Source organism: Macrotis lagotis, chromosome 1, assembly GCF_037893015.1.
Source record: "Macrotis lagotis isolate mMagLag1 chromosome 1, bilby.v1.9.chrom.fasta, whole genome shotgun sequence".
NCBI classification, from domain to species: domain Eukaryota; kingdom Metazoa; phylum Chordata; class Mammalia; order Peramelemorphia; family Peramelidae; genus Macrotis; species Macrotis lagotis.
This window is the reverse complement of record NC_133658.1, coordinates 339475104-339547192: the sequence shown is the minus strand read 5'-3', so window position 1 is coordinate 339547192 and position 72089 is coordinate 339475104.

Below are 72089 nucleotides of genomic sequence, written 5' to 3'. Positions count from 1 at the left end.
ATTTATTTTGTTAAAGATTCATTTTCCCCCTTGTAGGATTATTCTCAGTTTTACTGAAAAGTATGCTTGAGGTTATAAACCTGAATCCTTTGCCTCCCGACATAAAATATTCCAACTGTTTGCCTTGATATAGTAATCATTGCTAAACCTTTTGGGGTACTGATTATGACTTCTTGGTCTATCAAGTCTTTCAAGTTACTTGAGGTATTTTTTTTCCCTTGAACTAAGACTTTGGCTATTATATTCCTGAGAGTTTTCATTTGGGGTTTCTTACAGATGATCAAAGGATGCTTTCTATTTCTACTTTAACTTCCATTTCTAAGATATTTGGATAGTTTTCTGTTGAAATAATTTCTATTGAAATAATAAGTAGGATCTGTTTTGTTCATGGATTTTAGGTAGTCCAATAATTCTTAAATTATCTCAGTTGTTGTTACTATGAAATATTTCACAGCTTTTTTTCTAATTTTTTCAGTCTTCTGAATCTGTTTTATTATTTCATGAAGTCTCCTGGAGTTGCTAGATTCCATTTAACCAATTCTAAATTTCAAGGAGTTATTTTCTTCAGTAAGGTTTTGTACCTATTTTTCCAAGCTATTATTTTTTATCTTTTCCTTCTCATTCTTGTCTCTTTTCCCATTCTTTTATCTACTGCTCTCATTTTTGAAATCAGTTTTAGTTCCTGGCACTTTTGCTTGAATTCTTTTAGGAATTCTTGTTGAACTTATGTTCAAATTATATTTATCTTTTGAGGCTTTGCTTATGAATTTTTTCAAGTAAATCTCTCCTATATTAGCATTGTAATCTTCTCTATTGCTATAGTAGCTCTTTATGATAAAGTTCTTTTATGATTTATTTTTTCTTCTAATCTACCTCTTGACTATGGACTTGATGTTAATGCTGAACTCTTCACACTTCTGGAGGTGGAGTGGGGTGGTATTAATGGAAATACTTATCTTCAGCTTCTATCCTCTTACATTCTTCTTTGTTTTCATAGATCTGATAGGAGCCTGAAAGCTTTCAGTGCTGGCAAAATAGTATTTTCTAGGATGTTTGGTTTGCTGCCCTCCTGATTTGAGTTCTAAAAGTTCTTGACACAGGTTTGGCTTGTTTCTAATTGGGAGTTTCTTTAGATTGCTACTTGTCTTGACCACTATTGGTCTTTCTAGGAAATTTAGCAGATTAAGAATAATTGAACTGCTGAGTTCCTTTTGGTCCCTTTTGATATTGATCCCTGCTCCAGGCATCAGAGTCACATAGTTACTGCTCTTTTCTCAGAACTTGTCCATTGCTCACCACACACCTAGAGACATGCTTTCTTCTGCCCACTCCTCGTTGTAATGACCTTATATTTAGAGGCAGGTTAGTACTACTGGAGGATTCCTGTTCCTGTACCCAGAACTTCACTCATGTATTCCCCAGGATCTTTTTCTTGTTCCCTGGCTTTGCTTCTCTCTCATTCCTTGGGAACTAGATTATTCTCCACCACTGTAGTTGTAACACTCCCTTACTTCATCGTATCTATAGACTTCCTTATCTCCCTTAGCCTCTGGGGACTAGAAAAATGACTCCCTGTGACTTCTTGACTTTGTTAGTCAGAATTCAATCTTTGTCAAGGAAATTAAGGCTGAGGAAAATTAAACTGTAAGACTTTCCCTCACTCTAAGATCTTAACTCTGCACCTAGAAAACACACATTATTAGTGTAAGCAGGTTTCATCAGCCCATTACTAATAATAAGATGTATGAAAAACAGCAAAAGAAAACTGTTCAGCACATACATGTATCTCTAAAAGGTTAAGAGCAATTAGGTAGCATAGTGAATAGAGAGCACTAGCTTTGGATTCAAGAGGATGGGAGTTCAAATCCAATCTCAGATACTAGCCACTTACTAGCTGTGTGACCTTGGGAAAGTCACTTAACTCTGCCTCACATCTAGGGACATCTCCAGTCATCCTGATTCATATCTGGCCACTGAATCCAGATAGCTCTGGAGGACAAAGTGAGGCTGTTGACTTAGAACAGCATCCCCCACCACTCAAATGTAATTCATATGCTTGACATGATATTACCACCACCATGGTCTTCTTCAAAAAATGAAGGACAAACATTATTATAAGGAAACTTTCCAGGCTCACACAACTCTTATCTATGTGAGAAGATACTTGATCTTAGATCAGTTCTTTTTTCACTACTACAAAGAAAAAGGGAGAATGCCTATTATTTCTGAAATCTTATACACATTGAAATGCTAATTCTTTTACATTCCTTAAGAGAAAGTTGTGTTCTTCATATTCAATATTCTTTGTGCCCAATATATTTGCCAATTTAAAAATGCTTATTGATTGACTGATTAATAAAGATGATCTGCTTTATTTTATATAATCTCATATGTTCTTCATAAGAACTTCAGGAAAAAGGAAGCAAATTATTATTAGTCCTATTTTTCTGAGTTTTAGAGAAGTGTAATGATTTAGCCCCGTGCATTCAATTAATAATTGGGTGGAGCTGGATACACATCCAAGACTTTTAACTGGAAGTCTAGTGTCTGGCACCATATTCACACTATCTTTTTTATCATCATGCCATGGAAATTTCCTCTTTGATATAAGATAACTGACTTTGTATCATCCCCAGACAGAGCAAAAGGAAGAACAAGAAAGGAGAATGCTTTTAAAATACAAATTCTCCAGAAACAGTCTGGAGATGAGTTGAGTTTCCACAGTGGTTGGCTGAGATGAATAAAGAATACCAAGGTCATTTTGCCCAGATGTAAGAAACATTCTGTGGTAGGATGTCCAATGTGGAAATCTGTTTGTAGCATTTTATGAGGAGTATTGCTTAGAGTTTTGATGGGATTCTTCTGTGTATTCATGGCAGATGATCCTCAGATAGCTTTCAAATTCTAGGAAGCAGCTGTATGTTTTGCATAATTGCCTTTACACTATTCAGTCACAGATGTCATCAAATGTTCTTAAATTTGACACAGACCAAGCTGAGTTGCTATTGATCAGCTGCTTGATGCAAGGATCTCAGGTTTTGCTTCCATCAGATTTCACTTTATCCTTCAAGTAATATTGGTGACCTCAGTCACTGTGGCTTCTTAGTTTTCCTTGAACCTGTATTGATTGTGCAATTGAAATGTCTTCCCTGTCATCTCAGAACTCAAGCCTGTGTTAGATCCCAGCTGCCCAATCTGAGTCCTCTACATTTATCATACCGTACATGGAACCTTAAAGGGCTGGCTCTTTGGGCTGGTCTACTATTGTATCTAAAATGGGGAATGAGTTCAGCAGGTAAAGGGTGGGACAAACTGTGGTCAAAATCATTTCATGACAAGAATGGTTGCCAATGAGTCTTGTCTCATAAGCTTCCATCACTTCTAGTAAAGCCATGTTCAGATTCTCAGTATTTCAGTGTTTAGAGCACAGTCCAATTGGACTGAGCCCACACATTCCACAGTGGGCTTGCAACTTTCAAAAAAAAAATACTTGGTATTTGTACTGAATGCAATATTGACTCTGCAGGGGACCAAGAGTGTTTGCACGCATTTCAGTTTTGGAACCATTTGGGACACTTGGGACTGATTAATTAATTGGGTGGATTAAGTATCACTATAATCTGAACCATCTAAAGGAAATGATATTGGCAGACAGTTCCTCAGTTAGTCTACTTCCCATTATAAATTTTTCCAAGCCAGTTTAGGTTTATTAAGCATTATGCTAAAAGGAGGCTGGGTTCGAATCTCAGTTCTTCAATTTACTGGATATGTATTCTTTTATAACAATTATTACTATTATTATTTTTGTTATTATGTTTTGCCAATGCTGATTGTTTTTGTCAATCAGTGACTTATGAATCTATCTCCACTAACACCACCACCATCACCACTAACACATACACACACACACACACACACACACACACACACACACACACACACATCCACTAAACCCTCTCTTCTAGTAAAGAAAAATAGTGCCCGCATCTGAGACAATATGTACCCAAAGTTCCCACTTGTCCACTAAGAGGGCATTTTCTCATCTTTTCTCTGGGACCAAGATTGGTTGTGATCCTTAAATCTCAGTGTCCTCTATAAAATGCAGAAATTGGACCAGATTGTCTAAAACTCCTTCCAGATCAAGCATTTTATGACTATCTTCACAAAAATGGGTACTGGGTACCATCACCAATTAGCATGTCAGATAAGACATAGCTTCACCACTGAAACTAGGATTATGAATAAAATGTCTGTAACAACTCTGAGTCATAAAAAACAGAATGTCAAGTCTGATGTGACTTCAAGTGCATCAGGACAGAAGGCTCCCCAGCTGAGGGAGATAACTACAAACATCTCACTGGCTAAAGGGTGCATCTGATGTTTCCAGAAGCCTGATCCTAACTGATTTCAAATCTGAATCCTTGTGAATTATAAGGCCAATTTTCCAATCAATTCTGACTGAAATTAGGAACCTGGGTAGAGATTTAGAGGTTGGCAAGAGGACCTTGCTGTATGATTGCCAGAGATAATTCCCATTGCCACATTCTGGACCAAGTGCAGATCCTAGTAATAAAACATCCTGGCAGAGCTGCAAAGTTCTGCAAAGCTAAGAGTAAGTGTAATCCAATCTGGATGTAAGGAATGCATTCAAGCCAGTTTCCAAATCAGTAACAGGCAAGCAAGACTTAATCCTTTACCATCATGTCAAAAGCTGTTGCATTGGGGATTTTAAGTACATTTCTCAAAAGGGGACTATCAACTCAGCATGACTTCAAAAAATTCCCTCTAATGTAGAAACAGGTAAACTGAGAACTTTGAGGGAGGAGGTTAGTGAATTCAGAGGCTGGTGACTTCACCTTTTCTTGACTGAAGAGCAATGTTGAAGCTTATCTTTTAGAAATAGCTTCTATCCAGCTTTTTCATCTCTGTAGCACATTTCAGCTGTAAAGAGTAGTCATCTTGGATTGTCCAGTATTAGTGAGTGTATTGATCATCCCACTGCTGGGGGTGGTACTTGCTCAGAGAAATGAGATTAATTTATGAGATTGCACCTCTGAAATGATGATAACAGATCAGAGTGATATCAAAGGTGTTTCCTTCAAGAAATCATACTATATGTCTTATCCAATGACCATTTTGGTAAACTGACTCATAGACTCACCCAACTATGATGGAGAAACTGAGTTATGAATTAATTATTTTCATAAAAATGATTTTAAATGAGTAAGGAGAGGTGGTTTTAATTTAATTTATTTTTTAAATGGACTTGAACCTTCAAATGACCTGGCTATACCAGATGTTGCATAGTAGTGAAAGAGATAGTGATCAGAGTCATCTATTTAGGTATTGCATGTGATTGTATCCTGAAAAGTTAATTGTGAATAGGAACATAAATGTTAGTTCAAATCAGTTGCCTATCCAAGACTAACTCCCATAGCCTGATAGCTTTCTTCTTTAATCTAGTCTTTATGGAACAATGGAAAAATGATTTCACCTGTAAATTCTCAGTTTCCTTGGAAGAAATTTATCTGTGCATAGTGCTTTAACCACCTTTAGGTCAACTGGATATTCTTTTCCTTTTCTTCACTTACCTAAGGCTTTAAATATTTCTAATATATGCCTACTATACTATTTAAATCATTTAATAAGCATTTGTCATGTGCCTATGGTGTACTTCTCATTATGTTAACTTCATTTTTCTGCTTCTTATGATCAAGAACTGTCTTTATTTTTTTTTGTATTTCTGTCTCCAGTGTTTAGCAAAGTGTTTAGTATATAATAAATAGTTTAAAAGTATGGTATGGGGACAGCTAGATGGTACAGTGAATAGGGCACTAGTCCTGGAGTCAGGAGAACCTAAGTTCAAATTGGCCTCAGACGTTTGATATTTACTAGCTATGTGACCTTGGGCAAGTCACTTAATTCCATTGCCCTCAAAAAAAACCCAATAAAAATGTATGGTATGGTATGGTTCGTAGTTGTGCTTTGTCCTGGAAGAGGACCAAAATGATATAACTATGTCATAATCTAGTTACATTGTTTCTGATTGTGGCTGATCGGGCCTATATAAGTTCAGAATGATCTTACCAGGTTTGGGCATAAATAGACCATTTGAGCATTTGGAGTAAATTCTTTAAATTTGTAAATTTTGTGGTTCTTTTGAAAAAAAATTTAAAAAAATACTTGATGACTGACTTCTGGCTAGTAATCATTCTCCTTGACCAAGGAGATAAAAACAAAATAAGAATAGAGTTATTTTTCTTTGACTCAATTGTTTCTTAATATATCACGCCATTTGTCCCAAGCAGTAATTAGAGCCTTCTTTTTTCTTTTTGCCTCAAACTTAAAAAAAGTCTTCCTTTTTCTCCTTAGCTGTGTTTCACAAAGCTTATCTCCTTTGAGAATTCATATTTCTTTTGGGCACCTATCATTCTTTTTTGCACGTGATTTATGAACACTAAATAAGTCAGAGCAGAAATTTCTCACTGACTTTCCCATGTATCTCTTGGCTCAACTGCATGTGTCTTGTCTAATTTATTCTTCATAGAGTCATCAGTTTTTAAAGATTCTTAGAGATCACATATTCTAGCATCCTCTCCTCTCCTTTGCTTCCTAGATAAGAAAACAGAGGCAGAAAAGGTAAAGTAATCCTACTTCTGGTTTCTAAAGAAAAAGAAGAAAGAAGGAAATTAATTATAAAGGTGGTTTGTAGAAAGTTCCAACTCCTAAAATAGGTCAGAAGTTGAATATGTGGAGAAGAAATTCAGGAGCAACTGAGAAAAAAATTGAAAGGAAATAATGTCCAGGTTCAGATTCTTCCTCTAGGAGCCAGATCAAGTTAAATAAGGAGATAATATCATAATTAAAGGGGATTAAGTAGGATATGAAACTGAAAGTCACAGACATGATTTAGTCCAATATTTTAATTTTACCATGGAAGAAACTGAGGCCTAGAAAGATGGGAACTTAACCAAATTTTAAATAGTAAATATCAGAGACAGATGTTGAATCCAGTCATAGGCTCATAGGATTTGAAGATAGAAATCCCTTAAAGATTATCTAAGGCAACCTTCTCTTCCTTCCTCTCAATACTTTATAAAATATCTAAAGCCTAGTAAAGAGAAGTGACCTATTTGCCATTTGCTACTTACTTATTACTTCATCAGTCACTGATTGTGGAGCTCAGGGCAGAGTACCACATATTCAAGTCCTCTCTAAGTTTCTGAGATAGCCTCTACTCAATCCTAAATGTTATTCTTCAGAGGACTAACTCAAACCAGATTGATGATCTGGTATAAAACCAATGCTGTGAAGAGGGTAGAAAGTACAGGGTAAAAATTATCTCTAGCAAATAGCTAAAATGGGGTTCAAAATTTGAGTCTCTGACTGGGATGCTGGTATTTTACAATAGTAGCCCCTTTTGCCATTTTCCATTCATCTACAAATCATTAAATATTATAGCATTGATCCACAATCAGGGATATCAATGAGGGTAGAAGTAAATCCACTTCTACCATTTATAGAAAATAAAATGATAACAATAGAAATGAAGTTAAGTATGAAATCAGCAAACATCATAAAATGAAGGCTTTTGTTTACATCTAAGAAATAACTGAGCACTGAATTTGATTCAAAGACCATAGGTCTTAAGGTACAGTGAACATCTAGTTTAACCCCTTCACTTTAGAGATGAGGAAACTGAGACCTTGGAAGATGAATTGACATGAATATCCAAGGTCACATAGGTAGGTATAAGCATTTAAACTAGAATGTTTAAGGTTTTCAAGGAGGACTAGCTACTCTGGTGGGAAGACTTATCATCGGGCCCTTTTCAGGGCTACTCATCTACCTCTGTGACCACCTGGCACTCAGTGTACAGCTCTGACTCTGCATCTTAGGAGACAGCTGAACCAGATTGAGAGCAGCTGATGGACCTCAAACCCATATGTGAATTGGGGATATCTACCCCAAACATGGGAAGACCTCTCCAGCATAATGGGCAGGTAAGAACAATTTGTCCCAATGACCATGAAAGCACCTAAAGTAGACTGTGTGGAGTTCTTAGAATGTGGTCAGAATATTGAAGCTCCCCCAGGTCATCCACTGCATTGAAGGGTATGGTCGGTTGTCCTCACTTTAGACTTGCCACTAGATAACAGTGACTAGAAGAGATAGGGAGACTGACAATTTTGTACAATTTTGTCTCACTTAAATCCAAATCACCCACAAGTCAACACATCACCCACCCTGTGATATCATTGGTCCTCTTTGAAATCGAAGGACAAGCAACAAGCATCCAAACTTTATTTCTATACTCAGTGTTATGTACTACTCAGGTGAACCACTACTTTTAAAATAGTACAGGATTTTTCAAGGAAAAAAAATCATAGGATCACTGATTTAGAGCTAAATAGGATATTAGAAACCATTTATTCTAGCAGCTCATTGTATTGATAAGGGAATAGAGGGAAGAGTTAAGTGATTTGCCCAAAGTTATAGGCTTAGTAATTGTGTGTGGAGGTGGGGGTGGGACTTGAAGCTAGTCTTCTGGACTCCAAGCCCTAAGCCCCCTCTACTACACAGTACTGCCCATCTCAAACTAAGGAAATCACCATGAAACCCTAAAAGTCCTTACTTGGGTGTGTCTTCTGGCTTATGGCCATGGTCTATATCCCCTTTGGGGTCTTCATGCCTGGGACTGAGCAGATGCCTCAGTGGGATATTCCCCCATACCATGCCAGCACATTTATGATTACTTGCTTCCCTCAATGCAGGGGGGAAGAGCTGAGCTCTGTATGTGATATAGAAAAACCACAACAAGGAAATCCTTGGAACTATAAAATCAAATTAAATCAGAGGTTCTGGCTTAAGATTTAAACAACTTAACCGCCCTAATTTCTTTCTAGAAGTTGGAAGACAAAGTCAGTTCCCATCCTGTACTTTTTCCTCTAGTCACAGTATTACTTTTGCCCCAAGTTGTCAATCTGGTTTGAGTTGGACCTCTAGAGAAGAACATTCAGAGTGGAGGAGAGATTATCTCAGAAGCTTGGAGAGGATCAAATATGTGGCTCTCTGCCCTGAGCTCTGCAATCAGTGGCTGGAAATCTTACACACTAATGGTTCTTAACTGCCCCTTCCCACCCTCCCTGGAAAAGTCTAACTTATTGAGGAGAGAGAACATAATGATGAGACATACCCCCATGGCTTATGTCTTCTTCCAAGACAGGAACCAGATCTTTTCATTTTGTGTGTTTTTTGGTATTAGGGCAGAGGGTTTTAATTGGAAAAAAAAGTTGGAAAAGAACAAGTTCACCCAAAGAAAACCAAATACAAATGCACCATCTGTAGTACAACAGAAAGACCATTGGTTCTAAGAGCATAAGAAGACCTCAGTTCAAATTTCATCCCTGACTCTTTCTTTTTGCATGATTTTAGGCTTATCACTTAATAACCTGGACCTCAATTTCTTCATCTATAAAATAATTAGGTTAGACAAGATGACTTCTCTGGTTCTTTCTGGATATAGATCTTTGATTCTATGAAAAGTATGGTCTAATAATGATAATAATTACCACATTAATAGTGCTTTAATTTTTTTCTCTTTAGAGGCAATCAGTTAGATTTGCCCAGGGTAAAACTACAAGTGTCTGAGGGCAGATCCGAAGTTATGTCCCAATTCTGGGGGCAGGTGCTCTATCCACTGCATCATTTAGCTGCTCTTAGTGCTTTAAATTTTAAAAGCACCTTTCTCATAACAACCCTGAGGAAAAAGTATATAGAATGTCTCAATTTTGCAGGTGAGAAAATTGAAGCTCAAGAAGAAAATTGAGGCTCAAGAATTTGACTTACTTAGAATCCAATAACTGATAATTGACTTAATCAGGATTCAAAACCAGGTTTACTTGTTTCCAGACCTATTCTTTCCACTCTTCCTTTCATAAAGGTCTGATCCCTATGGTTAGAAATAGAGCATGGAACCCAATGGAGACCAAATGGTTTCTGAATCTCTGACTTTGATTTGTCTCTTCTCACTAAATCCCACGTTCTGGGGGGATTTTAACAATTTTGTTATTTTAGTCATGACTCATTCGCCTGTTTTTATCTTTCTATTCCTCAATTCTGAGGTCTTTTTTCACCCCTTGCATCCACGGGTAGGGGAGAGAAGTCCAGGGGAGATTTTCCTTTAATACAATAAAAGTCTAGTCAAGGTCACTGTAAAACAAGTACATTTCTCAAAAGTTGGGGGTTATAAAGTCCTTCTGGACTTTCCTGAAACAAAAAAGAAACTGACACAGTAAGCTATGTAGATCAAGAACTTCTGAGTCTTAAAGCATACTAAAGCCTGAGCTGACTTTAAGTTGCAATTCCCAGCTCATTCACAGAAAGCAAGGGAGGTAGGAGGGGGTGGGGTTTAGTGGGCAGTGGGGGGGAGTAAGCACTAGGGAGAGGGAATGAAATGACCTGAAAACTCTTGCCTCAAGGTCTAATGCAAAAGATCTTCTGAAGTCTGGAGTAAAAACAGTTTCAATCTATGTAAATATCGGGAAATTAAATTCCATATGTTCCTTGCCAGATGCTTCCAGCTGTTGCAGCTGTGTATGAACAGTAAGTAGACAGTTTGGATTTGTAGGCAAAAAGAAGTGTCTTTCTTTACAAAGGGGGAGACCATGGTTGCCAATTGGAGGTCAAAGAGTAATATGTGTATGAGTGACTTAATGCCAGCAATCTGACAGGACAAACCATTGCAAGGTTGTAAGCTCCATATGAAGCTTAGAGCTGGGAGATCAGATTGAGGGTGTCATGGTCCTTGGGACCAGAGATGGACTTTAAAATATGTTGTTTATTCCAAATTTTATTGGAATAGCATGTGTAAGGAAAAAAATGCACAGTTTTAATTGGAGTACACTAGGTCATCATAGAACAATCAAACCTTTTCACATCATCAAAGTGGGGGGGGACACAATATTGCAATTTATAGAAAGCAAAGATCTATCAAAATATAACAGCTGATAATCATTCAGCAGGTATCCCATGTGAACCAGTCAGCTACCTCTTCCTTACTCTTTTGTGTCACTATTAAATTTGCTTAAATACTCCTCAAATCTTTGTATAACATAAAGTTAGGAAGCTTCCTTAAGAGGAGAGATGATTAACTCAAATGTCAAAATGATCTCAGTACAACTGAACACTGGAGATAAAACTCCCAATGGTCTTTAAAAGGGTTTGAGGTAGAGTCCTTAATTTAGGTTAAAAAAAATCCAATTGTCCAAGTACAAAATGGAATAAAAAGCAGGGTAAAAAGCAGTTAATATGAAAGTGGGGGAAGAGATGGGGGGGTGCTATCATAAACCTTAAGAACTGACAATAGGATATGGGAACTATAAGCTAATACAAGAATAGATTGTGTAAAAAAATACAAATATAGTATCCAAATCAAAGCAAAGGATCTGTGCTATTGTTCAAAGAACCTGTCAGGCCATATGACTTCAATGATTTAGTGCTAGAAATTGCCTTAGTGGCCAATAAATCCAACCCCCTTATTTTACCAAAAAAAAAAAAAAAAAAGGAAACTGAAGCAGAAAGTAGCTAAGTGACTTTCCAGACTTACTTTCCAGTGATTATTTGTGGCAAGATTATATCTAGATCTTCCTCATTCTAAGACTATCTGGAGTGATGTCTGGGTCTCATTCCTACAGTTTATGGAGGATATGGGCAAGTTAAAGAAGGTCCAGTATAGGGTAAATGGGATGATGAGGGGATCATGAAGATAAGTAAATTGAGAAAAGGCAAAAGAAATGAAACTAATATAGAAAAGTGAAGAGTAAACGAATGTTTTTCTTCATATATTTGAAAGGTTATGTTTGAGAGGGATAAGTAAAAAATCATTTTAATTATATATTTTATTTGTTTTCCAATTGTATATAATAGTAGTTTCTATCAAACACTTTTTTTTGCAAGGTCTCAAATTTTACAATTTTTTTCCTCCCTCCCTTCCCTCCCCATCCCCCAACAGAAGGCTCTCTGATATAGTCTTTACATTTGCTTCCAGAGATCCAAATTAAATGTTAAGAGAAGAAACAGATCCAAAAGGAAGAAAGAAAATATCAGAGATAGAAAAATTGCACAATACAACAACTTTCAAAAATTGAAGATAATGATCTTTGGTCTTCATTTAAACTTCACAATTACTTCTCTGGATACAGATGGTATTCTCCATCACAGATCCCGTAAAATTGTCTCTGATTATTGTACTGTTGGAGTGAGCAAGTCCATCAGGGTTGATCTTCACCCTGTGTTGTTATTAAGGTGTATAATTTTCTTCTGGTTCTGCTCATCTTATTCAGCATCAATTCATGCAAGTTTTTCTTGGCTTTTCTGAAATCCCTTCCTTCACAATTTCTTATAGAACAATAGTGTTCCATCATATACATATACCACAATTTATTCAGCCCTTCCCCAAATGATGGACATCCCTTCAATGTCCAGTTCTTTGCCATTACAAACAATAGTGCTATGAACATTTTCGTATACGTGAAATTTTTATTGCTTTTCATGATCTCTTCAGGATACAGACCCAGTAGTGATATTGCTGACTCTTAAAGGGTATGCAAATTTATATTGCACTTTGGATATAATTTCAAATTGCTCTCCAGAAAGGTTGAAGTAGTTCACAGCTCTATCAACAATGCATTACTGGGGGGGTGGCAAGGTGGCAGTGGATAAAGCACCAGCCTTGGAGTCAGGAGTACCTGGGTTCAAATCTGGTCTCAGACACTTAATAATTACCTAGCTGTGTGGCCTTGGGCAAGCCACTTAACCCTGCTTGCCTGGCAAAAACCTAAAAAAAACCACCTAAAAAAAAACAATGCATTACTGCTCCATATTTCCCATATCACCTCCTACATTGATCATTATCCTTTCTGAGCATATTGGCCAATCTGAGGGGTATGAGGTGATACCTCAGAGTTGCTTTAGTTTACATTACTCTAATCAATAACTATTTGGAACAATTTTTCATATGACTATAGATAGCTTTGATTTCCTCATCCAAGAATTGCCTTTGCATATCCTTTGCTCATTTGTCAATTGGGGAATGGCTTTATTTTATTATAAATTTGATTCACTTTTCTATATATTTTAGAAATGAGTCCTTTTCAGAAACACTAGTGGTAAAAATTGTTTCCCAATTTGCTACATTCCTTTGGATCTTGGTTACAGTGGTTTTGTTTTTGCATAAGTTTTTTTAATTTAATGTAATAAAAATGTTGTTTGGGGGGGGCGGAGCCAAGAGGGTGACAAGAAGGGATCGAGTCTTAGGAGCTCTCTGATAAAACTCATCAGCTAAGGACTCTAACTAAACTTTCGAGAGACAGAACCCACAAAGGGATCCAGTGAGGCAGTTCTCCTACTCAAGGTAACCTGGAAAAGAGCAGAAAGGCTCTGTTCCCTGGGGTCGGAGAGGCGGCCTGCCAGAGGGGTGGCCCACCAGAGCCAAAGAACTTCAGCCTCCCAGAGGCAGCCCCAGGGTGCTGGAAGTCTCAGCTCACAGAAGCGGGGGAGTCTCCTGAGCTGTACCCCGAGGAGCACCAGGCACAAAGTGGGGGAACAGCGGGGGACCTCTGCCAGACCGAGCACGTGGAGCCCAGCCCTCGGGGCACACAAGGAGCAGCTTGGTCTTTCTGCAGCCTAGACCGGGAAACAAAAGCAGGCAGAGCTGGTAAGCAGGAGCCCCCAGGGCATGAGCCCATTGGACCTAGGGAGGGGAATGAAGAGAGAGAGAGAGACTGCCCAACTCTGTCCTCTGCCCCTGGAACAGGACTCTGGGGCTCTGACCACATTCAGATCCTGATCGCAACCTAGGCCCCCCCATAGAACAGCAGGGCCCCCCCACCTCAGCCCCATGGCAGAGGGGGGCGTTTCATTCACAGACCAGGAGGGAGGACAGAGCCTCACACACTGAGACCCTTGTGGCAGTGTCCCAAAAACTCAAGAAACACCCCAAACCAGGCCCAGGCTGGGAAAATGAGCAAGTAGAGAAATAAGAGGAAGACTATTGAGAAATATTTTGCAAATGAGCCCAAGAAGGATCAAAATACTCAATCTGAAGATGAGGAAGCACAAGCTCCTGCATCTAAAGACTCCAAGAAAAACAGAAATTGGGCTCAGGCTATGACAGAGCTCAAAAAAAGACTTTGAAAATCAAATAAGGGAGTTGGAAGAAAAACTGGAAAAAGAAAGGAGAGAGATGTAGGAAAAACATGAAAATGAAGTCAGCAGCTTAGTCAAGGAAATCCAAAAAAATGCTGAAGAAAATAGCATGCTAAAAACCAGCTTAGGTCAAATGGATAAAACAGTTCAAAAAGTTATTGAGGAGAAGAATGCTTTAAAAAGCAAAATTGGCCAGATGGAAAAAGAGAAAAGAAAACTCTCTGAGGAGAACAAATCCTTCAGACAAAGAATAGAATTCAGGGAGATTGATGAATTTACCAGAAATCAGGAATCAATACTTCAAAACCAAAAAAATGAAAAATTAGAAGAAAATGTGAAATATCTCATTGAAAAAACAACTGATATGGAAAACAGACTTAGAAAAGATAATTTAAAAATTATTGGAATACCTGAAAGTCATGATCAGGAAAAGAGCCTTGACATCATTTTCAAAGAATTACTGCAGGAAAATTGCCCTGATATTCTAGAAGCAGAGGGCAAAATTGAAATGGAGAGAATCCACTGATTCCCCCCCCCCAAGAAAGAGATCCCAAAAAACCAACCCCTAGGAATATTATAGCCAAGTTCCAGAACTCCCAAGTCAAAGAGAAAATATTACAAGCAGCCAGAAGGACACAGTTCAAATATCATGGAGCTGCAGTCAGGATCACACAGGACTTATCAGCAACTACATTGAAGCTCGTAGGGCTTGGAATACAATATACCGGAAGGCAAAAGAGCTTAGAATGCAGCCAAGAATGAACTACCCAGGAAGGCTGAATGTCCTCTTCCAGGGAAAAAGATGGACTTTCAATGAACCAGGGGAATTTCAAATGTTCCTTTTGGAATGGCCAGAGCTGAACAGAAGGTTTGATCTTCAGATACAGGACTCAGGTGAAGCATGGAGATTGGAGGAGAGGGAGGAAATATGAGGCACTTAATGAGGATAAACTGCATGTATTCCTGCATAGAAAAATGACACTGATAATACTCATATGAACCTTCTCAGTAAATAGAGCAGGTAGAGAGAGCTTTTATAGTTGAAGCACAGGAGAAAGCTGAATTCGAAGATAAAATATGGTGTAAAAATGGAGTCAATAGAAAAAAAGGGAAATGGAATGGGAGAAAGAAAAAGGAGAGGGGGAATAGTCCAAGATATTTCACATAAGAATTTTTTTATTACAATGAACTATTGCAATGATATGGAATGGGGGGAGGCAAGGGGGGGAAATGAGGGAAACTTTGCTCTCATCAGAGATGGCTAGGAGAGGAAACAGCATATATACTCAATGGGGTATAGACATCTGGAGTAAGAAGGAGGGGGGAGCAGGGGGAAGGGGTGGGGATGTGAATAAAGGAGGAGAGGATGGACCATGGGGGGAGACTGGTCAGATATAACACATTTTCTTTCTTACTTCTTGCAAGGGGCTGGGATTGGAAGGCCTGCCCAGGACCATAGGGCCAGGTGGATTCTGGGCCTAAGGGGTGGTATGGGGGCTCAGGGCTTCTTGGCCCCAGGACCAGGGATCTGTCTGCTGAGCCAGTCAACGACCCTACAGCAGAGTCAAAGTGAAAGGAGAGAGAAATAGAGTACATGGTAGTGGAGAAATAAGAAAGGAGGGAGTTGCGATCAGCAATGGCAAACTTGGAAAAATATGGAAGTAACTTTTGTGATGGACTTATCATAAAGAATGAGATCCACCCATGACAGAGTTGTTGGTGTTGGAACAAAGACTCAAGCACATTTTTTGTTATTATATTTGGGGGAGGGTGCAGAGCAAGTAGGGCTGGATGGCCTGCCTGGGGCCACATAGCAGGGTAATCTTTGGGTGTCTGGAGCCAGATTTGGACCCAGGTGCTCCCGGCTCAAGAGCTAATGCTCCGTCTGCCACCCAGCCACCCCTACTATTATTACTATTTTATTTTATTTTGGGTCTTTTTTTTCTTCTTTTTGGTTTTTGCAGGGCAGTGGGGATCGGGTGGCTTGCATGTCACACGGCTAGGTGATTGTTGGGTTTACAAGGCTGGATATGGGCTCAGGTGCTCGTGGCTCCAGGGCTAGTGCTTCGTCCATTGCGCCACCTGGCCATACCTACAATTATTACTATTACTTTTATTTTTAATTTTAATTTTTTTCTCTCCCTTTTACTTTTATCGCCCAAGCAAGTCTATCTATATTCATGGGGGAGGAGGGGTATTTTGTTTACTTGTAAACAAGAATATTTTATTAATGTAAAAAAAACATTTGTACAAAATGAGAATACAAAATAAATTCAAAATAAAAAAAAGTTGTTTGTTTTTTATAATATTCTCTAGCTCTTCTTTGGTCATAAACAGCTTCCCATCTGATAGGTAAATCATTCCTTATTCTCCTAATTTGCTAATAATATTGTCTTTTATGTCTAAATCCTGTACCCATTTTGACTTTATCTTTGTATAGGGTGTGATATGTTAGTCTAATCCTAGTTTCTGCCATACTATCTTCTACTTTTCCCAGAAGTTTTAAAGAGTAAGTTCATATTGCAGAAGCTGGAGTCTTTGGGTTTATCAAACAGTAGATTACTATAATAATTTTCTGCTGTCTCTTTTGCACCTGGTTTATTCCACTGATCCACTATTCTATTTCTTAGCCAGTACCAGACAGATTTGAAAATTGATGCTATATAATATAATTTTAGATCTGGCATGGCTAAGCCATCTTTTTATTGCATTTTTTCATTAATTTCCTTGATATTCTTGTTTTCTTCCTCCATATGAATTTAGCTATTATTTTTTCTAACTCAGTAAAGTATTTTTTGGAAGTTTGATTGGTATGGCACTAAATAAATAGTTTAATTTAGGTAGAATTGTCATTTTTTATTATATTAGTATGGTCTATTCATGAGAAGTTGACATTTGCCCAGGTATTTAGGTCTGATTTTATTTGTGTGAAAAATGTTTTATAATGGTTTTCATAGATTTTCTGAGTCTTCTTTGGCAGGTAGACTCGCAAGTACTGTATGTTGTCTGAAGTTATTTTAAATGGGAATTCTCATTCTATCTCATACTGCTGTATCTTGTTAGTATAGAAATGGTGGGAATTTATGTATTTTGTATCCTGCGATTTTGCTAAAGTTGCTAATTGTTTCCAGTTGTCTATTAGATGATTTTTTAGGGTTCTCTAAGTATCCTATCATATTATCTGCAAAGAGTAAGAGTTTTGTTTCTTCATGCCCAATTCTTTTCCTTATTTTTAATTGCTAAAGCTAACATTTCTAATGAAATATTGAATAATAGTGGTGATAATAGACATGCTTATTTCACCCCTGATCTTATTGGGAATGCTTCTAGCTTAACCCTACTGCATTTAATTCTTGTTCATACTGCATATCATTTTAAGGAACTATCAATTTATTCCTATACTCTCTAGTATTTTTAGTAGAAATGAGTGCTATAGGTAGGGCCTTTTTCAGCATCTATTGAGATAATCATATAATTTCTGTTTGGTTTGCTATTGATATAGTCAATTATGCTGATAGGTTTACTAATATTGAACCAATCCTGCATTCCTGGAATAAATCCTACTTGATCATAGTATATTTTCCTAGTGATAACTTGCTGGAATCACTCTGCTAATATTTTATTTTAAATATTTTAATCCATATTCCTTAAGGACATTGGTCTATAAATTTCTTTCTCTGTTTTGACTCTTTCTGGCTTAGTACCAGCACCATATTGGTGTCACAAAAGGAATTAGGCAGAGTTCTTCCTTAACCTATAGTTTCAAGTAGTTTTTATATAGAATTGGAACACATTGTCCCTTGAATGTTTGATAGAATTCTCTTGTGAATCTATCTGGCACTGGAGATTTTTTCTTAGGGTGTTCATTGATGACTTGTTGAATTTCTTTTTCTGAGCTAGTATTATTTAAGTATTTATTTCCTTCTTTTAACTTGGGCAATTTATATTTTATAAATATTCATCCATTTTACTTAGAGTATGAAATTTATTGGCAAATAGTTCTGAATTATTATTTTAATTTCCTCCTCATTGGTGATGAATTCACCTTTTTCATTTTTGATACCAGAATTTGATTTTCTTTCTTTTTTATAATCAGATTAACCAAAAGTTTATCTATTTTACTGGTTTTTTGAATAACAACTCAATTTTATTTATTATTTCAATAGTTATCTTGCTGTATTTTATTAATTTCTCCTTTAATTATCAGAATTTCTAATTTGGTATTTAATTGAGGCTTTTTAATTTTTCCTTCTCTAAATTTTTAACTGCATCTTAAGTTCATTGATTTCCTCTTTCTGTATTTTATTCATAAAAGTATATAGAGATATAACATGTTCCCTAATAACTGCTTTGGCTGTAGCACATAAGTTTTGAAATGTCTCTTTTTGTCATTGTCTTGGATGAAATCATGTTTGATTCACTCATTCTTCAAAGTTATGTTATGTAGTTTCCAATTAATTTTAGGACTATCTTGCCATGGCCCTTTATTGTGCATGATTTTTATTGCATCATAGTCAGAAAAGGATGCATTCAATATTTCTGCCTTTCTGAAATTGTTTATGAGGTTTTTATGCCCTAGTACATGGTCATTTTTTGTGTAGATGTCATTACCACAGAAAAAAGGTATATTTTTCTATTCCCAATTAATTTTCCTCAAAAGTCTATCATGACTAAGTTTCCTAACATTCTATTTACTTCCTTAACTTCCTTCTTATTTATTTTAGGGTTAGCTTTATCTAATTCTGAGAGAGGAAGGTTGGGGGTCTCCTACCAGTTGAGTTTTGTTGTCTGTATCTTCCTGTAACTCATTCAGCTTTTCCCCTATGAATTTGAATAATGTAACTCTTGTTGCATACATATCTAGAATTAAAATTACTTCATTATCTATGGTACCTTTAAGGAAGATATACTTTCCTTCCTTATCTGTTTTAATGAGATCTATTTATGCAGCTGCTTTGCCTGAGATAAGGATTAATACCCCTGCCTTTTCCACCTCAGCCTCTTACCTTTTCTCTGTATGCATCTTTCTGCTTCAAATGTATTTCTTATAAACAGTACATTATAGGATTCTGGTTGTTAATTCATATTGCTATCCACTTATGTTTTATGGGATAATTCATCCCATTCACATTCAAAGTTAGAATTACTAACTCTGTATTACCCTAATGCTATCTTCCCTCTCTACTTTCCCCTTTTTCCAACTTATTTCTATTTTCCAGTATTTTGCTTCTGAATACCACCTCCTTCAGTGTGTTTATCCACTTCTGTGCAACCTCCTCCCTTTAATTTCCCCTTTCCCGTTATCCCTTCTTCCTGTCCTTCCTTCTGTCAGTCCCTCCTGTCTTCCCCTATTAATACTTGAAAGGTAAGATAAGTTTCCAGACTCAACTGAGTGTGTGTGTGTATATTAATCCCTCTTTGAGTCAAATCTAATGAGAATAGGATTCAGTTGGTTCTCACCCTCTCCCTTCTTCCACTCTATTGCAATAGGTCTTTTGCACGTCTTCATGTGATATAATTAACCCCATTCACTCTCCCCCTGCCTCCTGTCTCTTTACTGTACTCCCTTTTTAATGAGATAATATTTTTAAATCATTCCACCAAAGTCATAGACATGTCATGATTGTCCATCCCTTCTGGCTAAATATACTCCCTCCAATTGAGTTATAATTCTCAGGAGTTATGAGAATATTACTCCCAGGTGTGGATATAACCAGTTGTATCTTATTGTATAACAGTCTTTTTTCTTTTCCCCTGTTTACCTTACTTATCATGTATCTCTTGAGTCTGCTGTTTGAAGACCAAATTTTCTGTTTAGCTCTGCACTTTTCATTGAAAAAGTTAAAATCACCTATTTCATTAAATGTCCATGTTTACCCCTGAAAGAGAAGGCTCAGTTTTTCTGGATAGTGAATTCTTGGTTGTAATCCAAGCTCCCTTCCTCTTTGGAATATGATATTCTAAGCACTACAATCCCTTAATGTTGATGTAGCCAGGTCCTGTGTAATCCTGATTGTGGCTCCTTTGGTATTTTAATTGTTTCTTTCTCCTTGATCTGATATTTGTTTGGCCACAATATTCCTTGGTGTCTTCATTTTGGGCATCTCTTTGAGGAGGGGATTAGCATATTTGCCCTCTTGCTCCAGGATATCAGCAGAGTTTTTCTTGATTGTATCCTGAAATATGAATCCAAAATTTTTTTCTTCTTCAAACTTTTCAAGAAGTCCCATAATTCTTAAATTCTCTCTCCTGGATCTATTTTCCAGACCAGATGTTTTTGCCAATTTTACCAATGTAGTTTACATTTTCTTCTAATTTTTCATTTTTTATTTTGTGTAACAGATTCTTGGTGTCTCATGAAGCCCATTAGTTTCCCAATTTTTCCATTTGCTGTTTAAACTCTTTTCTGATCTTTTCTAAGAATTCTTTCTGGCTGGAGACCAATTCATATTCTCTTATGATGTTCTATGCCTATCTGAGCCAATATCCTTGTCTTCAAGGTAAAATTCAATAAACCACCTGCCCCCTCCTTTGAGCTGGCCTTTCTTCATTTTGGGCCCTTTCCCTAGGGTCTTCTGTTGGGGAAGGAGCTGGTTCACAGCCCTTCAGTGTTGAGATTCCTTGATCCCTGGGGTTAGAGACTCCAGGGAGTTACTTAGTGGGCCAGTCAGAAAGGAATGCCAGAAGTTTTCTCTGGATTGTCTGCTGATGTCTGTGGCCCACTCCCTAAACCTGTCCTTGCAAAATCACAGGCTAGAAGTTTAATCAATTTAGTCAGCAATCAGCTGGGAGGAGATATGTTTTCTACACTTAGGTTTTGAGGCAATATGCAAGCACCTAGTACAGAGCACTTCACTGGAACTATCCCACCCACCCACCACACACACAGCAAATGCTTCAGCCACTGTTCTCAGATCAGTCCCCTGGCCTCACCCCACTGCCCCATGTGGGATCTCTACTCTCTGCCCCTGACATACTCTCCCCTGTGACAGATTTTGTTGGTGGGTTCTGGGGATCCAAAATCTGTTAAGAAGCTTGGTTCAGGGGGCAGCTAAGTGGCACAGTGGATAGAGCACCGGCCCTGGAGTCAGGAGTACCTGAGTTCAATATGACCTCAGACACTTAATAATTACCTAGCTGTGTAGCCTTGGGCAAGCCACTTAACCCCATTGCTTTGCAAAATCCTAAAAAAAAGACAAAAAAATAAGCTTGGTTCATGTTAGTTCTGAGGGAAAGCCAGGAGAGCCAGTGCCTGGCTTCTCCACTATCTTGGCCAGATGTGAACTACAAAAATTTTAACTAGAACCACATAAGTAGATGATTTACAATTAATTTACCCCTTTGTACATTGTTTGGTGACTCTACCTAGAAATTCTTATATTCTACAAGTTACTGGGAGGCAGAGTTTTGCTCAGTTTTAAAAAAGAATCTTCTATTACTTAAAGTCTTCTATAATCATATTTAAAAAATCTCTAAATCATTATTGATTAGAGAAATGCAAATTAAAACAACTCTGAGTTACCATATCTTACCTAACAGATTGGCCAATATGACTGGAAAGAAAAATTATCAATGTTGGAAGGGATGTGGGAAAACTGAGACACTATTGCATTATTGGTGGACTTGTGAACTGATTCAACCTTTCTGGAGAGCTATTTGAAATTATACCCAAAAGTACAATAAAACTGTGCATACTCTTTGACCCAGCAATACCACTACTAGGTCTATATCCCAAAGAGATCATAGAAAAGGATAAAGAACCCACATGTACAAAAAATATTTATAGCAGGTCTTTTCATAGTGACAAATAATTGAAAATTGAAGGAATGCTCATCAATTCGAGAATGACTGAACAAACTGTGGCATATAAATGTGATGGAACACTATTGTTCCATAAGAAATCATGAAGGATAGGACTTAAGAATAGCCTGGAAAGACTTGTAGGAATTGATGCTGAATGAAGGGAGAAGAACCAGAAGAACATGATAAAAACTAACAGCAATATGGGGAGATGATCAACTATGATGGACTTGATGATTTCTGCAGTACAAAAATCAAAGACAATACTAAAAGACTTGTGAAGGAGAATTCATATGGAGCGAAGGTACTATGGAGTTTAAATGCAGACTAAAGTTTACTATCTTCAATTTTTAAAAGTTGTCTTATGTATTATATTGTTTTGTTCTCTGTAATTTTTTTTCTTACATTTGGATGTGATTCTTCTTTCATAACATGCTTAATATGAATAAAACACTGGCCTTGAAGTCTGCAGGACCAGAGTTCAAATCCCACCTCAGATTCTTTACTCTTGCTAGCTATGTGTCCTTGGGCAAGTCACTTAACCCTGATTGTCTCACATCCAGGACCATCTCCAGTTGTCATGATTCATATCTGATCACTGGACCCCAGATGGCTCTGGAGGATAAAGTGAGACTAGTGACTGAGCACAGCACTCTTTACTCAAATCCAATTCACTTGCTTGTCATGGCATCATCTCCCTGATGTCATGGTCTTCTTCCAGAACAAAAAAAAAAACCCAAGTATCAGTATCATCAATATGGATCTATGTTTAGCATGTTATAGATGTAGAGTCTATATTATGTTGCTTTCTATCAGGGGAAGAAAAAGGAAGGAGGGAGAAAACTGTAAGAAAAGGTTATTGAAAACTACTGTTATATGTAATAGGAAAAAGAAAGAAAGAAATGAAAATAAAAAATGAATTTTCCATTACCTGTATTTATCCAGTTATGTACCAGTCTATTTTATGGCACAATGAGTCTCCATCTCTGTAGATATCCAAGAAGAGGGTGAATGACCACTTCTGAGGAATGCTGTAGTGGAGATTTCTGTACCAGTTAGGAGGTTGAAAAATATGACCCTGTGGACCCCCTTCTAGAATCGGTTATCCCTCTAGGATGCTCACACCTGACTTTCTGAATTTTATATATATATATATATATATATATATATATATATATATATATATATATATGTTACTAAACAATGACAAATGTTTTCTGTACAAAATGTGAAAAGTTTTATGGTAAAAGCAGTGAATATGAGAACAGCCTACATCTATAGAAAAGATCCAAAGACTTCAAAGGAATTATCTCATAACACACTTGACAAGAAGGAATTGTTTTATTCTTTTCTGATCTCATCATTAGGGATTGTTATCTTGGTTCATAGGACTTAAAACCAGAAGGGACCTTCAAGATCATTTATGGGAACAGCTAAATGGCACAGTGGGGCAGCTAGATGGTACAGTGGAAAGAGCACTGACCCTGGAGTCAGGAGTGCTTGAGTTCAAATCCAGCTTCAGACACTTAATAATTACCTAACTGATTACCTAATCCCACTGTCCTGCAAAAATAAAAAAAAAGCATTTTATGTCCAGAGATGCTAAACACAGGCCTGAAGGCCAAAACAGCCTAAACCAGATTAAAATGTAATTGGGAAATATTTAACAAAAAAATAAAAATTCAAAAAATATCAAAAATGCAATAGAATATAGATAACATTTATTTGTGGTTTACTAAGTAATTTGTAGCTCACAGGGATCCTTTTGTATGGTTTGGACTGCTCTCATTGAATGACTGGTTTTACTAATAAGGAATGTGAAATCTAGAGAATCTCTCTACCAAGAGCAGTGAAGTACTAAATAGAAAAGCTTAGATTCAAACTCTAGGGGTTTTTTTAAATTTTAACTCAAGTGTTCTGTGAATCATATCATGATTTCTCTCTCCTTAACTGTTCCTAGGTGCTTTGTCCAGATCTTTCCTTACTCCTATCATGTTTTATTTTGTTTTAAGAATATTATGAAGTTATCATTTTATTTGACTTTTCATTGTTTATTTCCATTTCACTGGAACCAATTAATATATTTTATATATAATTATAACTTTGTATGGTGTAAATTCAAATAATTGAATCATTTCACAATATTCATTATTTGAATTTATCTAAACTCAGCTGAATACTTCTTTGAATACATATCATATCATTCCTAATCAACTGTAAGCTTCTTGAGGGTAGTGTAACCCTTTTGTAACCTGTAGCACTGAGCATAGCATGTTTATTCTTTTACTCAATAATATATAAAAAGTGAACAATGCATATTCATTTGTTTAATTTGACTTCTGCTTATCTTATGAATTACTATGAGGAGAGCTAGAATGGTGATATCTCCCAACCAAAGATTACAGAGCAAGTTGATGGACGATGAAAAGATGCAGTCTTGGACTCCAGTCTAGGAGCCAAATGTCTTACTTTCCTCTGTGGTTACAAGGAATTATGTTTTGGTTTTGAGTTTAGTTTTTACAAATCCATGTCCTCAGGCAATTTAGGTGGCACAGTGGACACAGCTTTCTAACTGGAAAGAAGAAAGGAAGGAAGGAAGGAAGGAAGGAAGGAAGGAAGGAAGGAAGGAAGGAAGGAAGGAAGGAAGGAAGGAAAAAAGGTCTAATAACTGTGGTTGACTGTGCTCCATGAGAAGCATTTAGCTTGCTCATTGATCCCTTCTTTAGGAAGAAAAAGATCTGTAGGACGCAACTGTTCAACCCCATTGCAGGACTTCCCAGGTCAGTAAGTATTGAAATAGTGCTTTGAAGAAAAAATGAAAATAAATCAAAACTCAACCAATCAATAACCCCTCTGTGCTGACATTTAATTTTTTCATGCACCTTTTCCATAAACTACCTTACTTCTTTACTTATCCGTGTCACACACACATTTTCCATAAACTACCTTACTTCTTTACTCATCTATGTCACACCCACAAACCATAGTTATACTCCAGCACTCTTTTCTTTTTTCTTTTTATCCCTTAAACAGTGATCTTATAAGCTTTTGTGGGTTCAACTATTTTCTCTAGGAAAATGATTACAAGATTTAAATATTCAACCCCAGTCTCTTCTATTCTGCCTTCCTGCCTAACTGCCTATTCAACAATTATATGTCAGCTAACTCCTCTTACTCATGTCTAAAATAAAACTCATTATCTTTCCCTCAGAGCTCTCCTCATACAAATTTTCTATACTGTTGAAGGAACTTTCCAGTCACCCAGGTTCACAAATGGTATCACAACTGCTCTCCCACATCTCTCATATCACAATCATCTCCCTACCTCAAGCCCTCATAATGCCCTATGTATCTCCCCAGTATAATCCATCCTCCACAAAGTTGCTAGTAATTTTCCTAAAGCACAAGTCTGAATATGTCAACCCACCATGCCATACCCAATAAACTCCAATAGCTCCCTTTTACTTTTAGGAGCAAATATAAGCCTAAAATGTTTGGCATTTAAAGATTTTCAAAACCTAAATCTTTCCTGCCTTTCCAAGTCTTCTAATACATTAACTCCCTATATGAACTCTATGGGCAGCTAGGTGGAGCAGTGGATAGAGTGCCAGACCTGGAGTTAAGAAGGTGCCTCTTGCTGAGTTCAAATCTGACCTCAGACAGTAGTTCTGTGACTGGGCAACTCTCTTAATCCTATGTGCCTCAGTTTCCTCATGTATAAAATGAGGAGATGGCAAATAACTCCAATATCTTTACCAAGAAAATCCCAAAGTATCACAGAGTTGGACATTACTGAAAACAACTGAACAACAAAAATAAACTCTATAGTTTATACCCATTTCCCCTCTTGCTGTTCTGAACACATAGTGTTCTATTTCCCACTTTGTTTCCACTGTTTCCCATGTCTGACATTCTCTCCTTATTTGCCCCTTGCTCTTAGAATTCTTAATCCCCTAAGACTCACTTCCTTTTTTAAGGTTTTTGCAAGGCAAATGGGGTCAAGTTGCTTGCCCAAGGCCACACAGCTAGGTAATTATTAAGTGTCTGAGTTCAAATTTGAACTCAGGTACTCCTGACTCCAAGGCCGGTGCTCTATCCACTGCACCACCTAGCTGCCCCAAGACTCACTTCCAATGATATTTCCTTGTAATTCTTCCCTGATCCCCTTAAAGGTTTCTCCTATATAACTCTACATTCTATAAATTCTGTATTTATTAGAAATATACTGATTTATTTATATGTATTATATATAATATTCTCTATGAGAATGTGAGTTTCTTCATGGCCAATATGAAAATTTGTTTTGATTGATCATGCATATTTGCTACTGGAGTTTTGACTTCTTTGAAGCACCTTGAGAGCAATTACAGTTTATTTTCTGATGTCTGGAAATTGGATGAGGGAGAGAGAGAGAGAGAGAGAGAGAGAGAGAGAGAGAGAGAGAGAGAGAGAGAAAGGTAACAGGGTAGAAAAATAGCTTAATTAATTTAAAAAATAATAAGAATGTAAGGTCCTTGAGAACATGAAGTTTTTTTTTTTTGGACTTTGTTCTGTATCCCAAGAGTTTGACATAGGGCCTGGCGATTGTAAGCACTTATTACATGATTTAAGATTGAATGATTGATTGATTGATTGTTTAAGAGCTGCTCTCATGGTCCCATTCTGACTTTCAGTCAGGGCATCTTCACTCAGATATGACTAGATCTCACAGAAAGAAAAGCCAAAAAAAAAAAAAAAATCAGGAACCATAACCTGCCATGCTTGATCTTGTTTTTTCATCATTTTCCCTCTTCCTATGACACCAACCAAATGTCCTCTCAAAAAAAGACAGGCTCTGTGGGCTTTCCTGACATCACTACAGACATTTGGTAAACAAGAGGAGGATATGTGGCCCTAAAGTAAAGAACCTTGGTGGGAGGAGTTACTCAGCATTTACTGTCTGCAAAGGTGAGAGTCACTGTGGAAAAATCCACCAGCCTTATTGTTATAACCTTTATTTAAATATAGTGCTTGTGACCCATGTTTCCAGGGAATTGAAAATAGTGGGTTTTGCTGACCACATCATCTAAGTTCTAAAGTATTTCATACTTGTACAATATTTTATGGGATCAGCATCAGGGGAGGTAGGAAGAAAATATTAAAATGGGTTATTGTGGTATTTAAAAAAAGAAATCAACATGTGCAAGCTTGTGTGTATATGTATGTGTATACTCCTGTGTGGGGGTGTGTATGTGGGCTTATTATCCTCAAGAGAAAAATCAAATATCTGAAGCTTTCCAAGATGTTTGGTTTCCTTGATATTACTCTGTTGGAATGGGAAATTTCCTTGACTCTTTTCTCCAATCCTCAACTCCCCACCCTAACCACCATCATCCTTAACACAAGATACTTGTCTCAGTTTTTCTAGTAATGACTACCATTCCCAATCTAATTCCTATCAGTGCCCTTCATGATAGTATGTCAGTTAGTTAATCAGCAAGTATTTATTAAGTACTTATTTTGTTATACTCACTGTACCAAGCACTGATTCTAATATGAATGTTTTTTGTGCATTTGATTCACTGCTTAACCAAAAGCAGATTAATGAAAGTTCAAAAATGAGTGGAGAAAATGTACTTCCCAACCTTTGTTGGGACTAGAGTGGTAGAATATTGCAAATACTATCAAATTGCATTGCTTTTTGCACAATTTTGCTGAATTCCTTTCTTCCCCTTTTGTTTTCTTTTTTATTTATCTATTGTTATGAGGAACAATTACCTAAGGAAAGGAAGAGAGCAGATAATAATAGAAATGAAAGTAATGAAAAAAAGACATCAATACAATTTCTAAAAGCAGCTTTAAATAAGAAATCAACTAGAGGGGTCAACTTTCTGGCTAAGAAAGAGGTAAAATATTTTCTTGATGAAAATGTTCTCTAAGGCTTGGAGGGGAGGGGGGGAGAAATCATCAGTCTGAGAGAGGTGCTTCCTAAGATCTCAGAAAGCTTTGTAGTCTGTCCTGGTCACACATACATAGAATTATGCAAAAAATAAAGAAATAAAATGTCATATTTTATCTGCCTTAGACCATGAGTATTCTTCATCCTGACTGATTTTATCCTTGAAATTAGTTAATGACACATGTTCCAGATTTCCATTCTTTTTCTCATTGGACATGTTCCTACTATTTTTCCCGATTCTCATTTGTTCCATTTTGCATTATTTTAAATTACTGAATGCTTTTGTTTTCTGTATTCATCTTTTTTTGATTCAATGGTGTAGAAAAGACTGAACAGTTAGTTTCATCTTTATTAAAAAGTTATTAGAAATAAAGTCTTTATAAATAACAACTATGCTGTCCTTACTAGTATCCACTTTGCATGTTGAGTTAGCTTGTTAGGATGACCTGACTTTTCATTCTGCTCTTAAGTCAAGGATAGTCATGTAGTTGACTTCTAGGACTTTGTTTATCCTGAAAAGTCCTTGAATTTTAAGAGGGTAATAAGAAGGAAATTGTCCAAATCAAATTAACTTTAATTGGAAGGAAGGAAACAACCATTTATTAAGCACCTATAAGGTACCAAGACTTTTACTAAGAGCTTTATAAATATTATCTCCTTTAATCCTCCAAAAACCTTAGAAAGTAGATTCAATTATTAACCCCATTTTATAGATGAGGAAACTGAGATAAACAGAGATTAAATGGCTTGTTCAAGGTCTCACAGCTAGTATCTGTGACCAGATGTACACTCCTATCTTTCTGAATAGAGGTCCACTTCTGTATACCATACCTTCCTCTTGAATCAAAGAATCTTCTAGCTAGAAAGGACCTTATAAACAATAGGACTTTGAAGGCATAGAATTTTTGGACTGACAGAGAAATTAAAATACAGTACAACATAAAATCATACAAGGTTACACAAAGAAAATGTGTTAGAAATCATTTAATTCCCACCTCTTCATTTTATTGATGAGAAAACTAAGATTCAGAGAGGCAATGTCAATAGACCACAGGCATTCAGAGAGTTAGTGCCAAGGTTTGAGAAGGGCACCAATATCACATCTAATAGTCCTTTGTTATTTATACTAAATTTTGCATCTAGCAAAGAAATGTTCAATTATTTCCACACCTCAGTGATCCTTTACCAATGAAGGGATGGCCCTAACGTGGATTGTTTTATTTAATGATTGTAATCACAGTTAGAATGAGATGGTCAAGGAATTTGAAACTCATAGCAATTACTTTATCAACCTTTCTCCACAGTCATTGTAATTTATCTATGGGGCTACACCTCACTCAGAGGCTGCTAGGTGGTATTGTGGACAGAGTGAGTTAGAAGGACTTGAATCCAAATCTCACATCAGGTACTTCCAGCCATATAAGCGTAAGCAAGTCACTTAATCTCTATTTGCTTTACTTTCCTCAACTTAAAAATAGAGGTAATAACAGCATCTACCTCTCAGGGATGTGATGCTAAAAGTAAGACAATATTTGTAAAACATTTGATATAAACTAGGTGCTTAAATAAATACTTTTTGCCTTCCCCCACTTCTCTGCTTAAATGGGAAAAATAGCTGCTCAGTTCTTATTTATAGGGAAAAAAATCTATAATTGTGAGTTTAGAGTAATGACATAAAGTACAATATGTGGAATTGTTAAGATTTTCCTGCCTTCAGCATGTATACATCTTTTGGAACTATGAAGAAGAGAAACCAGTGAATCTAGGGAGTAACACAATAAAGTTTTATGCCACTTGAGAATAATCAACTTAATTCTACTCTTTAAAAGAGATTAAAATTTTTTATTATTTCTTATATAAATTATCTTTAGAAATCAGAATTCTAAGCTTTAGGTATTGATTTTTAAAAACCATACCTCATTTTTTTATATTTATATTCACTGATTGAAATATTTCCTCCTTAGTCATTGAATTATTTAAAAGGATTTAAAGGGGGCAAAGAAGGGAAAGGATGATCTTACAGTTTAAAAATAATAATTAAAACTAGTATTTAGTTAGCACTTTAAGCTTCACAAAAGGCTCTTTACAACAAAAAAGAAAAAGAAAAAAAGCAACTCTGAGATGATTTCCCCATATTACTGATCAGGAAACCGTGTCTCAGAGATATTGACTTACCTGGGGTCACATAACTATTAAGTGTCTGAAATTTGATTTGAACTCAGATCTTCCTGTCTCAAAACTCCTTCAAAATTCCCTGCTTCAAAATTTCCTGTCTCAAACTCAGATTCTTCTTAACTACAGTCCTGGTACTCCATCTACTGTACCACCTTCCTGCCTTTACTGTGACATCTAGTTGCCTATTATGGGGAACATAGAGAATAGAAAGTTGCTAATGGTATGGGAATATCTGACTCCACCCCTCCCCAAAGAAAGAAAAAGCACAGTATTTGAATGAACACTATGTTCACTCTTTAAAATTTTTTCTTATGTTTTTCCTTCCTATCCCAAGGTTTTATTTTTTTCCTTAGTCCTAATTCTTCATACACAAAATGACTAATCTGTAAACATGTTAAACACAAGTGTACATGTATAACTTTCACTGAACTGAGGGGAGGATGGAAGAAAATTGTGTAACTTTTAAATATGCAAGTGGATAAATGTTGGAAAACTTTCATAGCATTTAATTGGAAAAATAAAAAAGCAATTTAAAAAATTACTGGCTCCACATTCTGCTTCTGACTCATACAGGTTGTGTGATCTGAGGTAAATCAAGTAACTAGTCCGGGCCCTAAACAACCCTTTAAAACCCTAATTTTCCAGGGCAGGTGTTAGTTGGAAAAGGGAGCTCCCTACAATGGTGAAATCCCAAATGATCTGTTCCACATAAAGTAAAACATCATCTCTGAGCCCTGACATTTTATAAATATAAAATCTGTGATCATTTGGAATGGAAAACCACCTGAGCAAAAAAGCATATGGAACATTCTCATTATTTCTGTGACATGAGAAAAATTGTTCTCATCACTGTCATTGCCTAATGTCAATTTTCCAAGTCTTTTGTCCGCTACACACTTGGCACAATGTCAAGAGCAGTGGTACAATGAATGAAGGGTTAGTCTTGTTGCCTTTCTTGTTGCCTACAGAAAACTTTCTAAAATGAGAAATTCTACATCAGTAGAAGGAGTCTCAGGGCCAAGAGTCCTGACACTTGTGAAATTCCAAGTTGGAACAGAAAAACAAACAACAGTAACAACAAGAGGACCTTGGTGCAGTGTCTTATTTAAGCAAGGTCATCCTATTGGATGCTGAATATTTTGTTGCTATTGTCACTTCTCCAATTCTTCGAGCATCTCTGATTTTGCCAAGGTGGGGGTTCCCTTCCACTGATACAAGTTACAGTCCCAGTGCATTTGAACAGATGGTCTTTGAGTACTGTTTGACCACAGCACCCACCATGTATGCTGGAACCAACATCATGTTGAGCCTTTCCAAACTTTGCTAGACTACTCTTCAAATGGCAGACTTACATTCTATGACTCAGACTGACACTTGGAGGCTTCCTAGATTTGTACAACATGCCAGACCTTGGGCATTACTGGCATAATAGATAAGAACCCAGAATTCTCTAGTTGTCACATTGTGGGCATGTGACTAGTATATTAACAAAATCATAATATCCATATTAGTTTATAGTTCTATAGCACATTAAAGCTGCAAAACTTTTTCATTATAACAAAAGTTTAAATTGCAAATAAAGAATTTTTTCAAGTAAAAAATTCTAAAGAGAAAAAATAAAAGGAGAAAGAAGAGGAAGAGAATATGATATAGTAATAGAAGAAGAGGAGGAATACATAATTTGAATAGCACTTTGAGATTTATATATTATAGCATATATTATTTAATTTTATACTTATAGTTCATGAGGTAGAAGCTATTATCATCTTCATTTTACAAGATAAGGAAACTAACACCAAGAGGTATTAAAATGACTTGTCCAAAGTCATACAACTAGTAAGTATCTGAGGAAAGAGTCCAACTCAGGTCTTTCTGTCTCTAAGTTCAACCCTCAGTCCATTATGCTGCTAAAACCACAGGAGGAAAAAAATGAGTTTTCCAAAGTCATAAGACTGGGGACAAAAGAGACAAAGTAAAAAGAAGCCAGCAAACAAAAGAGACAAGAATTGAATACAGATCTCCTATTTCTTTTCTAGTTCTTCAAACAGCTTTATTTTTCTTTGTTTGTGAGTAGCTGGGTTGTTTTTTAATTTTGCAAAAATCCATTTTGAAAACTTCAGACTTTATGCACCTGGTAGAAGATGGGGAGGCCAAGAGAAATACTTCGTATACCTTCTGACGTTTTATTTATGCAAAGAAATTTAAGAATGTCTTCTCACTTAATTTGTGGCAGGATATTAATGTAAATCTTGAAGTCCTTTCAAGAAACAAAAGGAAAACTCTGGATCTTCCTTGCAAAAAAGTTTACAAAAATAATCAAAAGGATTGTCTTGACACTTAGGAAGATGACAATTATAGAAACAATATTTTCAAGAAACGAAAGCATAGAAGAATATTCAATCTGGAAGGTATCTAGAAATTATGTAGTTCAGAGGTTCTTAACCTGAAGTTCATAAATTTATAAAGAAAAGAAAAAGTTTTAATAATCATATTTTAATATAATTTGTTTCCTTTGTAAAACTAGCTATTTTATTAATTTTAAGATACTATTCTGAATAAGTATTCAAAATATTCAGACAAAAGAATTACTGTTATTAAAAAGATTAGATCTCTGATCTAGTCCAAGTTGCTATTTTTCAGATGAAAACAAATACCAAGAAGGCAAATGACTGAACCAAAGCATTCACTCCTTCCTGTTCAGGGGCATTTAAATTTTTATGGAACACATTCAATAGAATTTTGATTTGAATTCGAGTCCATAAGTAATGTCAGTTTGTGCTCATTCAATTGAGATGAACATATTCTAAAACTGAAAAATGACCTTGTTCAAGCACAGAAAATCAGCCATCAGCCACCACACACACTAGCACATACTGGACCCAGTAGAGGTATGCCTAGAAATGGGTTGGATAGAAATGCACATAATATAGAAGTGGGATAAGAGCTTTAACTTCACTCTTTCAAAAGTTTCATTTGAAAACTGTTTAAAAGATCCATTGTGTTGCTCTTAAAAAATTGCTAAGCAACCTCAGTTTATCATTTGATTACCATCCAAAAATTTAGATTTGATTTTATTTTCACTTCCTACAAACCTGAGTATGTCAAACAATCTCTATTTGCCTATTTTAAGATAGAATTGGAGATGAAGTTTTTGTTTTGTTTTGTTTTTAGGTCGTTTTTTTTTTTTTGCAAGGCAAATGGGGTTAAGTGGCTTGCCCAAGGCCACACAGCTATGTAATTATTAAGTGTCTGAGATTGGATTTGAACTCAGGTACTCCTGACTCCAGGGCCCATGCTCTATCCACTGTACCACCTAGCTGCCCTGGAGATGAAGTTTTTAACCAGTTTTTTTCAAAGACTAGAATGATGGAGGAATATTCAAATTATTCTGTTAGAACCAGAACATTGAAGCTAGAAGAGAACTTAGAAGAAGGAATGTTAGAATTGAAAGGGGACATTATACAATAGGATATGAAAATGAGAAGAAACCTTAGAACATATAATTATGAGTTGGAAGGTGCTTAGAGTATATAAGCATAGAATATATAAGAATACCCATTCACTACTGTATTATCATCAAAGTGGGAAATTTTTCTCCTCTCCTAGTTTTCTACTCCTGCAGTATATTCAGTAAAACCCCAGAGAGTGGGGAAAATCCAGCCTTTGGGGAAGAAAAGCAAATATACTTTAAACAAGAGAGGTACTGGTGCATTGCTAAATCTTTCCAAGAAATGAAATAACAAAGGACCTTGTATCCAAGAGGAGCCACACATATCTCAGAATGTGTAAGCTTCATGGAAAAAAAATCTTGCTGGATTATTATTATTATTATTATTGAAAGGTTAGCTGGAATGAAAAGGAGGCTTATATAGCCAAAGTGGTGTTCAGACTTTTTAATTCACCAGGTTTCATCTACCAACATTTGGCCTCTGGCACAAGTAATAAGATTACCTAGTTAATCATGAGGTCCTTTGGAATTAACATGCTCCCACCTCCCATCAGTGGTCCCCCTGGATATAGGAAAGCAGCAGCAAGTTTGCTGAACTGTGGATCTGTGGTAATTATGACAGCGAATAGGAATCTCATAAACAAGGAAAAAGCCAAAGAAGCAGATCTTTGAGGGGGGTCTTATTGAAAAACAAAAACATTCATGAATTCTAAGTATGATTACTTGGTAAGGGAAGGCTGATGTTGAAAGGGGAAGAGTGCCTGGAAGAAACTATTCAAGACTTTCTAGCTTTTCCCAAAGTGAACATATTTAGTAAGGTACTGGGTAGCAGGGCCTCTTTCCTTGGATAATTTTCCTATACTCACTACTATCCTATTGACCTCTTGCTGACAAGGAAAGCATAAACAGAGAGAGTATTAAAAGAAATATGGATGAATTGGGTTTTGCACAAAGGAAAATCACAAAGAAAGACAAGTTGATTAGAAACATATCTTGTGAGAATCTGTTGAAAGAAATGAAGATAATTTAGAGAAGATTGGGATGATGGGGCAGGGAGCAGAAAGGGGAGGAGTGAAGAATTAAGAAGTTGAATGAAAGAGAAGAAAGAGAAACGAAAAATGAGAGTAAAAAAGGAGAAGAAAAGAGATGAAAAGAGAAAAGATGGAGAAATGTAATGCATGTATCTTCAGTTTAACAGAAGAATATTCTCACAACTAGAATTGTCTCACAGAGGAAAAGAGGAATATGCTCTTGTGAATGATTATGTCCCACTTATTTTAAGCTAAGGCTCAGATGCTGTCAGAAATAATATATAAATCATTTTGGAACAGAGTTGAAATTTATATTAGATGACCCCTTAATACTCTTCCAGATCTAAGATTTTATGAATCCTGGAAAATTATGCCTACAATTTTAGGCAAGACTGCATCAGTCATGCAACATGAGGGGACTGAGATTCCTTAACCTGCAAAAGAAGACTTTATAGGAATCTGAATCTGAATCAAGTTTTTGAAGGGATTTCATATAGAAAAACATTTGGACTTTTTCTATTTGTTTCCTCAGGGAAGAATTAGGAAAAGATTCTGGAAATTATATAGAAATAATAAGTTAATGAATGAGTATTTTCAGGCATTTGCTATAAACCAGCCAATATGTTAAGTGTTGAAGAAACAAACAAACAAACATTATGGCAATTAAGATAGTTCTAATATAAAAGACAAAATAAATTGCAAAGTGAATGATGATTGGATACATGGGACAATTGATTAATTTCCCCTTATTAAGAATGATACTTTTGGATTTATTATCCTTGTTCTCAAAGGTAGGTTTGAAAAGAGAAGGAGCTAGGGGTAAGGTGTAATAAAAATGGTTTAGTGATAGTTGATGCTGAGGGTAAGTAAGATAAGGTAGGATAAATGTTGGAGGACATGGAGATGATCAGGAACTGACAGATGCTAGCTTAAAATAAAGAGGAAAAACAACTTTCTGTCCATTAAAGCCTCAGGAACTAGAAGGTTATTCATCAATGGAGGGCTTTAAGTAGTTTCTGAATGAAGAATTTTCTGATATTTTGTTAAGTTGACCTCTGTGGTACCTTTCAACTCCAAGATTCTGGGGTTCTATGATGGAATAAAGTAGATTGGAAATGGACAAAATATATTTCAAGGTTCTTATATAAATAGTGAAGGAATGGACTTGGAATGAGACTTGTGGCAAATCCAACTTCCTAAAATAAGTTATGAAGACAAAGAATAATGAAAAGGTTCATGGTCCATTAAATAATGGACTTGACTGCTAAGAAGTACATTCCTTGATGACAAGAAATGTTTCTTCTTTATTTTTTGATTAGTTTTCATTTTTCAGCATCAAAGGCAGTAGGTCTCACATGGTGGGGGAGAGGGGCACAGTTTCTGCTTGTACTTTTCTGAGAAGATGGAACCTGACAATGGTGCAGTATATAATGTACAAGTTAGAGCAGGATGTTGAGGGTAGAAACTGGACCAGATCTCCATTCCCTGGGGGGGATAAGGGAGAAATAGTCAATCCTATCTCTATCTTGTCTAGTGAAAGGGAAGATAAAGATCAAACTATGACTACTAGACTTGCTCTGAGTTCTGGTACAACCTGGGGCTGGGGAAGTTTACTGATCCTGATCCACGTTTGGAGAGGTATTCCCTTCAGTATCAGTAGCAGGAGATATACAGAACCTGTGTCACTGAATCTTTTATAGCCCATGACCCTAGGTTTTGAATTGAACCTTTCCCCCACTTCTTTCACTCCCCCCATAAAAAATACCATAATGAGAATGTGGCAGGCTATCCAGTAAATCAGGAGAATCCCATATGGGTTATGATCTGACTTTCCATTCAAGGGAGGGGAAAGGGCTTCTCCAGGCCCTGGAGGTTTAAGTAGTCTCTCAACATGGCCTGCCCTAAGGGGAGAAGTGTTTGTGTAGAAGAAGGAGATATATTTTTGGAGGACCAGGTAATGGGAGAGGACTCAGGCTAGCTGAGAGTCTACGCTTTCTTGAATATATCTCTGCCTCCCCCTCTGAAAGACTTGTATCTTTCCTCTCCTTGGCTCTTCAAACTTTCCTGGAGTAGGGAGGGTTGAGCATAGAAACAGAATGTTCCTGCAATAGTTGAGAAAAAACAAATGCGTGGTTCCTTTTCTATTCAGCTGAGTCTTATGAGCCTATGACTTCAGTGAAATTAAATTTCAGCAAACTAGCTAAAAGAGAATCGGACAAGTTATAAAGGTGCCTAGGATCTAGTCTCAACTCTGACCGATTAACTCTGGACGCTTGTCTCCTCTTCAGTAAAGTAACATAGTGAAAAACATCCCTTTCAGCTCCAAATATCTTCTGATCTATGGTTTTGGACTCAGTTTGACAATACTTCAAATCAAGTTCAATTTAAGTAAGTTAAATAAGCCTTCTTTTGTGACCTTGAGCAAGTCATTGACTCTTGTCCTGGCCTTACCTTTCTCCTTTCTAAAAGGAATGACTAAGAATCAATGAGGCCAAAGGTCCTTTTCTCTTCTAGTAATATATACACCAAGGGTTTTGAAGTATTGGTCCTTTCTCCAAAAGTATCTGTTAACTATAAACAATCAAGAAATATTAATATTTACAGTGTGTGTCAAGCATGGTACTGGTTGCTGGAGACACAATGACAAGTGTGGCAAGGATTTATATTCTATTACAGGGGTTTATCATAGTCACAGATAGGTATGAACAGGATATGTACAAGACAAGCACACTATGATTGAGTGGGTAAGGAGGGGTGGGTTAAAAAGGTCTTTTGAAAGTAATGGCCCTTGAGATGAGCTTTGAAAGGAGGTAAGATTTCCGAGAGATAGTAGGGAGAACCAAAAATTTGTCAGGAACCAGCAGCAAACTCACTTCAGAGCTATATAGAGAGACTAGAAATGGAATGATATGTACCAGGATCAGCAAGTAAGTCAGGTTGACTGGACATAGATTGTATGAGAATAAGTATTGTCTAACCATCCCGGAGAGATAAGCAACCCAGATAGTGAATTTTTAATGTCAATGGGATTTTGTCCTAAAAAACATTGAAAAGTTCAGAGGAGTCCTTGGGTCAAACTTCTGGCTTTTGGAATGTCAATTGGACAGTTTGCAGAGGATAGATTGGAGAAGAAGAGAGAGAGACTGGATTCAGGGAGACCAATTAGGAATCCATTAATATCTATTAATATAGTCTAAGGTAGGTGGTCCAGTAGATAGAGTACCAACCCTGGAGTTAGGATGCTGAGTTCAAATCTAGCCCCAGACGCTTAATACTTACTTAATTGCATGGTCTTGGGCAAGTCATTTAACCCTATTGCCTTGCCCCCCCCCAAAAAAATCTATATATTTATGCATATAGTCCAAGGAAGAGAGGATAAGATTTTGGGGTAGGACTGACAAGACAACAACAACTGACGTCCAGAAGGGAGAAGAAACAAGAGTTGACAGTGACTCCTAGTTTTCAATCCTGGATGACTGGGATAATCATAGTCCTGTTGAGAGAAATAGGATGTTATGAAGAGAAGGAGTTTTAGAGGAAAAGCAAGCAATTAGAGATATGAGATTGGAGCATAAAAGAATTTGGGAACCCTTTGCACAGAAATGATCAGATTAAGAAATTAGAGTTCTGTAATAATTCTGTTTCCAAGATTAGGAATAAACCTGTTGAACCTGCAAAGAAGACAAGGTCAATGGGGTGGCTAGGTGGCGCAGTAGATAGAGCACTGGCCCTGGAGTCAGGAGTACCTGAGTTCAAATCCAGTCTCAGACACTTAATAATTACCTAGCTGTGTGCCCTTGGGCAAGCCACTTAACCCCATTTGCCTTGTAAAATCCAAAAAAACAAAAAAGACAAGGTCAACAAGGACTATAACATTGTCCTGAAAACTTGAAGAGGAGAAAATTTTCATAAGAAGACAGCCAAAAGTTTCAAGAACTAAAGAGAGTATCGCAAATGTGTTAGTTCTATACAAGCAAAGGAACTAATGAAGGGAATGAGGCTAAGAGGAAGAAGGAAGAGTCCAGAGACCAGGAAGACAGAGAATCAGCAAGAAGAAGAGACCAATGAACAGGCATGATGAACTTTAATCCTATTTCCCCATGCTAACTTTTATATTGTTTATATTGTTTTATATTGTGTTATATTGTTTATGGGAGACTGGACTCAAGAGTATATATCATGTACAGAAGTGTTTGGCCTACTATAACCTTGCTTCTAAAGGAGTCAAGAACTGAATTTACTAGTAATATCCACAACTATGATGGTCACATTGGAACAGTGTTCCCAAAAGTCCCATTTGTCAGTGACAACCCCCATTTATAGCCTAGGGATAAACACAAACTTTATATAACATTAAAAGATGAATCTGCAGGATCAGAAGTGAATAGAACATAGGAGGTAAGGCAGGGGGAGGTCAGTTTCCATATTGGATGGAGATGGAAGAGTAGGGTAAATAACTCCTCCTCTTCCCATCCTCTCTTGATCTCAGTTCTATCTACTAAGTATGAAGCTCCCCAAAGAAAAGGAATGGTAGGAAAATGGACACTGGGAGTAATAATGGTGACGGGAATATGAGCTAGACAATGAGGCAAAGAGAAATCTCCAAGGTAATAATTTCTCACATTTATCCAGCACTCTTCCTAGGGGGAGAGCAACCCCTTAATAAATGAGCCTCAGTAATTCTCTCATTTATATGGAATGCTTACAGAATACAGCCCATTTTGGGTTATTGGTGCTAATTGAAGGGCTTAGTGCCAAAGGATAATAAAATAATAAAAATCCATAATCAATTAATTTAAAATCATTTATAGTAAGTTTTGGATTACATTTTCAAAATTATTTTTGGCAGGCTTTCCCTTCAAACTACATATTGCTTTGGTTAATAATTAACTTAGAAGCATGGAATCCTAGAGCAAGAAAGAACCATAGAGCACAGAATATTAGAACACAGAATATTTGACTGTTTTTTAGGTAACTTAGGGTTTGGGGCACTATAGCTCAAATTCCTCATTTTACAGACAGGGAAACTGAGATGGAGAAAGATTAAGTAATTTGCCTATGGTCTCACAGGTAGTAGTGAGTGAGAGTGGAAATTTGAACCTAAGACCTCAGATTCCAATCCAACATGCTTTTTACTAGACACTACTTCTATTGTACCACTCTGTCATCTTCATAACTGATAATGTAACATGGATTCCAAGTTTAATGTATTACATGATACATTAAATCATTGGCACCTCACAACAACCAAGAGGGTAAGGTCTATAAGAATTATTTTCATTTTCATAGTAACATAGACGTAGAGCTAGAAGTAGGTTCAGAAGTTATCTAATCTAGTAATTTTGTGGATGAAAAAACTTGGGACCAGAGAGTTAAGTGATTTCCCAAAACTCACATAGATTTTAACCTAGTCCAATCTGATTCCAAATCTAGCATGCCAGCCATTGTACTTAAAGCACAAAATTATAGAGTGCAGAATGTTAACTCTTTTTTTTAGGGTTTTTTTTTTTTTGCAAGGCAAATTGGGTTAAGTGGCTTGCCCAAGGCCACACAGCTAGGTAATTATTAAGTGTCGAGAACAGATTTGAACCCAGGTACTCCTGACTCCAGGGCCAGTGCTTTATCCACTGTGCCACCTAGCCACCCCCAGAATGTTAACTCTTGAAAGAACTTGAGATACCTAACTTTTGCATTTAAAGGAAAAGAGGCTTGAAGATGGGTTGATTTTTCCATGGGTCTTAAAGTGCCAGAGTCAAAATCCAGGGAAGACTCATCTAGTGTTCCCACCATGTCTCAGTCCCTGAGATGATCTATGACCCAAAGTTGAGGGGGTTTCTTTTAGGTTCTAATGATGCAAGCTTAATATTCCTTTAATAAATGAGATAGTTAGTCTTTTAAGTACCCCCTAAAGATACAGATCATTGGAAGCTAGACTTCAAATGATATGCATGGATTAACTGGGATCAAGCAAACAAGAGTCCTGTGTTTAAAATTATTGAAAGAAGCCTACAATAATTGTGAAGAGCAATACCAATTACAAGTGTAGTCAAGTGGACTTACAAGTTGTATAATAAAACATAGATTTCTAAAATAGATTGTATAGGGATTGGGTAGATGAAGAAACAGAAAGCTAAAGTAAAAGTATAATAATACTAGTGACCAAATCTATAATTGGTAGCCAAAATTAATTAATATCCTTTGCCTGAATTTGCATTTAATTTACCAACTCTGGGTCTTTGAACTGGCTGGCCCCTATACTTGGAATGGCTTCTTTGCATATTCATACCTTAATGATTTCTAAGCAACTATCTCCAATAGGAAGATTTTTCTAGATCCTTTGTGTTCTCCATTCCTCATATTATCTTATATATACTTACCTGTTTACATGCTTTTTTTTCTCTACAGCATTTGAGTGCAGGGATTGCGTTTTGTTTTATTTTATTTTGTTTTGCTTTGTTATCACTGTGTGCTTTCGGCACAGTAAAAAAAATTGATGTTTTCTGAATTGAATTAAATTAAATAGTTGAATTTAGCTAAAGATCATAAAGACCTTTTGCGCATGCTTGCCAGGTAGACTCTTTCTTAAATTTGACAGCCGTACATGAAGTCTGGGTCTATAAAGGAAAAGTTAAGTAGAGAATCCAGGCAAGTTTCTGGATATTTTAGTCTAGCTACAGGTTGAGGGAACACACCAGGACACAGCTGAAATAGATAAAAGATTCATGTTTCATATACATACACATACACATATATATGTATATATTTATGTAGGTGTGTGTGTGTGCCTTATAGTAGATGCTAATGAATTGGTTTCTCCTTATGTCCCTGTGCTTTGCATACCCAATGTCATTACCCACTCAGCATATTATGACTTTGCTTAATATCTATTTTTAGACTAAGCTATGATGAAAGGTGAATTACACAATGGTTCATGTTGGTGCTATGGTGAAGAACTTAAGGATTCTGGACTGAGAACTGGAAGAGACCTTAGTAGTCAGTGAACCCTAGATCCTCATTTTATAAAGGAGATTCTAGAACAGTTGAACAAATAAGACGTATGCAGTTACTAAGTGTCTGAAGTGAGAACAGGACTAAGATCGTCTTGAATTATAGAAACATAGATTTAGAGCTTGAAGGAAACTTAGAGGTTCTCAAATCCTGTCAGTTCAAGTTTATAGATGTGGTAACTGAAGCCTAGAAGGGATACGTGATCTGCCCTGTGACACAGAAGGCATCAAAGGCAAGATTTGAATTTAGATCTATTTTTAATCTAAACCCAGTGATCTATTCACTGTGCCATGCTATCTGACTCAACAAAGCTACCATTTTACTCCCTATTTCCATATCATCTCATCTTTATAAAAAGATGAAATTAGCATAGTTTTGTTTCAGTTTTTACCAGTGTTTTTTTTTTAATATATAAAGTCAGTCAGAAATATTAGCTACCAAAACCTAGAAGATCTTAGGGGGTGATTGGTATAATTATTTGCTTGTTTATTTGTTTTTTAAGATATAAAATTGGTAAAGCTCTCTGAGTGGTCATTCAACTCTGAAATAGCTCAATATGCTTGATGTTTACCTTGCCTCACAGAGGTCATATATTAGCCTATCATTTGGGGCTAGGAATATGTATGCTGGGTGGCTAATCCTGGGCACACTGCCTACACCCCACCCCCTCTTTGCAGAAGACTTGGGCAGGGTGAGAGGGTACAGCCCATTGTGGTATACCTCAGCTTACCAGCATGTCTAGCTCTGACAACCACCAAAGGTTAAAATAATGTCAATAAAAACTTAATGAACTTTAAGAAACCTCAGAGTCATTCCAGGGCGACACAAATCCAACATGAAGGTTTGGGGTCAGTTCCTGTTGGCTGTAGTTGTTTCTTCTTTCTCTGTAATATGGGCACATTTTACTGGTCTGTGACACAAAACTGTTGGCAACCATGGACAAGTTTGATGGGCATTTTGCCTGCCTGAAAAATACAGAATCAGGCCAATTATTAGTTCATGACCTGCATGTTCTCCATCTGCTCAGTTGCAATTTACTGCTCTTTTGCATGTCCCTGTAAAGTTGTTAGGACTGCAGATGCAAAATTCCAACTCTGGCTTCTTGTCATGCTCCTGTGATCTAAGCTGATTAAAACCACATTGGACAAAGCGCAAGGACGGAAATACCCAGTTCCTGAAGGGAGAGTGTCAAAAGGGACATGAATGATTAGGTGGCTCACTCTGGATTAGGAGACCCTCTGCTTGCTTCAGATTTGTGCTGGTTGGAATTCTTCCTGAAGCTGAAAGTACAAGGAATGTGACATGAGTCATGGGAATGTTTTCTGATGAAGCAGTTAAGCTCCCCATATCTTTATGCAAGCCCAAGTCTTTCTTCTCCCCAATTCTCCTTAAAACGAGCCAGTGCTCCCATATCCTGCTTTCTATCAACTTAAGTAGTGGGGGGAGGCAGAGAGGAGGAACATCCCTCTTTGGAGAAAGGTTAAAGAGATTGAATTATGAGAAAAAAAATGACTGAGGGATCCATGTAACACACAGTTGGAAAAGGACTAAAGGAAAGAAACATTAAAGCTTGCATGAATGTTGGAAATGAGGTCTTAGGAGATGTCATTGAGGGTGGTAGGGAAAATTTGAAGTAGAATCAAAAGAAAAAATAATATGGCAGTTTCCCATACTAATGTGATTATAGAGCAGTCGTGTATTATGCTATCACACATAATGGGCCCCAATCTCCAAAGTATGACTTACCATCTGATTGTGGATGTAAGAAGATGTGTCCCTTCTTTCTAGGTTCCATTTCTTCATTTATTCATTCATCCATTAATTGAATGAAACAAATACTTTATGCACTTTGTGGAATCTTAGATCTAGATAGGAACTTAGAAGCTATTTTACAATGGAGAAAATGAAAAACATGGGAGATTAAATGAGTTGTTAATGATTCCACAGATAGTATCAGAGATAAAATTTGAACCCAATTTTTTCTCCTTATACAGATTATTTCTGCTGCTCTTTCTATTACATTAGGTTGCCTCCTAAATAAAACGTGGTTGTAGGCTTCTTGAAATTTATAGGATCATGTAGAATAGCCACAACAAATCTGACAGACTCCATTTATTGGATAGATCAGTATGGCTTCCATCAGATGAAGACAGCTCATGGAAAGTGGAGGAATCTACAACCTTAACTATTTTTTTTGAAGCAGGAAGTAGGAAAATTATAGATGACTCTACTTTATGGTATCCTCTTCTCCAAACAATAGATGTTCTACAGGGTAATGAACAGGCCTTTTTTTGCCTTCTAAGTCAGTCTGTTGACACCCATAGAAGAATGATCATGATCAGTTCTGATAAAAATGAAATGTGTTGCTGTTCTGCCTTCATCCCTCCCCTTCCCCCACCTTTTCTTTGGCTGTTTTCCACTGTAACAGAAGGAGATTTTCACAGAGAGTGAAGGAGAGAGAAAAAAACACACCACTCTACTGCCAAAATGGTGAAATTTATCTGCCAAAAAACGGCAACTTTTCACCAGGGGCAAACATGTGACTTTTTTTTCTCTTCTTCCCCAGGATGAAATTGTGCTGTCACAGCAGAAATCAATCTTCTTTCTTTGGAAATTAGTTATACTTTGCTCTTGACCAATCTTTCCACAATTCAATCTTTATAAGCAAAAGCTAGAAAGAACAGAGGTTTCTTTTCATTTTCCACCTGTCTCTTCACCCTCTCATTTACAAGAAACTCCACAAAGTCACAATGAATGAAAAACTGGCCAGAGATGAGATGATGTAGCCTGGTGTCCACTGCACCAAACTTTTTCAGATAACATTGTTTTTTTGCATCTGAGAACTTTGCAATGATACATGTTATTCATCTCATAGCTCTGAGTCATAACCTCCAGCCCTCCTTTCCCAACTCATCCATGCCTTTTTGTATATTTTCCTGCAGCAAAACATGTCTTAGTACCAGAATATGAATGCAAATAAATGGGCCACCAGGTGTTTTGCAATCAGCCTTTGACAATGAGACATTAGTACATTTTGCATGTCATAAGGCAGTTAAAAAATAGATCTCCTAGATTGTTAAATTTGGAAGGGACTCTGGGAACCACCCTTTTCAATCACCTCAATTTACAAAAGAGGTAACTTGAGTGAAAAGATGTCAAATGTTCATTCAAAGTTATACATCCAATGAAATAATAATGACAATATTAGCTGAATTTCTTCTATCTAGTCCTATTCTCTCTTCTCTTTACCACATGAGATATCAGATTCCATTTTACTACCATTTGTAATAGTAACCATGTTCATTTCAATGCTGTAATAAAACAGATAGTGGTATATTTAAGTCAATTCAAAAAATATTTATTAAATATTTATCATATGCCAAGGACTATGCTTGATGTGTACTAGTGATTCAAAAGAAGAGAAAAATAACCCCTGACTTCAAGGAGCTCACAATCTAAAGGAAAAGGTAATGTGCAAACATATGAACAATCTATATCCAAAATAAATTTGTGGTTATCTCAGAGGGAAGAAAGGGGAGGCATAATGATAAATATTTAACAACTATATCTCCAAAATGTACACAAAACACATTTTTAAGGTTAATGTACACTAGTAACCATTTTTCTCCATCACATTCTTCACTTTGAACCATCAGCAAAACATTAAATCAAGACCCAGTTGGTAACATTTGTCAATTTTAACAATCAGTTCTCCTGAATTACTTTAAGGTAATTCCTATACACCCCTGAATAAGACTAATATTTAAGGAAATCTGGAAAGACTTCTTGTGGAAGATGGGATTTTTGCTGACACTTGAAGGGAGCCAGAGAAGCCAGGAGTTGAAGATGAAGAGGGAAAATATTCCATGCAGCCAGTAAAAATGCAGTCCAGAGATGGAGGGTTGCATTAGCATATATGCAAAACTATCCATTCTAGCTGTGGCCTACTGTGACTTCTCTGTGATTCAGTGCCTCATCATGAACCCGTTGTACAATGTGACTTCTAATACTAGATGGGGATTCCCAAATTCTATGATTTAAGGATTCCCATTTTAATGGTTAAAAAAAAAGTCAGAAGTAGAAGAAACTGGATCACCCATGGGAGGAGACACACTAGTCATAATAGGAAGAGGAAGAGGAGGAGAAAGAAGAGGAGAAAAGGAGGAGGAGAAAGAAGAACAGCACTGTTGCAACCTAACATTTGTATTGTGCTTCACAATAAAGTTTCTTCCTAAGTAATGTTTTTATTTGATACTAGGAACTATACTTTTAGGAAAGGAGGGCAGCTATTTTGTACATTTAATGGATGAGGAAAAGGTTCTGAAAGGTTAATTGACTTGCCCAAATGTTAATCCAACAAAAAAGAGAAATCAGAACTTTATCTCAAGTGATCAGTCTTGGTTTAGTGCTCCTATATCACATCCTCTGTCTTATATCCCTATGTTGTATTATTTTATTATAGCTCAACAAGATTATGTATTCTTCAGGGAAAAGTATTAGTTTGTAAACCTTTTGTAGACCCTTAATGAACACTGAATTCTCATAGTCTATAGAATCATATTATCATACATTTAGAATTGAAAGAGATTTAGAATTTATCCAGTCTGATTTTCTCACTTTATAGACAAGGAAACTAATATCCAAGAAGGTTAAGTGACTTGCCTATGGTCAGAGGTAGATCTAGGATTTGAATCAAAACATTTTGACTCAAAAATCTATCCCTAACTGAAAAGTTTCCAAGTTGTCTTGTCAGAGACTGACTGGCCATCTCAGCAGGCCCTCTCCTCTCAAACAATTATCCTTATCCTCTTCTCACCAAACTATGGATTCTGGCCCTGCTTCCACTGATCTTGATAGGGAGAACTTGTGCCTCATCTTGCCAGCATACAATTTCCCAGACTTCCTTTCATCATGTTCCCATGAAGGTTCCGCTGTCCTGCTCTATCACATTTCTGACACTCTTGTATGTAGTCTTACCCCATATAAGTTGCTTGAGGACAGACATTGTCTTTTTTTTGCTTATTTATGTATCCTGAGCATTTATCATAGTAACTAGAACAAAGTGAGTGCTCAATAAGTTCTCTTCTTCTTCTTCTTCTTCCTCCTCCTTCTTCTTTCTTCTGCTTTCTTCTATCTTCTTCCTCCTCTCTCTTTCTCTCTCTCCCCTCCCCTCTCCTCTTCCTCCACCTCTCTCCTCTCTCTGTCTCTTTCCACTATACCACAAATCAAGTGTTTTTAACCTTTCTATTTCATTACCTCTACCTGTCAGATTATAAGCATTTATGTATCACTTAAAATGTTCTAACCTCTGTATTTACAACATACAAAAATTACCTCATTTGATCTTTACAACAATTTTGTAAGATGGATCCAATTTTTATCCCCATTTTATAGTTGATGGAACTAGGTAGACAATGATTAAGTGACTTGTCTAAGGTCATATAGCTTTTTTCTTTAAGGAAGAGTCAGAGATTTGTGGAGATACCCAAATTCCATTACAATGTTACTACTGTGATTTTTCAAATGAAATGTTGAAACCTTTGACTACTGGTTCAACTAAGCTGACAATTGGATTATCTTTAGAAGATGATTTATATACTTAAAAATAGATAATTTGTTATGGTAGCATGAGCACAATTCTAAAAGGGCCTTGAATATGGTTGTAGGACTCCCTAAAATGCCATTCTACCAATACATAACACAATACTATCTCCCTGACTTTTCCTGCCCTTTAGCTTCATTCTTCTCTTCATCATCTCTCCCCTGCTTTAGGAGTCAGCCAAATAAAATGGAGAATATGGTAGGCATCTCTTTTGGTGATATACAGTCATTTATGATGCAGATAGACAGGAATCAGGGAAAGAGGCCCCAGATCAGAGCTTTTGCCCATAAAGCTTTGTTACAGGCTGTACCTTGGTTTAAGTGCTCATAAATCCCATTAGAAATCATTTAAATTATAACAATTCCAGAAATAGCTTTAACTGAGTGGTGATCAAATATTTAGTTCCACAGTAGAAGTTGTCTGTGGATCCTGGCAGGTTGTGGGAAAAAAAAATCCTATTTAGTTAGATCATCTTTAACTTGGATAACTGTTAAATTCATAAATTAAAAGTATGTGAACAGAACTGGGAATATTTTGAAGTAAAAGATTTATGCTTTGGGGGTTCAAACTGTTCCAGTTTTCAAATCGTGCTGGTATATTTTCCTAGGACATGTTAATTGAGCTGTTCTAGTAGCAACAGTCTTTTCTATACCCCCCCAATCACCCCACATGTTCAGCCCTTCCTCCTCCCCAGGATCATTGATCTTATCTCATGGTAGACTGTTACTCCTCAGGCAGGAGGGATCCATTAGTAATATGGAATAGACAAGAGCAAGGAAAGAATCATGACAAGAATTACAAAGGAATGGAAACTGAATGAGTTAGTGCCAAAACAGCAACAGTTAGGAGAATGAAAACGACAAAAAGAATAGAGAATGTTCAGTGTAGCCTTGCAGATTGAATAGAGCAATAGAGTTAGAGTCAGAAACTTGGTTCAAATCCTACCAGAGATATTTTCTGTGACCCTATTATGTGACCCTGGACCAGTCCCTAAGGCTTTTTCTGCCTTAGTATCTTCATATGTAAACTAATGCAATTGGACCTGATAGCCTCTAAGGTCCCTTCAACTTAAAATCAATAGTCTCACATTTCTTTAGGGATATGGAAAAACAAATCAAGTTTTAAGCTTCAATTCAATTTAAAAATTTACTGAAATATGGTAAATGCAAGGTTTTTATGATAAAGCAAAGAATAAAATGAGAAAAAAACACAAGACAATTCCTATCCTCAAAGACCTTACAATCTGTTAATGTGATTATGGCATGTACACACACAAACACACAAAAATATAAATCATACAATGTAGAATGTAATAAGAAAAAAGCAGAGGTGCAAAACATGTGTTTTTAAAAATTAAGGAGGAAGATATTGTTTTCAACTGGAGTTTTGCAGAAAGGCATCATAGAGAATATGACTCTTAGACCAGGCCTTGAAAGAATAGAATGTCTACAGGTAGAGAATGTATAAAAAGTCTATTTCAGTCAAGTGGGACATAGGTTTCATGCAAATACTTAATGGCTGGAAAAGTTGAATAAAATTGGGAAATGACTAAATATGATAAAATATGTGAAAGCAAATGCTATGTCTATAAAGAACAATTCAACAGCCAAAAAAGATGACTTTAAAGAGACCAATGAAATGCCCTCTTCTCCCTAGAAACTTCTCTAATCCCTTTCTTTCTCCCACACCCTAAGCCTCAGCTGGAAATCATCTCTCTCTCATATAATCTCATGTATATTTAATTCCTCTTAGCCACTTGAAATATTGTAATTTTTATTGTAAGCATTTGATAAATTTCTTCTGTCTCCCACTGTAGTGTAGCAACTTAAAGGAAGAGATTATGTTACGGTAAGCATTTTATCTTCGTGTGGTACCTATTACTATCTAGAACATGGCTTCTTACCTTTTTATGTGTTATGGATTTCTTTGGCAGTTTGATAATGAATTACATTTTTAAATGCATAATTTAAAATATGTTGAATTACAAAGGAAACTAAATATATTGAAGAAAAACTGTGTTTTTCCACCCAAGTTCAGGAACTCTTTGAAATCTATCCACAGATCTTTAATGGAGCCAAGAACCTTACTTTAAGAAACATTTTAATAGAATATTGTACAAATGTTTATTGGATGTTAAATAAACTACCCCTGAGGTGATCCCAAATCAAATATTTAATAATTCACCAGGTGATATCTCTCAAGTGCTAGATTAATCTTCCCTGAAGTGGCACTTTCATTATAAAATTTTCCTTTGAAGGTTTTCCCTGACCTAAACAGAGAATTCAATATTCAAAGTTCTCCATGGTCTGATCCCACCCAACATTTTCAGACTTATCTTCCACTACTCCCCTACACATATGACTATTCTAAACTAAACAGTTACTCATGATCCTTAAAATATGTCCTAACCCCAAGTCTTCTTTGTTTTCTCCTCTCTCTAGCTCAAAAGTCTTTCCTTCTTCCATCAAGGAAGTGGCACCTACCATTCTAAATTCATGTCATGTCTCTAAATTATTCATTTTTTGGATGATTTCAGCAAATAATCATAGAATCCCTTGTGCTATTAATTAAAGTTAAGAAATGAATGGATGGCTACTTCTCAGGGATGTTGCAACAATATTCATGATGTGGGTAGAAGCTGGGCTTGATGCCCTCTAAGGTCGCTTCCAGCAATGTAATTTTATGATCTTAGGGGATTTCCAGTCAACATGGCTGCCTGAACAGAGGCAGAATGCCCAGCTCCCACAAATAAACTATAGTCAAACCAGAAATGTTCACCACACCAAAAAATGATCAAGCAATTAATTTTAAAAAAAGACTACAGTGGCTTCTTCCACTGTAGAACTGCATGAAAAGTCAACTAGTAGTTCAAGGGTTATAGGAAAAAGTACCACCATGAAGGCCAGTACCAAAAAGGACAACTAAGTCAGAAATTTTCCAAAGTAATAACAGATGAGTCAGTGGCTTATGTCAAGAATCAATACCATCATATGGGCGGCTAGGTGGCGTACTGGATAAAGCACCGGCCTTGGAGTCAGGAGTACCTGGGTTCAAATCCAGTCTCAGACACTTAATAATTACCTAGCTGTGTGGCCTTGGGCAAGCCACTTAACCCTATTTGCCTTGCAAAAATAAACCTAAAAAAAAAAAGAATCAATACCATCACACCTCCTGAGAAAATACTTGAGTTATGAGAAAGTCCAGGGTAGGAGCCTCTGAGGGAATAGCAGCCACTAGCATGTCAATGCAGCCCAGCGCTCAGACTTGTATAGTACAAGTGTCCATGGGCTATTAGGTCCCTTAGAACTCTATTCTAAGAACCCAAATAGGACTTGAAGTTCAAGGCTCAAAGATAAGGTAGGACTAGTCCTGAGAGATAGAGATTGTCACAAGAACTCAAGTAAAAAAGATAAAGATCAAGCAAATCTGACTGCACTACCCCAAATGGCAGCTATAGTGGAAAAACCTGGCCCTAACACAAAGTTGTAATTCAGGAACTAAGACTGAACATATGGGGGAAAAGAAAACATTAGCCTTTGTATAAAATTAACGTAGATGTAATGATTCAAACATATAAAAAAGAAGAACTCTTTAACACTGAAAGCAGAGACTCAAAAGGGAAAAATGAATTTTCCAATAGAGAGTAGATGAATACCTGGAAGAATTGAAATAAGAGATTTAAAAATGAAATAATATTCTGGAAGAAATAATTAGAAGAAATATAAATACCTTAGAAGAAAATGTGACCTTCTGAAGACTAGCATATATAAAAGAGAGATTAATTATTCTATAAAATAGCAAGCAATAATAAAATAAAATCAAAAGATTGAAAACAAGAAGAAAATAAAATATATCTGTTAGTAAAAACAAATGATCCAGGAAAGATAATTTTAGACTTATTGAGGTCTTTGAAAACCATGACTAAAGAGCTCTGGACACTATATTTCAAGAAATCATAAAGGAAAAGTGCTCAGAGCTATTAGAACCAGAGAACAAAGTGAAGGTAAGAAAATCCCAAAGAAAAAGTCCATGGAACATCATAGTAAAAATCCAGAGGTCCCATGTCAAAGAAAAGAATACAAAAAGAAGCAGTTCATGCACTAGGTAACAATAGTCAATATCATACAAACCCTGAAAATTTTCTACATAAATGGAAAGTAATCTTGAAATATAATGGCAAAATGGTGAAAGATATTGGCTTTTATCCAAAAATAACTTTCACTGAAAAACTAGGCATAATCCTAGAGAAGGAAAATGGAATAGAAACTTAAAATCATTTCCAATAAAAGGAATAGAACTGGGTAGAAACTTTGAAATGAAAGCAAAAGAGTCAAAAGAAATCTAAAACAACAAATTTATTCAAGCAAGTGGATGGAATTATATGATGATTTAATATTAGCAAACTAATAATGGGAAAAGAAATAAGTTTTCCTTCAAATGTTTTCAAAAGAGTATTGAAAGAATTAAATAAGAATATAGAGAATGAAGTGAATTGATTTTGTTCTGAGAGTATTAAGAAGGGAAAGTGAAGGGAGGATTAAAAATATGCACTAGGTAGAAAGGAGGAAGGGAAAGAATTTGCTACTTCTCAATTTGGGTACATGACAAGAATATTAGAGAAACATAGAGAAAGGGATAGTGAAAGATAGATGGATAAATCAGCATAGCATTTATTAAATATTTATCAATTGTCTGACATTATACTAAGAGTCAATGATATAAAAATAAGTAAAAAATACACCACTTCCTGAAAGAGTTTACATTCTAGTGAAGAAAAAGCTAGAAAGTAGAGAATGGTGAAAAATTAAAGACTGCTGGGTGGGAGGTAGAGAAGTCTTCAGAATGAAGAATGAAGCCATGTGTGAAGTTGATATGGTCTGGGTAATTTCTAAAGTGGCAGTACAAACGAGAGAACTACCATTCAAAAGATAGGGCCATAGGGCATAAGAGCAAGCATCATTTATCTAAAATGGACAAAGACACACACACACACACACACACACACACACAGAGAGAGAGAGAGAGAGAGAGAGAGAGAGAGAGAGAGAGAGAGAGAGAGAGATTGGTTAAGAAATACATGGAACTCTAAAGCACAACTAGTAAGAAATAAACTTCCTAATCTTGAATGGGAGAGAGGAAGGAAGGAAGGAAGGAAGGTGGAAACATCATCGGTTGAGAAATAGTTGATCCAATTTAGATTATACAAATGCAATAGTATGGGGGGAAAAAGAACCTAAGAGACATTATAGGAAACTAACCTTATGTGTAGTGAAAAGAAACCTGAGAACAATTTATACAAGGATAAAAACTATTGTAAAGAAAAGCAGCTTTGAAAAACTTAAGTATTCTGTTCAATGTAATAGTCAAAGAAGACTATGTCTATAAGGAAGAAGGTTATGCACCTCCTTACAAAGATGGCATGGACCCAAAGTGAAGAAAGAGACATCTTATAAATGGCTTTTGGGCAGGTTGCTTTGCTTGCTTTCTCTCTCTCTCTCTCTCTCACTCTCTCTCTCTCAGGGTTGAGAATCAAAGAAATCAGCCATAGAAATAATAAAAATAAAAGGCGGGTCATTGAAACATTTTTGAAAGACGAGAACAGAATGAAGTTCAAAGGAAGCACAGACAAGTAGAATAATTTGGAAAATAATGTGCAGAATTTATTGTATATAGGGATATGTGTTTTTTTAAAAAGTAGAAACTACAAAATGGAGATTTGTTTTATATATAATATTTTTGTATTCTTCTGTATGTGTGAAAATTTTCCCTTTTTGGTATATAAGCGAAGAATGAATTTCAAAGTAATTCTATAAATATTATTTAAATATATTTTATTTAATAAATTAAAAAAAATAAATATTATTTACTATTTCTCCAGTTTGACTGCAAACCCTTGTAGGGATCATATTTTACATTGCTTTTGCATCTTTTGCATAAATACCAGGCACTTCTGTGCCTTCTAACAATTATTAAAAATAGTAGGGGCTCAATAAATGTTAGTTCACTTCAACAAACTAGAAAATAGAAATCAAAATAAGTCAAGGTCCCAGAAGTAATGTTCATATGTCTGTAAATTTAAGTGATGTGACTTATGAAAAAGCTTGTAAACTTTAAAACAGTTTAAATGCCAAATATCATTGTCATTATCACTAATATTCTCATTCTTTTCATCTTATATTCTTTCATTCAAGTTTGATTAGAGATGATTTAGGGACAAGTCACTGTCTTAAGAAGGTTCTCTCATGCTTAGTGTTGACAAACTATTAAATGGGAGAGTGAAATACCTGTTTTTAGTATAGAATAAATTTATAGTAGATAAGAAGATCATGATATTATGTTCCTCATTCTTTTAACACATGGTTTTACCTCCTGCAAACAATAATAAATTTCTTTTTCTAAAGTTCTACATTTAGAAAACCTTCTATTACATAAAGTTTGGATGTGGTGATTATTGATATTATGAGAACTTTCTCATCGGTTAGTTTTTGAAGGAAAATGGACTTCTGATGTATAATTTTCATCATTTGACAATATCCTTCTAAGACCACAGGTGGGGAACCTCCAACCTTCTGGCCATATAAGGCCCACAAAATCATTTGGTCTGGTGCTGCCATGACAACTGAAGGCAGGACTCAAATTTTAAAAAATCATGGATCTTTATAGGGTTTAATTAATTAAATATTTGATCAAATATAGCAGGCTAATTTTTAAGTTTTGACCCATGACAGAAAAAATGTTTCCCCACCCCTTTTCTAGGCATTTAGAAAGAATCAAATTTTTACAACCTGCCATGACAGGTTGCATGGTGCTTATATTTTTGTTGTAAAATCTGCATTGATCTACAAGTATAGGCTTCTTAAGGATGGCCTCTTCCTAATTTCTGGTGGCAACAATGTGACCTTGTGTGATTATTGTTAAGTGTATTCATTTCTATAAACAAATTTATACAATTCAGTCATTTGTTTGATACTTCTTTAAGTATTTTTGGTTGAGATCATGTGGATATCATTCATAGAGGATCTATGGAATTCCCTATTAGAGCTTAGAACTATTAAACAGGTTTTATCCAGAGGCTAATTAGTATCAAGAACATTCCATAATGCCATGGAACAGTGCCTATTAAAAGACTTGACTGATTTCCAGTGAAAAAGTATTTGTTCCAGAAGTATTCCTTTTAAATTTCTAAACTTTTTCATACGATATGATTGTCTACTAATTCTAATCCTCATATTTAATGAAGTATCTTTCTATAATGAAAAACTTGACACAAAAAGTCCTTTGTTCTATTAATATTGTCCATGTGGAATTTTGATTGCTTTCTAAATTCATTGGCATCCATTTTAGTGTTCCTAAAGGCTGATATTGCAAAGGTACACCTCTCTCTTAATATGAATTCAATAGCAATGAAAATAAACTTTATTCAAACATAATTAATCCACCCCAAAATGTTCTCCATTGGTGTTTTTGTTCTCACCACTATTTGGGGAATCTCTTCATACATAATATGTTCTTCCCTTGAGCTTCAACTTTTAGTACATCATTAAATCTCTTGACATATCTTATGGCCACAACTTTTTCCATGATGGCTAGAAAGGATAAAGCTATTTCCTTACTAAGCATTACCTTAATCTATTGGTTCTCTTTAATCTTCAGCTAAAAATTCGAAGTCTATATTTTTATTTGACATATGCTAAACATATCGTGTGTGTGTGTGTGTGTGTGTGTGTGTGTGTGTGTGTGTACACACATACAAAGAGAGACAGAGAAAAAGAGAGAGAGATCTGATTACATTTTGGGAATATTGAAGAAAGTTGACACAAGTGGAAGAAAGTAGTGTGTTTTTTGGTGCAGTCATATAACTTTATATCCTTGGTATACAATAAGTGATGATTAATAAAGTGTTTTTGTTGACCTGAAATTCAGAGAGAGATAATCATATTCAGGAGAAGAGATAGTGGATCTAGGTCTAGGTAGAATGGGTACAAATTATCTCCTTGAAAAAGATCATTTTAGACTAGAACTTAAATTTATAAAAAAAATTGATCCCCACTTTTCTATCTATTCCTTTATAGATACCATAGATGAATACATTTTTCCATTTCTACTGACTTCAGAAGATAAGACACATGCCAATAATACCTTTCAGATAGAACATTAGAACTCCTCCCATCCAGACATATACTCTAAACAAAAACCTAATTTCTGAGTCTTTGAGACTCAATCATCTTTTGACTATTTAGAATAAAATTTCCTTTTCTCCTTTAAGAAGTCAAATTTAGGGGTTGTGGGAAGAGAGAAAAAGTGAAAGTTCTATTAAGCTTTACATTCCAAGACACAAATATCTTTCTTTCAGGAAAATGTGGGTGCCGTTTACAGTTGAGTAATGTAGCAACAGATGGAACTCAACATGAAGCATAAGGATCCCTGGGTGTTTTCTAATGGAGGCCTAACTTGCCAGAAGAGAGAGCTGAGTTGTAAGGTTGTTTTATAGCAATGAAAATAAACAACTTTATTCAAACATAATTAATGCACCCAAAAATATTCTCCATTGGTGTTTTTGTTCTCACCACTGTTTGGGGAATCTCTCCATACTCTTGAGTCACCAAACTTCTATTTTGAAATTTTAAGTTATGTTTAGCTACAGACATGTTATTCCACAGAGAGACCTTAGTCTCCCTTTCTCTGTGATGAACCAGTACCCTTTACCATCTGTCTCCATCCTACTTTTCCAGGTTTATCACCATACTATTCCTTGTCATTGATCTCTACTACAACTATACCCTTACTGTTTCTATAACATGTCATATACACCTTCCTACCTCCATAATTTCCGTCATATAGATCCCTTTTCAATAAATTTCTTTTCTCACTTTCTATCAGAATCCTACCCATCCTTTAAGGTTCAATTTAAATCTTGCTACCTCTTTGAAGCCTTCCCTAACTACAATTACTCAATAATCTCTGTCTCCCTCTCTGTCTTTATCTCTTTGTCTCTCTGTCTCTCTTTGTCTCTCTGTCTCTGTGTATGTTTGTGTGTGTGTGTGTGTCTAGATGTCTATCCCTATCTCTCTATACTCCATCTCTCTCTCAAAAAGCACTTCCCACATCAGTACTCCCCAATTTAGCTTTAGGCATCATTCTTATGATGGAAAGAGCCCTGGATTTTGTATCATAGGATTTTAATTCATTTCTGGCTCTGTTACTATCTAGGTAAATTGTGGCAAGTCATTTCTCCTCTGGGGGTCTCAAAAGTTTTCTCATCTGAAAAATGTGGGTATTAGATTACATGAATTCTTAACTATGTATGTATTTCTGAGTCTGTTTCTGTCTGTATCTATGTGTAATGGATCCCTTTGACAATATGGTTAAGACTATGGACTTCTCAGAATAATTGTTCAATTGCACAAAATAAAATACACAATATTATGAAGGAAATTAATTATATTGAAATAAACTTATCAAGGTATTTAAAAATAAACAAATCCACAAAGGCACCAAAATATTCAGTGGATTGTGGGTTAAAAATCCTTTTATTAGGTAATTCATCCATCCCTGACTGTCTTTGAATGTTCATAATACCTGACCTATGATAGGTACTCATAAATTTATTAGATAATTAATTATCATCTTTATTTTATGTCAGACTTGTCACCTCTCTCCCTAAAAAATCTCATATTTATTTTGAATATGCTTCTATATGTATATGTTGTCTATCATAATCAAATTGTAAGCTTCTGGAGAGCAGAGATGATTTCATTTTTTGTCTTTGCAACTCAGAGATTAACACAGGGCCTGGTACATGGTAAGAAGTCAATTGTACATGGGGCAGCTAGGTGGCGTAGTGGATAAAGCACCAGCCCTGGAGTCAGGAGTACCTGGGTTCAAATCTGTTCTCAGACACCTAGCTGTGTGGCCTTGGGCAAGCCACTTAACCCCGTTTGCCTTGCAAAAAAAAAAAAAAAAAAAAAAACCCTAAAAAAAAAGAAGTCAATTGCATGGTTGTTGATTGATAGGAAAATCCTTTTTTCCAGGATAGATCAGTACCTGATATGCGATTTGCTATCTGAGACTGAGAGGTTAAGAAACTTGTCCAGGGTCACAAATAGCAGGTGTTAGAATTAGTCCTTCAACACAAATCTTCCTTCCTCTGAGATTAGGTCTTTTCACTGCCATGGGGCCTCTCTATTGACTATGATCATTCTGTACATGTTTTCAAATCTTCCATTGACTATTATAATCCTTTACATGCCTTCAAATTTTCCAAACTATACCATAAGATTTTTTTAATTTCCAAAAACACATTTTATAATTCTTTGTATTATACCTCATTTTAGAACAAAAGATAGGAACCCAAAAAGAGCAAAATGATTGCTTGGGTTTTTTCACATTCCTTGAGATGAATTTTTTAAGAGATTTTATTCCCAAATCATCCAGTGGTTCTCTACTGTGATCTAATTATCAGGTAATGCTTAACTCTCTAATTAATGTTGTCTAGGTGACAACAATTTAAACTAAATCTACCTCAATCATTCAGTTCAAATAAAATACATAATGAAGGAAATAAATTATATTGAAATGCAGTTATCAAAGTATTTTAAAAAATAAACAAATCCACTAATGTGTTGAAATATTTCTGTGGACTCCAGGTTAAAAATCCTTGAACTAAATAATCCATCCAGCTCTGTCTTTGAATGTAATTATTTATCAAACAATCTTCTACTGTATTTGAGACTTGAGAATGTTAAACTACAAAACAAATTCACCCTACTCAAAAACTACTTACATTCCACAAAGGAATACAAAATACAAACAAATAGAGGATACAATAATTCTATGAACATATGCCAGAAAAACACTGAATTCGTGAGTATTTGTATAATGCTGATCCAAATGAATAAAACAGATAAACATAAGGACAATAGTATTAAATTGCATTGAAATAGCATTTCCAGGTATGAAAAGTACTTTCCCCACAATAATCCTATGAGATATGCAGGTCAGTAGGTAGTTCAAGTATTATTATTCTCATTTTATAGAGGTGCAATTTTTGCTAATTAGAGATTAAATACCCTGCTTCTGATCACAAATTCTTAAGCATATGAAGTAGAATGTGACCTTTAGTCTAGATTCCAAACTCAGAAGTTTGTCCACTACTTGACACGTTTCAATTATTGTATCTTTTCAATATTGTTTAGTGTTCCTAAATTGGAGCCAATGGTTGACATTATTCACCAAAAGCAAAATGAGCTGGGATGAGACTTCTTGACATCTGTTGCTTTTTATTGTTGCTCTGTTCTGATTCTAATAATGTTGCATCCTCCTTATTTGACTCTTTTCCTAGTGCCTTCCTCTGGGTGTGTGCTGAGCTAGCTCATACTGGCTAACAAGAGCAAATTGTTAAATTTCCACTATCTGTATTTATGTCTCAGAAACTAGAAAATGCTTCAAATCAGGACTTGATATTGTTTTGGTAATTATCTACATTTATAAATGTGATAAAGAAAATGTTAATAATGCAGGTAAAAATGAAATGTGGTGTTCTGAGGGGAGTCAGTTGTTAAGTTTTTAACAAAATGTCCCTGTAGACTTGTCCTATCTGTGAAGCTATTAGAACCTCTTTCACAGTCTCCTCTTCGAGCTTTCTTTTACCATGACCTTGCTCTAGCTCCAGTCAATCAACAAGCAGTTAAGTTCTAATGATGTGCCAGTCACTGCGTTCGGTGCTAAACTTACAAATACAAAAATTAGAAAATCTCTACCTCAAGGAGCTTACATTCTACTGGGAGAAAATATGTTCATTTATGTATTATATACAATATATATTCAAAAGGATTTTGAAAGAGTGTACTCAATTACTGAAGGAATCAGATACCTTTTGAAAAAAAAAAAATGATAGTTGAGTTTTGGAGGAAGTTGCCGTGAGGTAGGAGAGAAGAGTGACAACATTTCAGACATTATAAATAGTCTATACAAAAGCATAGAGGGTAGAAATAGAATGTCATATATAGGGATTAACAAATTATTCCGGTCTACTGAAGCACAGAGTATATAATCATCCTGAAAATATACTCTGCATCCAGACTTAAAATATCAAACTGAAGTATTTGAAAGGATTGAAATGCTAAGAACAGTTCTTTAAGAATATAATTTTGGGGGCAGCTAGGTGGCATAGTGAAGTCAGAAGTATCTGGGTTCAAATCCGGTCTCAGACACTTAATAATTACCTAGCTGTGTGGCCTTGGGCAAGCCACTTAACCCCATTTGCCTTGCAAAAACATAAAAAAAAAAGAAAAAGAATATAATTTTGTCAGCTAAGTGGGAAATGGATTGGAAAAGAGGATAAGTAAAAGGTGATGAGATCCTAGTCTAGGTTAATTATAATATGAGTGGGGGAAGAGAGAATGGATGCCAAAGATGTTGAGGATATAGAATCAACAAGATTTGGCAACTGTTTGGGTGAGGGAAAAGAAGAATGAGAGTGAAGAGTTGAGGAGGACTTCTAGTTGCAAACCTGAGTGACTATAAAAAATCATGAGGGGCAGCTAGGTGGCGCGGTGGATAGAGCACCGGCCCTGGAGTCAGAAGGAGCTGAGTTCAAATCCGACCTCAGACACTTAATAATTACCCAGCTGTGTGGCCTTGGGCAAGCCACTTAACCCCATTGCCTTGCAAAAAGAAAAAAGAAAAAAAAATCATGATATCCTTAACAGAAGTGAGAAAGGTAAGTAAAAGAGTCAATTTGTTGGAAATGAAAATGAATTCTGTTTTGGATATTGAATACATAGGTAGAGATGCCAAGTGACAATTAAAGATTGAAAATGGAGTTTAGGAGATAGATGAGGGCTGATTGTAGATATGGTATGCCTAGAATTAACAATGAAATTAAGAGGAGTTGATAAAATAAATAAGAAATATAGAAAGAGAAGAGAAGAGGATGCAGAAAAAAACAATGGGGTATACTCACATATGAGGTATGGAACCTCAAAAGAAACCCAACAAAAGAAACCAAAGAGTGGAAAATAGCTAAAAAGAGAACCAGGAGAGGGGTATCATGAAAACCCATGATATCCAGAAGGATGAAATGACCAACAAGTTAGTTGTTTCAGAGAGATTCTGAAGATTAAAAACTTAGCAAAATCAATTAAAAGAACTTGAAGCTTTGGAATTGATTTAGAATAAGTAGTCTAACAAAAACCAAATTGCAAAGCATCAAGAAGAGAATAGGCAGTGAGAAAGTGGTAAAAAAAATATGAAAACCTTTTTTCAAGGAGTTTGATCATGGAAATGAAGAAAGATATAGAATAATGTCTTAAGAAGATCATAGGGTTAAGGCAAGAGTTTCTTTTTATTCTTTCTTTTTTTTAGGATGTGGAATATCCAAATATATTTGTAGAGAGCAAGAAAGAAGCCATTGGATAAGGAGAGATTTAAAATAAAAAAGAGACGACAATCAAAGTATCTAGTTCCAGACATAAAAGAAAGGATGGGATCAAGAGTAAAAGCAAAAGCTTTGGAACCAGTAAGAAGGACCATAATTTCTTCTAAGACTGAAATAAAGGAAGAAAGAATGATATGTGACTGATTGATGCTCTAATTGATGGTTTTGTGATGAATAGATTTATTTCCCCTGGCATCTGCATTTTCTTCTAATTGTTTAAGCTTCTTTTTCTACTTAGCTTAATATGTTGGAAAATTTTATTACTTTTCTTGTATCTCTGAATCTGTCAAGGTCAAACACATAGAATATTTCAAGTGAGAGTCTTGGGTTCTCTAGGTCTTCCAGTTCTTATTTTCAATGAAGCTTAGTGCAATATGATTAATCTAGAAGTTTATTGGGATGAATAGAAACTCAACTGAGAGAAGTGACATAAAGATAGGAGCTACCTAACTAAGCAGGCTTGTCATTACACCTTGGTTTTAGAAGAAAGAATTAACAGCCTTTGTGATTTCTAATGAGTCTTGGGGACATAGAAGGCATAACAAGAGAGGACAGAGCATGCTGTGACAGAATGAGAGATGAATATTTCCAATTCCTTATTCACATTCTAAATTAACATGACTGAGAACCAAACCCTGTTTCTGCCTGCCATGTTTTGGGTGGCCTTTAGTAAAGGAATTTATTTTCTCTAATGTAAGAACACCCCATGAGAAACAGTGTTATGAAAGGGTAAATTCTGGAAATTCTCTATTTCCATGCCATTACTGTCCAAAGATTTATCTGAACTGATGCTGGTGAGGCTAGCAGAGAATGAATCTTCATTCCATAGTTTGCCTTCATTTTCGTCCTGAGGTGGAATCTGCTGTCATCTGCAAAAGCAAATAATTCCTAAAAATGTCATGGGTCCTGGACTCTGCTGTTGTCTTTGTGATCTTTTGAAGCAAGAATAAAAAAAAAATTCCACCCACTACAGGACCTGTAAGGGAATTGTAGTTTCCAACACCTAGAGATGTTAATTAGGACTTTTCCTATGACATTCAGTTTCCTCAAAGAGAAAATTCTTTTTTAAAGGAAGAAGAAAAAGGGAACAAAGATTAGTCAGAGCCTCAAGATGTTCAAGAATTTTAAACCTTATTATCTCAGTGGAAAGTTATCCAGTCATTCTTCAACTATTTAACATAATGGATAGTTGCTGACAAATCTCATTGCTGATCTCACACTTGCAGGTGAATAAGCATGGTATTATCTAAGGTTTTATTTGAAAAACATGTTCATCTAATGATTAAATTGAAGAGCACTTATTTTAATGGATACATTTGGTGCTTATTATAGAAAGCCCCCATTTTTGGCTCTACCAATCTCTCCCTCCTAGGAGATCACACAGGAAAAATATTCATCACCACCCACTATTTCCAATGCAGGAAACTTCTACAAGCTTGGTCAAGAATAGAGTATCTCCTCTAAACATTTGGGAAAAAAGAAAAAGAAAGAACAGTGTATGTCTCTTTTCCCTCTAAACTATTTGACCACTAAACATTAGAAATTAGAAATACATCTGGAAGAGATGCTATTTCAACCCAGTTTTTTTTTCCTAGATAAAGACCTAAGGAATGAAAAGGTTAAATAACTTGCTCCTGTTATAGCTAACGAGTAGAAGAGCCAGTATTTGAAAACAAGTGTGTGGAAACCAGATCTAGTGCTCTTTTAATGATATAATTATGCTTCTGTTGTGGACTCTAGGCCAGTCACATTGCAACCATGCTCTGAGAAGTGGAAGATGTGCCCCATAATGGGAATAACAAAGAACATGATGATAATGATAATGTTTGTGCTTATTCTTCAAAGAGGGCCATGACATCAGGGAAGGTGATGCCATGAAAAGTATATAAATTGGATTTGAATGAGGAGGTGTTATGCTAAGTCATCAGTCTCACTTTCTCCTCCAGAACTATCTGGGCCCAGTGGCCTGATATGAAACAGGATGACTGGAGATGGCCCTGAATGAGAGACAATCAAAGTTAAGTGACTTGCGCAAACAGATAGTAAGTGGCAAGTGTCTGAGGCTGGATTCAAACTCCTGCCCTCCTGACTCCAAGGCCAGTGCTCTATCCACCACACCACCTAGCTACCCTTAGCAAAGAACCTGAGATGAGAAGACTAATGGATCATACCCAGAACTTCAATGTTAGAGACAAAATAATTTTGAAAACACTGGAGTATCAAGGCTCAGGATTTATTAAATATTGGAGATATCAAAACAATAATGGATTTACTATTTTAAAAGGCAATTGGGAAGATCTCAATAACTATCAACCTAAAACCCTACTTTCTCATCTCCAAAAAAAATCTTTATTTTAATAGTTTAGAACCATATTGATGAATATTTAAGAAGGATCAGGCAAGATTTTACAAATTACATTCTACAGTAGACCACATCTTTGCAGTCATATCTGACTGAAAGGAATTGAGAATATAAGATCCTACTATGGGATTTGTTTGTTTATTGACCAAAAAAAATCATTAGAACAAAATGAAGTACTAAATGTTCTCCAATAAAGTATTACCCCTGCACTTGTTTAGTTTGTAAAACACTAGAAGACACATAACAGTTTTTTCAAAGAGTATCTGATTGCTAATTTGAGCAAAGCATAAAATAGGAAGCTATAAGGACACCAAAGTTGATTACCACTGTCATCAAAAATGTCCTACAGTAAGCACAAATGGAAAAGAGGCTCCCATTAGATGATGAAATCTGGCTGCTTCTCCTGGTAGATGATAAAACTTGGAAGTTTCTCCTTATCCAGAACAGTAAGCCTAACTTGTCTATATAAGAAAAATTAACTGGATGAGTAATATTTATTGTCTAGACCAGAATTATCAAAAATGGGTTTCTGGAGCAGCTAGGTGGCATAGTAGACAGAGCACTGGCCCTGGATTCAAGAAAACTTGAGTTCAAATCCTACCTGAGACAATACTTGCCTAGCTGTGTGACCTTGGGCAAGTCACTTAACCCTATTGCCTTAAAAATGGGTTTCTAAAGTTAGATTAAAATAAAATTGAGAAATATTAATCAAAATAAATAAAAATACAATCTAACTTAAAATATATTAATATGTAGTTTTTCTAAGTCAATATGAAGCTGCGGGATTCTTATATACAGTTGAACATGATCCCCTCCCCCTTCTATTTGAGTTTGATACCTCTCTCCTAGACCATATAAATAATTGCATGGGCAATATAGATTTTTTTTATTTGTACATAAAACTCAAATACTGTAATTAGACAATGAATTAGCTCAGGATTTAGTGGAAGAAAAGGAATACATTAGATTGTAATTGGGAAATTATAAAATGCTTTTAATGAACTCAATACTTGAACTTTTCAGTTTTATAATTAATTGAATTTCTATAACTTACTCCTCTACTGCACCTATACATCTTGTTACATTGCTGATCTAGTCAAACACAAGTGTTTTTTCTGTATTCATATTTTTATCTGATCATAATCTTTCATTATTTCATTTTCCCTACATTCCTTACCCTTAAATCCACACCATGTCCTCCAGGCTTTCTCTTCTGTCCCTGGTCATCCCTCCTATATTGGGTATATCCTCCTCTCTCTTCAATTTTTCAGTTAATCGGTTCAGCTCTATTCTAACACTTTAATCTCTTGCCCCATCTTCTATTATAGATCATACCTTACCAAATTCAGTCTTGGATTGTGCCTTCATTGCCACCTTCAATACTGTTTTTTTGGTACTGAACAGAGATTGAGAAAATCATAACATTGTGTTGACTGGGTTCAGGAAAATTGAAGCTACATAATCTAAACTGGAATCTTATTGCAGCAAGGCATTTTTATTTACAACTTCCTAATCAATCTGCTATCCCACAGTGGCTATTCTTAAGCCTCTCATAGAACTCCTACCCTCCTCTCAACTGAGGACTTTGCTTTATACTTGGGTAAAAGGAAAAAAATGATCTTATTCAGTAAAAGCTCCTTCATCTCTTCTCTTTGACAGCTTAATCAAGTATTTTCTCCTGCACCCCTTTCTCATATAAGCAGCCCTTCTCCTTGCCAAGGAAAACACCTATACATACACCCTTGATCCTATTGCATCTTCCAAGTGCTTTCCCTATTAGATGATCTTTCCTTTATACTGCAGGTACCTTGTATGTACATAGCAATTTGCATGTTGCTTTTCCCCTTTGAATTCAAGTTCCTTGAGGGAAAGGATATGTATTGTGCCTGTCTTTGCTTCCCCAGAACTTAGCAAAGGAGCAGGTACATAGTAAGTGTTTAATAAGTGATCATTGAATGACTGGCTGAAGAATACTGTGTGACAGTGTCATTGGCATAGCATTTGGAATCAGATGACCAGTATTTTGAGCCTCACTCTACTATTTACTATCTTTATGTTTTGGAGGAAATATTTCCCCTTTTCTGAACTTTAGTTTCCCTATTTACATAAATAAAAATGTGGAACTAGATGATATTAAGGTCTTCTAACTCTACTATCTATTAACATCAGTCATTTCTTAACAATATCTTGCTCAGGAACATTCAATTTTTCATAGAAGCCATGATTTATTTCACAGATAAGGGTAATCCCTCCAGGGATACAAATCACAAACAAATGACACCACAGCACACATGTATGCACACACATAGATAAGTGTGTACATGTATGCATATATGAATCCACATTCACATATATGCATGCAAACATATCTCAATCAGCACTCTGAATCCATTACATCCAATTTGGAAGTGGATAGTAGTCACATATCTTCGTGATCATATGTTGCGTGAAAATTTTCGCATGATTGCAGTTTTTTTCAATTCTGCAAAATAGATTGTGAAATTATGAAGCTAGTGTATCAACACATAGGTTGAAGTCTCCAAGTGTGAGAGCAGGAGTTGAGGTTAAGAATTGGAACAGAGACTGTGAGGTAAACACTAAACTATGTCCTGAAGTATTCCATTAACTATCTTATATCCTACAGATAAATCTTGAGGCAGGTGTAAAATAGCTTGGAATTCAGGGTGTGGAGTATAGATGAAAATCTTTGCAATTGCTAAATTTATTTTAGACCAATAACAATAACTTCTGCATTATAAAACACTCACCTCTTCTACCTGGAATACTTCCATAACTTTTTCTTGCCTTTCCCAAATCTCACTTAACCATCAAGACCAATTCAGATCCCATTTGTTCCATGATGCTTGGAACTCTTAAGGCGTACACAATCTTAACCACACAATTTAGCACTTAATTATAGACTGGTTTGTATTTTTTTCTTATTGTTCCATATGTTTTGGTTCTGTCTTCTCAACTAAATTATAATTCCCTTAAGGATAGAATATTATAACCATATAGAATGTTAAAGTTTGAAGAGACCACAAAATTGCAGCCCCTGAAGAATCAGAAGTTTAAGAGGCAGGACAGTTCACATCATAACTGATAAAAAAAAATCCTTCTATAACAAGCTCAATCCACCTTTGTCTGAAGACCTCCGGGGGGGGGGGTCTATTAACTTTTGAAGCAGTCAATTCCACTTTTTGGTATCTCCATAGTTGACATCCAAAGCATCAAAATGATGTATTTCTTGCTTTCTTGGTGGTGGAGAGGGAGGGAGGAAGGAAGGAGAGCATGAAGATCTGAAAGGGTTATTTTAATGAATTTTTAAAAATACTAAATATGTCTCTGTAAATTATACCCATTGCTTATAATTCCATCTAAGGAGATAAGAACAAATTTAATCCAATGTCCCCATAACTGTCTTTCAAGCACATGAAGATAATTATGATTTAGATAGTTTTCTCTTCTGAAGTCAAATACAATTCAGTTTTTTCAATTGATAACATTTTACATTGGCAAGATGATTTCTTTCCTCCTTACATTCCACTGAATGCTTTCCAGAATATATCACAATATTACAGATAATGACATATGTTTTGGATTGTTGGATTTGGGATAAGTATAGGATAAGTAGATGGAGATGTCCAATGAACAAATAAAAATTGGGATTGGAACTCAGAGAGGTGACAACTGTATGTAGATTTAAGAACTGTCTTTATAAAGATGATACTATAAAATTCTAGTGTTGAAAGGATATTAGAACACAGAATGTGGAATGTGAGTTGAAAAGAAACTTTAAAAATAAAAAAGTAGTAATTCCAGAAGGAGGATTAGAGAATGTATAGGGCAATCCAACCTCAAGAAAAGCATTTTTTCTTTCCCTTGAACCTGGACTCTGATCCTTAAGAATGTTCAATAATAACCAATTCACCTTCCCCCATTAAATTACGGTCAAAGTATGTGCAATAGAGAGGAGTGTTGTGCTCCAGGTCTTTCTCCATAGCAATCATTCCATTCCATTCAGTGTTTTCTAAGCAAATAAATCCAGGTACTGCTTGCCATAAGGGTAATGAGTAAAAGGGCATGAGTTTGCATCATGAACTTGGAAAATTGCACCTCCATCTCTGCCCTTCTTTTTTGTTTAATCTATAAAATGGAAGTAAAGCAACCCATCCTTTCAGCAAATCTTTGAATACTATAGATAGCCTGGTTAGGATGAGGCAGCTCTAATTTCTATTATTTCAATTCTTACAAACCACTATCCTCACTACATCTCTGTAACATACTACAAAAATTCTTTATTCTTATTTGATTATCTCCAGAGGTCAAGGGAGATAAAGTGACTTCTTTGAAAGTTTTATTTCACTAAGTTGCCTTAGACATGACAAAGAAGGTTACGCTCCCAAGGTCACAGAGTCAGCATCCTGGACTTGAGACTAGATTTGAGCCCAAGTCTTTCCAACTCCAAGGTCATTTTTCTATCCACCATGCTGCTACTTTTTCATCACCTTCATTTTCACTGCTATTAAATGCTTAAGAGTATAGCAAAACCTCAGGTAGATATCTTTATTTTTTAATCTTCTTTGTCGCTCAATAGCCCCCATAACTCTTGTGCCTACTTAATTAAGTGTGAAATCTCTCAAGATGTGAATTTACCTTATCTTTGGACCTTCTTCCTGTCTCTACCTTGAAGTGGTCCTTTGTTCTTGCCCTGACTCAAGTCCCCAGCTTTGGAGTATCCAGTTTTGAAAGGTAGACACCATATTGATGAGACATTTCACATTCCTTATACTACCTAAGGTTTATGGCTTTAAAAGAAAGAAGTAGTGAGGGAAGGAGAGAGAAATATGGAGAGGGACCATGAAGTCAAGGATTCAGTTTACTAGACAAAACTCTGGCTATCCTTGAAACCATTTAAAAGGAACCATTTATACCCAAGAGAAGATGGAGACATGGACTTATATGGAATCAAAAATAAGATAAAAGAACTATAGATGATAGAGATAAAAAGTAGAAGCATGAATGAATAGATGGATGGATGAATGGATGGATGAAGGAAGGAAGGAAAAATATTGAGTAATTACTATGCATCAAGAAAAAAATGTAAGTACTGAGGATAAAATTACAAAAGTGAAGAAATTTTCTGTCTTCAAAGAGCTTAGATTCTCATAGGGGAAACAACTTATATTGAGTAGAGTAACCAAGGAGGGACATTTTGTGAAAGAAAAGTTACAGGGATGGGGAATGAAACAATAAGAGAATACTTTAACACATCCCTTACAGGAGCAATAACAGTTAATTTGGTCTACTTAACTGAAGAAAGGAAAGTTTTTGTGGTAGAAAGGGCACACATGAAACAACGTGGCAGCCAGTATACTGGGATGTAACCAGAAATCGTGGTTTTAGAGAAATTTTCATTAGTACTATTAGTCATGTGTATCCTAAGGAAGAGTAGAATTCATCAGAAGAAGGTGGTTTGATGCCCTAACAACTCTAGATTAGGAGTCAAATATTCTAGGAGTCAAATACCTCCTTAATCCTTAGAAATCCTAAGATTTGGGCCTTGGTGAAATCAGAGACCTGAAAGGGCAGATGGTTGACTGATTCTAACCATCTCTAGTCCTACTCTTTGGTTGGTTCTCTACTCAGGTTAGTACTACTACTACTACTACTACTACTACTACTATTTCAACAATAATAATAATTATAATACTTACGTAGCATTTTAAGGTTTTCAAAGCATATTTTCTCATTTTTTTCCTTACAATAATTTTGTGAAGTAGTTGCTTTTATCATCCCCATTACAAATGAGGAAACAGACTGGAAGACGTTAAGTGTCTTTCACAAAGTCACAAAACTAGGGAGTGTCTGAAGGATTTTAACTGAGGTATTACTGATCCAGCTACCATGACATTCACTGACTCCTCTATACTATCTTTACCATAAGCCTTAAGATCAAAGTCATGAGATATAAGTAAAATGAAAGTGATTGAACTAGATGATTTCTAAGGTTTCTTGCTGCCCTACTGTTCTATATCCTAACATTCTTTGCGCTAAGGTCCTTTGCAACTCTAATCTTCTATGTTCTTGTATTCCAACATTATGCTCCCAGAGAATTTCCATTTCTAACACTATAGAATTTTTACTAAGCCAACTTAGGCTAATTTCCCTATGGGGCTCTGACCCAGAAAAGGGTGGCAGTGCTCATCACCTGGAGTGTTCTGAAGGAAGGGAAGGGAAGAGAACAAGTCAGGAAGAACTGGAACAACTGTGGGTAATTGCCCAGAAAATTAGGCCTCTTTAAGGCTTTCCATCTATCTGCCAGAAAGGAACTCTTTCCCCACTCGCCTAGTATGAATTTTCAGTAAATTAATCCTGAAAACCGGAAACCTTATATAGGGCATGCTGTGGGGTTCCTATGAGGTTGTCCTGAACTCCAGATCTTTAATCCATTACATGCTTTCCCTTTGGAATATGCTGTCAATTCTTGTAAATTCCTTAGATCCCAGGGATACCCTTGTGTTGCAGGGGGAGGGTTGAGTGAAGCCTGCTGCTATCATCTTTCTATACATTAGAGTTGGCTCCATTCTGCATCTTTTCCCAAGGCTAGACTCTGCCAACAGATTCTGAGAGAAAAGTAAGACTACTCTCACTGCTTGCCTCTTTTTCCTGAATGTAAAAAAATTGTTCCATGTAGAAAACAGCTGAGGATGGCCTAAAGACCACTTATTAAAATGGACTATTACATATGGAAACTCAAAAGACTGGGCAGGTGGTGAGGATTTGAGGAGAGATTCCATCTGAGAGGAAAAGAGTGAAGGGAAATGAGAAGGGGTAGAGAGAGATTTTTTTAACAAAGAGAAAGAAACAATGTGAATGAGAAGAAGATCTAATGACTAAGAGGCAAGAAGAAAGAGAAGAGTCAAAGATATTTGGGTAAAGCAAGAAGAAAGAGAAAAAGGAGGAGAGGGACTCTGGGTGAGAGTAAGATTCAAAGGGATAGAGTAGGAGGAGGTCAGGGAAAGAATGAATGGAAGGAATAAGAGGAAAAAGAAAAGTGTGAGAAACTGAATGGGAAGAAGAAAGAGGAAGCTCAGTGGCAGAAAGGAACAGAGGCCCCCCAGAGAGAGAATGAGACACAATAATTCCTGAAAGACATTAAATGTTACCCCCTCGATGATTTGTAAAGTTTGATTTCTGTAATGGGTTCCAATGGCAGAGGCCTTCCTTCCTTTGTCCCAATACAGATTGCTGAATGGAGGGATGACTCATTTTGTGGGTGGGAGATATCACAGCAGTCTGATATACGGATTTCAGAAGAAAATGTGGAGGCGGAATGAAATACATCTAAATGGGAATGAAGGTTCCAAATCAATTATCCCTCCCTTTAATTCTCTCTCCAGCCCCCTCTTGCTATGGAATGAAACAAGGATAAGGAAGGGAAGCAAAAGATGAGCAGTGTCCTGTGGGATACGGAGTTTATAACTTATGCATTGCCTGGAAATGCCATAAGAAATTAATATTTGTTACAGAAACAGCAGGGCTGCATTAATATTTTAATGTTGGATGAATATTTAATCCAAAACTCTGAATTGAAAGTGAACAAGACAACTAGGGCCCGAACAGTTAGTCTGCTCCTGTTACGAAATGTTAATGATTTATTGACTCTGTCGGTAGTAATAACATTACCCGATTTCAGTTGCGTAATGCCTCTGAAATATTGGTGAGCAATTCCTAAGAACCGAAATAAGGAACGGAAGATAATAGAGAATTCATCTAAATTTGTCCCCCATCCCTTTCCTTACAGTGAGCTGGTGTCTGCTTGCTTTTCCCAAATGGATTGGAGCCCTCTGATTCACAATTTCTTTATTGAGACAAGTTACCTTGTTATGTTGTTGAAACTTGCCTGAAGGGTGTCCCTTTAATGCATGAAATTAAAATAAAATTACAAACTGTTTATATAGACCAGTCAAAAGTAAAGTGTAAAAATACATTTTATTTAGAAATTTATTTAAATACATTGCCTTCCAACCGATTGCAAGATTCAGAGAGAGGAAGGATCTAAAAGAGCTGGACTATTTAGTCCCTCCCACTTGTTTTACAAACGGGAAAAACAAAGACCCCGGGAGACCAAAACATTATAGTTGAGCCTTGAATCAAGTTTTCCAACACAAAATCTAGTGTGCTTTCTTCTATAAGAAAATGGAATTATGACTCTTCTTCTGACATATCAGTCCAAATAGAATTATGCTGGAACTGGAAGCTGCAGGGATAAAATTAACCCTGACATGGAGAAGAATTCATCAGACTCTAAAATTTATCATTGGTTGTCCATCCATCTGCCCCTCCCATCCTCTTTTAGTCTAGTGCTGTAGAGTCTACAGTACATCCAAATAGTCCAGATTTTCCAAGAGTATATGATAGACAACAGGAGGCTGCCAGTCAGCCTTGCTTTGTTAATTCATGAAGCAGGGTAACTGTTCAATAGTTAAATAACCGTTAAAAACAAATACTTTCTGAATGTGCATCATGAGCACAGAATACTAAAGAGCTGTATAGAATACCAAGACAGGTAACATAATCACTGTCTTCTAGGAGTTTACAACTTAGACAAACCACAGTCTTATTTAATAACAGAAAAAAAAGAGATGTCATGAGATATTCTAATATTAAGTGCTAAATTAGGATACTTCTTTCCAGCAAATGATGATGGCTCCATTCTCTATACTCACAAAGCCTTTTGAAGCTCGTTGTATATCAATATTCTACATTTAAAATGTAGTAAAGTTATGTATATATTTGCCATAACAGCCTTGGTAGAGTATAAATTTCCTGAGGGTAGAAAACATGATTAACAAAGTCAATAAACTATTTATACAGTGTAAAATGACAACTGTGGTTCCTTTAGAAAGGGCATTGCTGATATCTCTCCTCACCCCCAAAGGGGTATTTACCTTCAAAGAGAATATTGAACCTACCCCCAAGATAAACTATGTGAGTCTGAAATGAACTATGTATGATGGTGGGGTTGGTAATGAAAGATGAGTTCCTTCTGATCTGAAACCAATATATATGGGTC